The sequence below is a fragment of the Cavia porcellus genome, unplaced genomic scaffold (assembly GCF_034190915.1).
Source record: "Cavia porcellus strain 051 isolate PalLab524CR breed Dunkin Hartley unplaced genomic scaffold, mCavPor4.1 scaffold_23, whole genome shotgun sequence".
In the NCBI taxonomy this organism is placed as follows: Eukaryota; Metazoa; Chordata; class Mammalia; order Rodentia; family Caviidae; genus Cavia; species Cavia porcellus.
The window spans coordinates 60,638,484-60,709,944 of record NW_026947506.1 but is presented as its reverse complement, the minus strand read 5'-3'; the positions used below and the strand labels follow the sequence as shown (position 1 = coordinate 60,709,944).

Genomic DNA, 71,461 nt, shown 5'->3' with positions numbered 1-71,461 from the left:
TCATCTTAAAGGAAGCTGAGTGGATACAACTGACACACAGACAGAGGCAGTGACCCAGGACCGCTCTTGGGAGCCCTGGGCAGGGCTCTCCTGCACATTAGGAAATTTCCTGAGGGCCTTGCAGAGAGGAGGTGGGAGGGGTGGGACTGTGGGATCGGGGGATGTCAGACTTCACCTGCAGGGACAGAGGCTGGAGAGCAGGTCTTCCCAGGAGAGAGATTAGCACAACCCAGAAGGATGGGCAGAAATGACCTGAGCAAGGCTTTCAATCCTCAGCCCTAGGGAACAGTGTGGTGATGCCTGGGCACACACTGGAGAGGACAAGGGGACACTGGAGAGGATGGTGTGAGTTTAGCTAGGGCAGCAGTGCAGAAATGGCCCACAGCCCTGTCTTTGCTTAGCCCGGTGTGGTGCCTGCATGCAGGTTTATCACAAGAGCTGATGACACAGGGACATCTCCAGGGGCCCAGAGGCCTCTCTGTGCTCCTGCGGGGATGTGCACCCTCCAAGTGGGCTTGCGAAGTTGAGCAGGATGAGGACCCACACACCTAGAGTTTCACCCAGGGGATAAATTTCCTACAGGCCCTTCCTGGAATCATCCCTGACCAAAACCTGCTCAGTCACACTTGGTCATTTAATCCCAGAAGAAGATTCTAAATCACAGTGCAGAGGCTTAGGAAATCTCCTCTTCAGCTGAGGTCCCTGCAAACTGCTCTTCCTTTCAAAGCAGTGGAAAGACTCACAGCTCGGTGTGAAACTGGCATCATTCATACCTTGGAGAAAAACCATTCCTGATGCATTTGCTTTGTGTTTTGGAGCATATTGCCCACCATTATTGACACAGACCTAACGTGTGGAAGGAATCTGTTTATTTCCTGGGTGCACATTTTGACTTTTCAGTCAAGTCACATCCAAAGCCATCTTAATTACAGTAGATGGCCGCATCTTAGTTCTGAGGGTAGGTGTCTTTCCCAGGGAAGGCTTGGGGCTCCCAGATTTCCCCAACACCCCTTCTCACCTTGGTTTAGGCAGCCCTTCTGCACCGAACCAGCTGTGTCCAAGTGCGATTTCTGCAGTGTTTCCTAGTGTCTGATGTCTTTTGCCAGGTGCAGGCTTGTGAATGAGTTGCATGAGGCTTTTTCCGTAACTCAGCTTTGCAAGTCATGTTTGGGGTTCTTGTTGGTGCAGGCTGCCCTCACTGGGATTTGGAGAATATTGGGGGAGCCGGAAGGAACACCCTGCAAGCTCCAGGCCTCTCTGCCCCAGCAACATCCCCTATCACCATCCTTCTCTCAGAAATCTTAACAAGTGCTCAGAGCCACACCCTGGATCTTGGCTCTGAAGCCGTCCGTTGACTTTTCGCCTAGGAATCCCCAACCCAGAATTACAGCACACATGTTCTAGTTCAAAGTTGACATTTTAGGTAGCTATTTTATTATTTATTTAGTTAATCAAACTCAGGACCTTGCCCTTTCCAGGGAAGCACTTGGTAACAGCTATTTTAATGCTGCCTAGTACGGGGCACCAGGTTATAGTTGCCCACAGCAGTTTTCTTGGCATGTTTTTTTCAGCATTCCCACAGGTTTTATCAACTACCTCTAAATTCATCGAGTGTCTTTCGGTCTGCTACTTGTGGACCTTGAAAGCAGCGATGCCCATTCACAGCTTTTGTGACCCTAAGGCACCTGTTAGTGTTCTCATTGCATGTGTTGTCTCTCACCACAGCATTGCTGTGTGACAGGGATTGGGAACCTCAGAGGCCTCAGCACTACACACCATGTATTCAGCAGCCTGCAAGGTTCGGCAGCGGTGGGCAGCCGGGCCACCTTAGCTGCTAAGATCTGTGCACATACAAGGTGGAAGTGGATAGGTCCCAAGGGGACCCTTGCATGTCCAGAGGCTGCATGCACAGAGGTCAAAGTGGAGAGAGAGAAAAGGAGAGAAGGAGAGGGAAAGGGGGAGAGGGAGAAAATAGGACAGAGGGGGCAGGACAGAGGATCGCTCAATGAGATGGGTAGGTTTCCTACAGGGAGAGTTAATCGTTGGCTTTAAACCAAGAAACACAGGTTTCAGATGGTCACTCTGAAGGACAGTTCCCTTGCATGTCTGTCCTGTTCATGTAGGACATGAGGGGCTGAGTATGCTGTCCTCTCCTGTAGGCTGCATCTTCCTGACTTCTCCCATAGGGTGGAGGTCGCCAGGCTGGATCAAGCAGGTAGGGGAGCCGGGAGGAGGCGAGGACTGGAAGCTGGGCAAGGTCCAGCTTGGTGTGAGGTGGGGTTCGGCTTAGCCTGTGTCCTGACTTCTGGCAGGGAGACCCAGCCTGTGCTCTCTCTTGGTGAATCAGAGGCCCAGGCAGGACCGCAGGACAGACACGGGCTTGTTAAACCCGTGCCAGTGTCACAGGCCAGGGGCCAAAACCAGTCCGGTGGCAGAGCCTGGTTGGTCTGGAGGGGCATGAAATGCGCCTGACAGTGAGCATGGGAAGCCCAGGGACAAGAAGGCTTCTAGAGTGGGGCCCTCGGCCCAGGAGAGCAAGGAGGGGCAGGGTGAGGAGGGTGACCCTGTCCTCCCAGCTTCCTACCTCCCCAGCAGCCGCACCTCCCTTTCTGTGGGCCACTGTGCTGTGTCACTGTAAGTCAGAAAGAGGTCATCGGCTTTTAAAACAAAGATTAAAAAGACTGAAACAACACAAGTGGAGCAAACAAAACAAAATATGAATGTCTTAGTCCTCAGGCTAAGGCCAGCATTAGTTTTAGGATTTTTTTTCCCCTCCAGCTAAATATTTAAGAAGATCAAGCTGTGTGTGATGGCTCATGTTTGTAATCTGTTTTCCTGAAACAGGAGAATCCTGAGTTGAAGGCCTGCATGGGATACACAGTGAGACTGTGGGGAAGGGTAAGTAAAAAGAATTAGAATGCGTTAGGTAAACCTGGCATGGTGCACACCTGTAATCCCAGCATTGGGAGGCTAAGGCAGGAGGATCACCATAAGTTGTTTGAGGGCAGTCTGGGCTATATAGTTAGCTCAAGGTCTGAACTGCATAACAAGAACCTGACTCAAAAAAACAGAACAAAAGCAAAAAGATGTGTTAGGTACATGTACCAGCTCCCCACGAGGAACGTTATCCTTTTGTACTACAAGCATGTACTAATCAAAATAGAAATAAGGCAGAGCATCTCAAATGGGGTCCAGGGAGAACCCAGCTTCCAGAGGCCAGAGTTTTCTAAAGGAGCCTGTCCTTTGTCTGTGAGTTCCAGAAGTAGGGTTCCGGTGTAGGCCTTCCTGGGGGCGGGCATGATGTCCAGGGAGACCATGAGGAGATGAGCTTCAGCTGTGTGGAAGGGACCTTGAGCTCTGCCTCTAGTGGGCGGAGCAGCTGGACCTGCTTCTGAGCTGTGAGTTGTGCTCCCTGAGTTGGGAGCTGTCATCTCTGCTGGAGGAGCTCGGCCCTTCCCCTCCTTCGCAGAGCTGTGGTTTCAGCTGCTTTGGATCTACTGCTCTTGTTCTCTGTGGTGTGGGGTCCACCCGCCCCAGCCCCACTCTGTAGACTCTCACGGGGTGTCCTCAGTTCTGCACTGAGCACCTCTCCAGCTTCACTCCCTCCCCTTGGAGCTTAAAGGAGGCCTGGCCAGGACTTCTCTGTAGAGTTAAAATACTCAAGAAAGGGGGTCTCTTTTCTGAATTGCTGGAGAAGGTGAGCAGAGGAAGGGTGGGAGAATGCTGTCTCGCTCAGCAGCGTCCAGCTTGGTTTTTAAAGGACCCTAGCATCTCTGATCACGTAGCTGTCCCAGGGACACAGTAGCTGCCCCCAGAGGATCTTGGATTAAGCACAGTTGGTCTTAGCAGGACACAGTGCAAAAGGAGATTGCAGGTCTGGGTCACACCTCGTGTAAGCTTTGGTGACTCCTGAAGTGGGTGCACTTGCTGGGGCAGCATCAATGCCCACAAGTGGATCGTCCCTTGCAAAGATGGCACCGTGTAGGTGTAGGCTCATCTCCCGATGAGCGCTTTGGCAGGTGGATTAAGACCTGCTGTTCTGGTTGGTTCTCTGTATTTCTAGAGGACATTCAGGAGTCCCAGGCTGAGCATCGACTTTTCAGGAAAGCATGGAGATTTTGCCATGTAGGCAGTGATGGTTTGAGTAGTGTCTTTGTGACACTTAATATCCTGATTTGATAACATCCTCTCTCACTTCCTCCCGCACCTTGCTTCTCGCCAAGAGGTCCACAGCTTTGTTCTCCATGCTCAGCAAACGTTCGGTCCAATTTATTTTGAGGAATAATGTCCTCCATTGCGTTATTAATTTGAAAGTCATTTTTTCCCTTCTGCTCATCTTCCACAGTTTTAATTTGCAGGTGAAATTTCATTAGCTCACCAACCGAGGAAGAGGAGAGGAAGAAAGGTGACAGGCCTCAGTTCCCTGTTCCCTCCGAGACTATGATTAGCGAACAGCATTCGTATTTGTTCTGCAGAAAAATTAATCTATTTTTAGCTGTAAATTATATGCTTGAGATAAATATTAGCAGCTTGGAATTGACTGCTCAGTGTCAGCCGGGGGCGATGTCCCATTCTCAGGTGCTGTGGGCGCTGATTGACACCTGCAGTCCTGCACCCAGGAGAGACTGAGGAGCATGCATCTGGAGGACAGCACTAAAGCACCTCTGCTTTTCAGGTGTGGTTTAACCAGAAGAGCTTTCACTCCCTGCCCTCCTACCTCAGTCATCTGGACAGCCTCTTTCTGTGGAGACACTTGCCCCTGGGGCATGGACTGGAGACCTTATGGTAAGGTTCTGTTGTGTGCAGTAGAATTGACTGCTTTCAAAAGAGCGGTGTCTTTTAAATGAAGGAGGCAGGGATGGTGTTGAGAAGGAGAACAAAGCATAAAGCGCAGGCTCCTGGGAGCCAGTCTGCAAGGGAGGACATTCAGGGGTAGGTGCTTCCTGCTTCCTGCTTCCCTGTCCCAGCTGAGTTGTCTGACTTTCCCAGAGGGACAAAAGCCAGGATAGGGATAGAATTTCTGTGGTTGTCTGATGTCTTACAGAAGCAAGAAAAACTCCCATTTTAAGGGCACCATAGTGTGGGATTCTGCAAAGGAGAACACAGATCCCTGTGAGCGACTGCTGTGATGTGATTTATGCAGGGGTCTCAGCCCACGGTTTATCTGCAGGGATCAGTGTGGATTACCAGAGCTTTCTTATCTTGGTAAATGACACAATGCAGAGTTAATTTATTAGTTGGAGGGAATCTTTTATTTGCTTTACTTGAATGGGCAAGTTACAATTTATCTAATAAATTCGGTTTTCTTTTAAAGCCTGAAACAGGAAATGTTAGCATCAACAGGCCATATCCATCATAATTTATGTGCAAAACACATCTGTTAAAATATTAATTCCCATAGAAATAGAGCTAAGGACAGTGATACCTCAGTTCACAAACTTAATTCTTCCCACGATTCTGGTCCCAAAATAAGGAGAGGAGGAGAGCCAAATCAAATTTTCTCCTAAGGTCCACCTTGAACCTAACCACTGAATTTGATTCGGTTCTCATCCGATTCAGTTTGTGACCAGAGTCCTGGAGAGAATTAAGTTTCGAAACCAAGGCACCACGGTAATTACCCTAATACCCTTTAGCTTTAGCCTAATGTTCCTTACTGTTGCGTATTTGTTTTCTCTTCCCTGCCAAACTATCTTTTCAGTGCTGGGGAACTGGGCTCAGAGCCTTGTGCACATCAGACAAGAGTTCTACCGCTGACTCAGCCCTGGTGATGTCCCATTCTTAACATAAATTCACTTGTGACACCTTAATGATTTCATAGCGATAACGGGTGATATAAAACATTTAAGATGCTGTGACTGACAGCAGTGCGAAGATGCACAGAGTCAGCTGGAGGAGGAAGGCGGGGGGACATGCCTGAAGGGCTGAGATGAACCAGAAACCCCGTGAGTGATTTAACACCCCCGGTTTAATTTTCATACCAGTTTTGCAGGATGAGTCATATGTGCCCACCTTGCTGGTTAGAAAGCTGATGTCCCGTGAAATCAGCAGCGGTGGTCCCTGCAAGTTAGTAAGGGGCGGTGACTGGATGCTAAGTCCTGCTAATGAGGATCCCTGGCCCCGCACTAGGTCACAGCACCAGCCCAGAGGCCTCCAGCAGGGCAGACACCTGTGGTGAGGAAGCTGAGCATGGGCTTTGGCATCATAAGGTAGGTCTTGTCTTCGCTACTGCTGGGTGTGGACCCCAGGACCTTACTCTTGCTCAGCACTCTGCCACTGAGCTCAGGCCCCAGCTCTGGCAGCACTTCGGGTTCAGACAGGGCAGAGGCCAGGCCGACTTCATCAGAGAGTATGCTGATCTCTCTGGAGAGATGGGTTAAGTCAAATTCTCCTGGACTGTGACTGACTGGGTAAGAAGGGTGGACTTTGACCATCGGGAGATGTCTTTCCAAGCATCTGAGGGTCTAAGGTGTGTGAGGATGGGTGGATCTGGAAGCTGTGACTGCGTGGGAAAGGCTGGTCCCAAAGCAGTGAGCCATTGGCCCGACAGCTGTTACAGTTCAGAGGTGACCCTGGCCAGACCCAGGTGAGTGTGGAAAGCAATGACAAGGGTCAGGCGGACAGAGAATAGGTTGTGGTGCTGGGGACGAGGGCAAGAGAGGATCTAAGAACCTGAAAGGGAGTCCCAGTCTTGTCTACTGAACAACTTCCTGCTCAGCCCGGTGGCCTTTTGGAAGCACCTTGGGGAAGAGCTTCTTGCAGGGAAGGGGACAGGTGGCCGGCACAGTGTCAGAGGTGGCAGCTGTGACTGCCCATGGAGGCGACTACACGCAGCAGGGGTTAGGGTGCTACAGAGAAAATCAGCAGTGAAGGCAATGGGGCCTGAACCCTCACCCTGACTCAGTCCTGATGGACTAAGGTGGTCAGTGAGATGCTTCCGAGGCAGAGATACAGAAGGTTGCAGAGGGCAGGGAGAGAGGAGCTGGACACCATAGCCCCAGAAGGCCTGCAGATGGGCAGGGTGGAAGGAACAGGGGAGGCTTCAGGGTCACCTTGGAGGGGAGAGTCCAGGCATTGGCTGGATCCACAGGGCAGTTGGACGGAGTGATGGAATGGAAATCAAAGAAGACATGAGAAAACTGTGTGTGTGTGTGCACACATGGCATGTGTAGTAAAGGAATAACGGAGAGCAGGCTGATGGGATGAAGAGGTGAGCATAATGGAACATTCAAAAGTATCAAGTAAATCCCGTTTGGCTGCCATGCCTGCAATCCTAGCACTGTTGGGAGGCTGAGGCAGGAGAATCGCATGTTGACTTAGAAACTTAGTGACTTAGAAAAACTCTCTCAAAACTAAAAGAAGGATTGGGAAAGCAGCTCAGTGCAAAGGCTGGGATCAATATGAGCTACCAAAAGAAAAGAGTAAAGTCAATTGATGAATTAAAACCTGGAAAAAAAGAGACTGAACCAAAAGGGAGGGGTTTATCTTGAGCCCCCTGGTGAGACTTGGGGCATGGGAAAGGAGGTGGAGATTCATGCCAGCCTGCTCTGCCCTCCACAGAAGGAAATGAGAGGAAGGAGATCAAGGTGGACCTGGACAGTTAGAGAAACCTGAAGCCAGTTGGGTGTTTCTGATGTTGGAGAGAGAGCAGAAAAACATGAAATTATATCCAGAGGTCAAAACTGCTCCTTGCCCAAAGTACCCCACGTTCTTAGGGGTCGCCAACAGCTTGGGCATGGGCAGTGGGCTTGGATGGGCATGGAACCCTGATCCTCACTTTAGTGGCTCGGGTGAAAGAGGGTGAGGTGGGATGGAGGAGTGGAGATGGAGGCCGGTGGGTGGGGCTCTGCGGGGTGGAGGGAGGGGGACACAGGCACTGATGTTCCCCTGGGGCTGAGCAGCAGGACTTGCATCAGCCAGGGTGCAGGAGCAGGGCCACGATGGCAGTTAGGGTGTGGCAGGAGAGAAAGGTCAGGATGATGGTGTTGATTTTGGTATCAGGAGTAGAACCCAGGTCCCAAAATGCGAAAAGCACGCGCTCTAGCACTGAGCTGCGTTCACAGCCCCAAAGGTCAGAATTTATGGGTCAAGAAGTTTCGGGACTTGTGGTTTAATGACTGGAGAGAGGTGTGCAGAGTCAGGGGGAAGCACCGGAGTGGACGGGAAGTCACGGGGTCTCCCAGGACGTGCAGGTGCACAGGAGGGTGGGGCGAAGGACAGGAATGCTCCCACCACTAGGCAGCCCGTCTTAACTGTATTTTGTATATCAACATACACATATATCTTTCAGCTTCTCACACTAGTAAGACAATATGATGTTTATACATGTCTGATTTATTTCACTTATGAGTGTGGTCTCAAGTTGCAACCGTTTATAAAAGACTCAAGTTTATCCTTTTGTATGCTGAGTAGTGCTCCATTTTATAAAGGTACTACTTTTTAAAAATCCATTCCTCAGTTGATGGCCATTTAGATTGTTTCTAAGATCTAGCTGTTACAAATGGTGATGCTGTACACTTGGGTGCACATATATCACTGAGGTATGGTATTTTTAATTTTTGTAGCAAGACACACAGAAGTGGAATAGCTGGGTCAAATGGGACCTCCAATCCGTTTTTGAGGAATCTCCACACTGACTTCCATAGTGGTTGCACCAGTCTACGTTCTGCCAACAGTGGAGAAGGTTTCTTTTTCCCCCGCGTCCCCTCCAGCATTTGTTCTTTAATTTCTTGATGATGGCCATTCTTTCTGGGGTGAGGTAGAATCTCAGTGTTGTTTTAATTTGCATCTTTTGAATGACTGGTGATGTTGAACACTGTTTTCATTTATGTATTTGATTTATTTATTTTTTGGTAGCAGGGATCGAACTTGTGCTTGCCAGACAGGCACTTACACCACTGAGCTTAGTCCCCAGCCCTGCTGTTTGTATTTCTTCATCTGAGAAGCATGTATTCATCTCCGATGCTCATTTTTGGATTGGGTTTTTAAATCTGGAAGGACTGATGTTTTTTAACTTTTTGTGTGATTTTGATAGTAATCCTCTGTCTGAATAACAGCTGAATAATGGCCAACTTTTTCTCCTAATTGTGGGTTATCTCTTCACTATGTTGTTGGTTTCTCTTACTGTGCAAAAGCTTTTTTGCAAGATGAGATCCCATTTGTTGATTCTTTGTGATAGTTCCTGTGCAGTTGAGGATTTGTTCATGAAGTCTTTGCCTACACCAAGGACTTCAAGAGTTTTTCTTACTCTATCTCCAGCAGATTTAATGTTTCTGTTTTCATATTCAGATCTTTGATCCATTTTGACTTTAGTGCATAGTGATAGATATGGGTCTGTGCTGACTTTGTATCCAGTTACATTACTGAGTTAGGTTATTAAATCTACCAGTTTTTTAGTCAAGGTCTTGGGATCTCCTAAGTAGAGTACTATGTCATCTGCAAACAATGACAGTTTGACTTCTTTTTTTCCTATCCTTATTCCTTTTAATTTTTTCTCTTGTCTAATTGCTCCAGTGAAGTTTCTAGGACTCTTTTGAACAAAGTGGAGACAGTGGACATCCTTGTTGTGTTCCTTATTTTAGAGAAGTAGTTTTCAGTTTTTGTCCATTTAGCATGAATTTAGCTAGTGATTTGTGATAGATGGCTTTTATGGACTGAGACAAAGGCATCTACTGCAGTTTTCTGTAGGGTTCTTAACATGAATGGGTGCTGGACTTTGTTAAAAGCTTTTTCCACAACTATTGAGATGATCATGATTTTTGTCTTTGGCTCTGTTATTATGACACATGATGTTTGTTGATTTACATATGTTGAACTATCCCTGCATCCCTACAATGAATCTCACTTGATCATGTTTTATAATCTCAATGACTTGCTGCATTCTCTTTGCCAGTGTCTTATTGAGAAATTTTTATCTATGTTTATTAGGAATACCATATTTTATTATTTTATATCTGCATTTATTTCTGAATGTATAAAATTTATGTGTAGAAATACATACACACATACATGTAAATGTATATAAGCATTCCTCATTTAATGCCCTGTTAAAAAACTGTCAGAATTACTCAGTCCTATGTCACCTGGATCATTACTGCTCATTTTCAGATCAATGAACCCTCGGGGCCCAAGCCAGATTGCTCAAGCATTGTGTCCCTAACTGATCTGTCCTATTTCCCTCTTTGGAATACACACTAACTGAGAAAAAAGCCTTCCAGTTTAATGTGTGAATGAATGGTTTCCTGCTCAGATAAGCATTGATGACATTTTCAACAAGTCTGGGCTCACTCTTTTTAATAAGTGGAAATTCTTCCTATAAAGATTTAAGGACATATTTACAAAAAAGGAACTTTGGATTATCCAGCACATTTCTATAACCAGTATCTCCATCAGGAGGAAACTCACCACATCTTCTGTTCAGAAACCCTAGGATAAAATCATTAAAATATTGTACTAATTTTTAGAGACATACAGGTTTCTTATAGTGTTGCTAAGCATAAGTAAATATATGTAATTAATACAGATTACATTAAAGAGAAACAAAATATACAGTAGCAAGATAAAAGGTATTTGTACCTTCTTTTTAAAAAAATATTTCAAAGGGAAAACTGAAGAATGAACAACGAATATCAGCTTCAAAGTAGGGTAGTGGGACAGTTACAATACTTGATATGCTGAGCACTGGTTTATTGTAGTAGGTGTGCAGGACATAGTCATGGTACCTTGTCTACAAAGTATTGGTGCAAAACATTCTTTTCAAGGAACAGACAGAAACTAGCTCTATGAGCACTGTAACTATCTTTTGTATACATATATTTTGGCCTTTTACCTATTCTTACTTTCCCCATCACAGTTTGTCTTTTCTTTGAACAATTTCTTTCCAATTCATAGTATCTGTTACACGTTTGTTATTTTCAAGAGAAAAAAGAAATTATCCATAAAAGTCAAGATGCGAACAAACCTAAAGAAAACAAAATCAAAATGACAGCAACAACAACAAAAAAGCAGCAATAGTTACATAGGTCTTCAAAACAAGGTGGCAGGAATTTAACAATGGTTCTTATACTGCATATTGCTATCTTCAAAATAGTTGCTCAGGTTACCAGACACAGCAATCAAAGAAACAGTAAAATGGAACAAAACAGTGAATTTAAAAAACAAGACAGAGGAAATCTCTCATAGTTGCCACAGTGTACACTGCCATCCTCCAAACAGATGCCCAGAACACTAGCCACAGGCCTGCAAAGACAACCAAACAGCTCAAGCATCAAGGTATTCCTTTCAGCTAAGTTGCTGTCATCTCATGCTGCGTCCTCTGAATCAGGCAGTTGCTTATAGCGTGATGAGGGACGCTCTTCTGGTTTCCCACCAACTACATCAGTGGTTCATGGGAGCCCTCCCACACTTTGTCTTCTTGCTGAGACTCCTCGAGATCCCCGTGGTGGAGCCTGGTTCACTTTATGCGAAGGTGTGTTTTTTCTGTAAGTTATTTGATTAAAATGATGTACTTATTACTTACTGCACTATAAGCAACTTCTTCTAGGACAGTTCACTTGAGCACGGGCACCAATTGCAAACCTAAGATCAAAGAAACCATCCTGGTGTTCTCCCCTGCCCTGGTCCACTCAGGTGTGTTAGAAATGGAGGTTTTGGCAGGAAGCCCTCGTTTTGTTAAGTAGTGCAAGTTAATTTAGCCACAGAGGTTTCCTCTCTTTTTGTTTTTGTTTCTGTTTTTGTTCATGCTCTTGCAATTTCCTAGAAAGTGCCTGGATGGACAGCTCACTGACAAGAATCGGTTTTAACACCAATCGTGAGATTATGAGCCATGTACTTCACATGTGACCTGTAAAATGGAAACTGTATTGGCATCTACTCCACTACCTGCTGTAAATAGTAAGTGGTGCATTCAAAACATTCAGCAGAGATGCCTGGGACACAGTCATCTCTCAGGCATAATATTCATTTTATCGTGGTTACCTCAGGAAGTGCTCAAAAGCTCCACAAGCAACTTACAATGTGCAAGGGAGCACTATTAACTGTTCTTTACTTATCAGAAGCCACGAAGGCCAGCCAGGTGACATAAAGTGCTTAAAAAAGAAAAATAAAGTGCTAAGAGGGGCTGGTGATGTCACTCCATTAGAGCATGTAAAAGGCCCAGTGTGCCGTCCCTAGGAAGAAGAAGGGGAGGAAGAAGCAGCAGAGGTAGCAGAGGAGGTGGAGGGGGAGCAGAGAGAAGAACGGCGGGGGAGTGTTAAGGGAGGGGGAGAGAAAGGCAGGCCAAAAAGTCTGAAGAACTAGGTCAGAAATACACCTTCCCTACAGAAAGGCTAAAGGGGCCAGCTTGGTAGCCTATGCCTATAATCCCAGCCTTCAGGGAGGCTGAGGCGGATGATCCCAAGTGTGAGCCCAGTCTAGGCAACTTAGAGACTGGGTGAGACCTTGTTCTAAAAGACAATTTGGCATTTTGCTCAGTGGGAAAGCCCTGCATTCATCCCTATTTAGTCTATGGTTTGTAATGCTGAAGGGGACACTGGGACTCCCTGACTCCTCTCCACCTGCACCATCCAGTTGTTTCTCCTCCTCTTCCCCCAGGGGTGTTACTAATTGCTTGCCTGCTGCATGCTGAGAAGCCCACTGAGAGCCTGGGTGCTTTGGCACAAACACCTCTGCCACCTCCCTGGCATGAATCAATGCTAGGTGAGTGGAAGGAGGAGGATTTCCATGAATGGGGTTGGACGTATTAGTGAACAGGGTTATTGCCCAGGTAAGCATTCACCACAGTGTCATAAGACACTGTTTTAAGAATATCTGCATTGTGTTTATAAACTCATTTAAGTCTATACAATGAGCGTTTTATTAAGTTTCAAAAATAATGTCTTGGGGAACAATTGCAATGTATTTTAAATCTTTACAAATACAGACTCCCTTCCACACTCCAAAATCCAAGGTACTGGCACCTGAATTATGGAGCACTGGCTAAAAACACAGACCTCTCTCTCCCTTCCTTTCTTTCTATTTATTATTAATCACTTTTTGTTGCTGGTGGTATGAGGCAAGGGCCTGGCTATCCTACGTAGCCTGGGCTCCAACTCTCCAACTTCTTCCCCCAGCCATCATGTCTGACACAGAAGTCTGCTTCATTCTTTCAGTTCTTTTTACTTGGTATTTGTGGTTTTGCAATTGTGGCTACAAAAAATAGACACCCTGTGTGCTCAGGACGTGTGCTACCACTGAACTATGAACCTGCCACGGAACATTTTTCTTTAGCACATTTGCACAAGAGAGTTGGGTCGTGTAGTTTTTTCAAGTATTATTCACTTACTAGTATTTAAGTAAGACTACTTTCACAGTGAGCTACTTCTAGTATATAGATTTCAGATACACTTATTTATTTCCCCAGTGGGAGTACTGTGGATTAGAATCTGGGGAATTTTTGACCTTACTATTTGATTTTATATTTTGAGACAGAGGTCCTCTAGGTTTCACAGGATGATCATCAGCCTGAAAACAGTTACGAGGAGGGACATGGATGACTGTGCCCCGAAACGCCATTCATATCAAAGTTGATTCACTGAAACACATCCTTCTGGAAACATTCAAAACACAGTTTAATCAAGTATCTGATCCAGAAATTTGATAGGGAAAATTAACAGTCATTTAATTCAGTCTCTCAGTGTAACCACAACAAAAAAATGAGTGAGAAAACAAAAATTAAGTTCAGAAAAAATACAAATATAAAGAAAGTAACAGAAAGAAGGCTGAAAGAAAGCTCTTCTGGCTGCGTGGCTGCAGGAAATTTCCCTGAAGAGGCTTCTGCTGAGCTGAATTTTGACGTGGCAGGTGGGTCATCTGCATTTGTACCCTGGCTACGCCAAAGGCTGAGGCAAGAGGGTGCTAAATTCCCAGGAATGCTGGGCAATGAAGAAAATAGCCTCCGTGAAAATGTCAGAGACTTAGATGAAAAAGGCTATGGGTGTAACTTGGTGGCAATGTCACTTGCCTAGCATGTAGCAAGTTCTGTATCCATTCTCCAGTACTGCAGACAGTTCAAAAAATTCTTTTAAAAAGTGAAATGAAAAGACTGAGACTTTCTTCATCAGTACAGCATTTATTTTGGTTATATGAGGACCAATTTCAACAACATTAAAACAATCATCTTGTCTTAGCGAAAGAGTACTGACCTGATCTATAATTATGCTGCACAAGGTGCCTCAGGTGTGATTTCATTTGGAGCACTTTTTTTTTCTTCCCTGAGTGCTCATTCAGTTGATATAAATGGAATTATCTCTGTGTGTCCTCGAGACATATCAGTGTTTGTAGTGCCCCAAATCCCTTCATCTCTGCTGGAACTCTGCACATAGAGGTGTACTTAGCAATTATACAAGAAGTGGTTTGAGAATTGGTGGTAGCTAGGCTTCAAGGAAGATGCCAGGACCCAGGGTGGTGATGCTTGGGTGTTATCCCAGTACTAATGAGACAGCATCACGAGCACCCACATGCAGTAGAGCTTGACCAGTGTCAGGGGTTCACTGTCTCAGAGCAGATGAAGTAAAAAGATCTGGGGAGGCAGCCAGGGCAAAGGCCATGCACTCTATCCCCAGCAGCTCATAAGGCAAATAGCAGTCACGGACCCCTTCCAGCTTAACTTCCCCAAGGTCTCACATTGTGCTAAGGTCGGACTTTGTCGGCATTAGCACAGAGAATGTGGCTTCCAGGATGAACTGAAGACACTGTGGCTTCCATTAGTTCCTTCTCTCTGTCTAGCCTCTGTGGGCTTTCATAGGGAGCAGCTGGGGCTGCCTATAACAAGGCAGGGAGCCCACAGCTCTCCACCTGCAGTGAAACCAGGTATGACTTGCAGCCCTGAGCAACCACAGAAAAGACTAGTCAGAAGCACCTAGTCACAGAGCTAAGTCTGTACCTCAGATAAATGAGTGATACCAACAGGAATGAAAAGTGAGATAAGGGAACTGGAGGACATGGGGTGATTAAACAAAAAGAGGAAGCAATCTGTGCTATGTACAGATCATCTCCCCTCAGGGGATTTTAAACTCCAAGAACTGCAAACATGGACCAGTAAAATTAAATACCAGAAATGTACAAAACAACCTACAGGAAAATACCTGCTGAAGGAGCAGCAGTAATGCACATGAGAAAGTAGATCTCAATCATTTGGTGATGCTGGGAGTGGCCTAGCCAATGGGGAGTGAGAAATCATCTCATTTGCATGACTGCCAAGCAAAATGGTGATGTCACTGGCATGTGCTCCTTCAGCTGATTGGGTCTCAGTAACAGTGACAGTTGGTCTCAGATGGTAAGCGACTGTTGAGGTGAGCACATCTCTTTCTGCTTTCTCCTTCATATCCACAAAGCTAAATAAGTAAAACTACACCTGGCTCTTGATATATCTTAGCCAAGTAACATACTTTTGATGGTGATTTCAGTGGGTACTGACCACAAGAGTAGATGGCTATTTGAACTTGGAGAGTTATCCTCTGGGTTTTGAGGCCTGAATGTACAGCAAGGGGGAATATATATATCCATATATATGTGTGTATATATAGTATGGTGTTTTGTGCTACTTTAAAACTTTACAAATTTATTTGGTTATGGAGAGTACTGACGATGAATCCTAGAAGCATTCTTTCACTGAGGTATAGAGTCAGCTCTTTCTGTGTGTTACATGGAGACAGGGTCTCACTGTGTGCTTTCTGGCTGCCCAAGAACTTGCCATCCTCCCACGTCTTCCTGTAGATTGGCATATGTGGCTCTACACTCACAGCCTGAACTATTTTTGTGTAGGGAGACAAAACAATCAGATACCAAACTTTGACACAACTTTGACAGTTAAGACCCAGTCTGGCTACACATGCGTCTGGAGCATCTGGACTGTGTAATGAGACCCTGGCTCAAAAATTATCTTTGTAACTTTAAAAAGAAAACAGCAACTTAAACTTTAGACTAGTAACCAATGTTTGACATAGAGGGTTACAAGATACTTCAACTGAAAATATTCAGATTTGTATCTGAAAAAGTCTGGACTATGGATCACTGCTTCTCAGCTTCCAGTCAACATGAGCTTCTAATGTAGCCCAGAAAACAATCAGGTACCATTCGTTTTCTTTTTTACCTAAGGTGTGAAACATTGTCCTGTATAAAATCAGATTTAAAATTCTCCTGCAGTATTCCCCAAGAATGTTTTATTATCATATCTTCCCAATTTTAAAATCTTAATGATGGATTTTATTTCTAGAATTGTTCATATGCAATATGGAAGAATGGGTGATCAATACATGATGTCATTTTTAGCTAAGCTTTAAAATTCTATTTTCTTGTACAAACAATTCATATATACATTTTTCTTCTGAGTACATCCTCCCAACTGCTCTGTGGATAAAACAAGGTTCTACCTTACCACAACCCACATCAATCCCTAAGGTTCTTCTACTTCCCTACTCACGGAAGTTAGCGTCATGTTCATTAGTGTAGCACTTCTTTTATTAATTCCCATGCATCTTTTCTTCCATTCAGTGAAGAAGGCACACACTATCATAAGACGGTAATTTGGGAGGTTTGTTACTGTTTAAAAAAGTACCAAAGATATACTTCTGATGTCTTTATTTTGTTGTGTATTTGAAATATGATTTGAAGAACTTTTTGTGTTACTACAACAGAACTCTACAAGTGTGAAATTCTGTGGTAAATTCAGCTATTATCTTTTGAATTTGATCATGTTTCTCTGCTATTGAAGCAATTCATAAGGTATCAAAAATCCATACTAAGTGGATGCTCAGAGAGAGTATGTGTAAATATTACAGATGGGATAGCCATTTAAAGATAGACTCATATCTCTGCACTTGGTTTGTCAAACAGGTTTGATGTCAGGTAACTCACAGGATTGGGGGGCTTCGATGGAACTGTTGTACTTAAGGGTACACTTGCAGGAAATGGTGTGGAATACTGTGACTCTTTGGTGAGTCTTCCTGTTGAGACCAGGAAGACTTAATTCTAGCACTGTCATCTTTGCAGATAGGAGTGTCCTGTCTTGACCGATGGCACATTTCTTGCCTTAAGGCCGTGGAAGCATCCATCTCTTAGCCTACTTTGTATTCCTCAGACAGTGAGGTGAGCCACCCCCTCATTCTCCAACATCCTTTCCAGAGCACCCGTGGGTCCTACCACCCTTCACTGCACCCTGGTCCTTCACCATCACTCAGGGGTGAGCCCAATGCCTAGACAATTCTGCCACCCACCCACAACCCCATGAAGAACTTAAAATTTGACATTAATTGTTGGATCACAAACGGTGTAGTTCACATCTCTCCCATAAAAAAGAAATACTAGTGCTGCCAATTTCGTAGTCTGTGGAGAATAGTGAATGACATGTCCAAAACACCAAGGAGAGGTGCTTAGACATAGTCACCCCTCAAGTGTTAGCTGGCAGAGATGTCATTTCCCTTACTTTTTGATCTGGGAGGTGATTTCTGCCAGTGCTACTGACTAACACCCAAACTTAGGTCACATCATCTCTGATCCTGGTGGGCAGCCCCTGAATGGAACTTAACCCCTCAAATCTCCCCCTTGAGGAAGGTTTTTGTGTAGTTGTAATTATTGTCATCAGGTCAATAAGGTGAGTGAGACACTTGACTTTCCTTCTGTCCTGTTTTCTCATCTTAGTCCATGAGACCTGCTGCATTCTAGGAGAGTAGATTTTAAAGGTAGGGTGGAAATGTTTGCCCACCCAGAATGGGGCTAGAATGAATCTTGAAAGGAAGATATTTATGCACTTCCAAGTCTCAGAGCAGGGGTTACTCATGCCAGGTAGAGCTGAGTTAGGCCCCTCATGAAAGACTCATGTCTGAAGAGGAGAGGGCAGGACTAGGCCAGAGCTGCTGTTGGGCTGAAGGAAAACAATCTAGACCCCAGTCATCATCAGGTCAGAAATGGAAACCTGCAGTAACTCCATCAGGTAGTGACTGTGGGGGTCGTTGGCAGTTTGGTTTTGGGTGATTTCGAGCATAGGTCATGTGTGCTGGGAGGGAGTTAGCAGGCGAAGGTGTTGGGAGTCAGACTCAAGGAAGGTTGCTCTGCACAGGAAACATCTGCCTCCTGTGGGATCTGTGGAGTGAGGAATGACTGCCTGCCCCTGGGAAGAGCATATGTCCCAGGCTAGAGAGAGACATCTGCATATCATGAAATACACCATGTGAAAAGCTCCCTCCCATGCTGTGGCACACACCCATCCTGTTTCCCCCACCTCCTCCCATTTCTGGGTGTCTCTAGCTGCAGAGCTGCTTTCTATAAGCAGCTTCAGGCAAAAGAGGCCTTCTGTGTCATGAACTCCTTTTTTGACTCCCTGATTTGCAGAGCCAACATCAGGCAAACGCAAATCAGTCTGTTTCAGGAGAAAGAGTTCAGTGCCTTAGAGACAAGACTTTTTACCATGTGAACATCCAACAGAGAAATTCTCACAAGGTGTCCTTGTGGGATAATTGCATTTTACTGGTAAACTAGTGTTCACTACACTACACTTCACACTACAAGAAAATTGTTTAATTCCAAAGACATTCTCTGTGATCCATGACACCGTACTTAACACCCTTATGAATGGAGTGGGCTCCTCCACCAGCACCACACTCACATGGTGGTTTGAGGTTAATACAAAGTGCTGGGTTACATCCACAGCACTTTTGATTGTAATGAGACACAAGGCCCTGCTAAGTTGCCCCGATGAACTTAAAGACTGCGTGCTTTTACCTCTGGCTCCTGAGGAATTATTATTGTAGGCCTGTGCTACCCTGTCTGGTCATGCGCACCACTTCAGTCAGAAAAGGACTCAATTTTTTTCAGTTTTGCATTGGTTGGTGCTGTCAATCTGGGACTGTTGGATGCCAGGCAGCTGCTCTTGCACTGAGCCGTGCCACCACTCCAGAATGTGGTTCCTTAATCCTTAGCATTTGAGTTTGGACACCTTCGTATAAACATCTAGAATACAGTTTAATATGGACCTGGGTAGTCATTTTGAAAGAGAAAATGAACAGTGATATGGTTGAGACTCTAGCTGAGATTCCCAGCACCAAACGACAGGAAAACCACAGTTAGAAAGAATGATAGAAAGAAGGAAGGAGACAAAAAAGGGGAAGCATCATAAAGAAACACTGACATATAAAGTAAGTATGGGAGGGAAGACATAGGGAACAACCCAGGGTAAAAGTGTCTGCAGAGGATTCTTCTAAACTGTCACTTGTGTTATGATGTGTCCAGGTAAAGTCATCCGTGTCATTACCCTAGCTATGCCAGAAGCTGAGGCAGGAGGAAGGCAATGAAACATGGGCAATTTGGAAAGATCCTACCTCACAATTTAAAACTGTTTTGTCTAGAAAGTCTGGGGATAACTTAGTGGCAGACCACTTGACTAGCTCATGGAAAGTGCTGGATTCCTTCTGCAGCATGTGAGAAATGGGTTCATTTGCCTCGATTCAAAGAACTGACTCGAAGGAGGGAAAAGCAGTGAGAGTGTGGCTGTGGTCAGTCTACTGTGAGGGGAAGATGGTACCGGCAGGGTGGCACCCGGGCGCCCACCATAAGGAATGATTTCCTAGCCCACAGGGGCCTTCTAGAGCTCACCACTGTGCGAGTCCGGGGAGGGGACAATCTTTCCAGAAGCCACCTGTGTGCTTACTTGCTGTATAAAGCAGATCCTCGGTATTGCTGGTTCTTTACTCTAGGGCTTTCTGAGAAGCAAGATGTTCCTGCTTAAAGATTTCATGCTTGTGAAGATTACTTTTCTGCTTATTCTTAACAAGCTTACCCATGTTTCTAACTGAAGGCTTTTTCATTAGTTGATTTCTCCTCCAAAAACTCTTTTTCTTGGAAAAGTGCTGGACATATGAACTTTTTCAAGTTTTTAGAAAAATTTTAACTGCTAGCAAGCAATTTTTTACTCAGAGTTCACTGTTTTGTCTTAAAAATCACCAGTTTCAGTTTATTTTCTTACAAATTCCCTCTTTTTCTTTGTTACTGTCTTGATCGTATTTTTATTCCAATTTTAACCAAATGATATCATTTGGTTTTTAAATAATTTTGGTATCATCTGATTCTCTTCATCATAAGAGACGCAGTCCCTGCTCTTTCCAGATGTTTCCAAATGTATGCGCCATAACATGAGTGCATTTGTTTTCAGTATGTATAGTGCCTTCTTGGCCTTCGAGGAGCTCTAATCATGCTTGAGAACACACAGCTCAAAAGTTTGAGCTGAGTAGCCCTGGGCAACTCGCCACACTCACATAATGATTGTATTTCATCATCAATTATGGCATAATCATATACATCTTTCCCTCTCTTACTTGGCCAAGGCCCACCCATGAATAATCTGATCTCTTTATGGAGTGAGTTTCTTTAACCAGGCCTGATTTTTGGCTTAAGAAGTAATGTTCTAGGGTCTAGAGGTGCCTCTTTCACTTCCACAAAGCTGGCTGGGATCAGACAGCTGTCAGTTTTGAGAATCAAGTCATCCCTTTCTAACAGAGTAGTTTTACACTGCCAGGCATGGTGGTGCACACCTGTGACCCTGGCACTCAGGAGCCACAGGCATGGTGATTGCCCGGAATTTGAGACCAGGCTGGGCTGCATAGTGAGTTTCACACCAGCCTGAACTACAAAATGACACCCTTTCTCAAAAAGCAAGCCTAACAAATAAATGAGTAAAAATGATCCTTTAGCCTGTTGTGTTCTTAGTTAGAGTGATATTTTCTCAAAAAGTAAAGCAGGTATGCCTTCTCTTTTATCTGTCGGACTAGTAATATTTTCCTAGACCCTCTTTAGGTCCCAGACTTAAATCTGCAAAGTGTTTTTGGAGGAGCTGCTAAGAAGGAACCCACTGACTACCCAACCTTCATCAAAAGCCATGAGAGGAATCAGCTTTGCTTTGCTTTTCTGTTCTGTATACTCTCTTTCAAATGCCCTGGCTCTCCACATTGATAATATGCACTTGCTATGTTAGGATTACACCCCTTGAAGTCTCCTTGTGGTTTCTTTGCTGAGTCTTTCCTTGTCCCTCTTGTGTGGAGTCTTCCCCCAATTTCCTGCCTTTTGTACAGAAGAGACCTTGATTTTCACTTTCTGCTTTTCCTCTTTCCTCTCTACAAAGCTTTTGAGCCATTCTTAGTAATTCAGTTGACTTCTCACTCCATCCCTCAATCCTTATAACTTTTTAGTAATATCAGCGCTGCTCTCAGTCACAAAATTTCCCTGAAGGAGTCTTTGATCTGTATATTTGGGAGAATCATTAGTACATCAAAAAACAAAAAAGTAAGCTTCATCCTCTTTAGACTTTTTCCCAACATTTTCGAACCTCGTAGTTTTGTCATTCTCTTCCTTTTTTATCCTGGTAAGGCAAGAATTACCATACAAAATTCTCTGACACCAAGAATGTGTCTGTCCACTGTTCGTATTTTATTTTTTATCCTACCTATGAGTTCCTCTCTATAACAAAGCTCGTGCCCTGGCAGGCTTTTTCCCTTGGTCCCTGAGTGAGTTCAGAAATAGTTACAGTCTAAATAGTGCTGACTGGCAACACCTACAAGGGAACTTGGGTAGTGTCTTTATCTGAGTTCAAGCAGAGACCAACAGAAGAGCAAGTTAACCCTGGAGCTGAATTCTAGAACTATCCCAATGTGCAGGCTCTTTTAGACATACCAATTAAACAAAAAATATCAAGTTAAATCAGAATATAAAAGTAAATGTATCAATCACTGAAATTTTGCCAAAAAGGCTGAAAGCTTGAAGTTAGGACTTTGGGTCAAGCAAAACACCAATGTTTAATCATCCTTTGTTTTTATTTATCCTTGCTACAAGTGAAGTTCCCAGCCCCTAAAACTTTAGCAATTCCTGAGTGGGCTATCTGGAGGATGTGGGAGGCAGAGTCCTTATTTCCCATTTCTTCAGTCATGGAGGCCTACAATTCTCCGTTTTCTGCTGGTCTTTGTGATTGAATTTCCCTCTGTATTCAATTCCGTGCTTCAGGTTTCTTGCACTCTCTGTGTACTCAACCATGCTGGAGGTTTCTCATGAAACCTCATCTCAGTCATGTATAATTGAAAATGCCCAAACTGTCTGTTATGGATTCAGAACTGGTGGTCAAATTAACACCAGCTGGATTACCTCAGCATGGCATTGTGTGAAGATCCCCTACCCGAGGAAAGTTGCCAGAATAAACAGGTGGAGAAGAAGGGAGGTGTTTAGGGTTGAGGCATTAAGGAGGCATTGTGGGTTCTCCTATGATTTGCTGTCTGAGCTGTTGGTTCTCCTGGAGAAGCTTTGGTCCTCACATTGTGCATTGCTTCCTGACTCTGGAGGGGAATACATGTGCTGCTTGGCTCCAAGATGAACTCTTCATGCTGCTTCCTGGCAAGAACCCGACTGTGCTTGTCTTTGGAGGAGCTTGGGGCCTCCATGTTGCTGAGGATGGCTGTGGTGCCTTTCAGGATAACCCTGGTCTTTCTTGTAGTGTGACTTCTCGGCTCCAGTGTAAAGCCCTCATCCCACTAGCACAGCTCCTTCATTCTGCTGGCATAGACTTTCTGGCTTCCAAAGCTGACCCTTGGGTCTTCCCGGCACTGATACGAAAAAGAGACTGGTGTGAGTCCTCCTTGTGGAATAGGGGCCTCCAGTTGTAACTCCTGGGAGGCATTGTCCTGAGCTCTGGGTTTTTATCTGGACTGATGTGGGACATGTGCTGTGGGGTTTAGGCTCTTACCTAAATAATTTATGTCTTTGGTGTTGTGGATACATTTCCTTCATTTTCCTGTGTTAACTCCTAGTGACCAATATAAAACTGAGTAGTAAACTCCATGTCTTGATCCAGTTGTTCTCTGTGCACAATCCCTGAGTACGACATTGCCAAAGCAGTACTTCCAGTTCATGGTTCATACCATGGCTCATGTGTGAGGTTCCTGGTTGCCACAGTGCATATTTTATCTCCCTGTGTCAGTTTTGCTGTCTTCAGAACAATGGTATTAGGGATCTAATGTCTAATGCCAGCAAACAGAATGTACTGCCCTGTAGGCCACATGGAAAGGAGCCGGGTCATGTCCCTCCTAGAACTCATGGGCACAGATACCCTACACAAGCCACCAGCGGTGAGGTCTGTGTCCCTTTTCCCAGGCCCAAAGAATGGACTCAGAAGCAGGAAGAGCAGTGCAGTTGTGGATGTGAGCAGTGCAGGCAAAGCACACCCAGAGCAGGAATTTGTCTCCTAGTGCTCAGTCCCTTGCTGAGGTTCCTCATGGGCTGAGAACTATGGAGCCTGCAACCGAATGGCACTGCCAAAGGTTTGTTTCTCCCTGTATATGCGGTTCCTTGGTGCCCCTGAAAACCCAAGTTTGGACTTCTTCATAATGTTGTTTGTTTTTACTCCAGGACCTTTTGAGAAGCAGATGTTCATGCTTATATATTTCACGTGACCTTATGATTAGTGTATTTCTGTTCAGCCCCAGCTGTTTTGATTACATCTTCCAACAAAGGCTTTTTGAATAGTAGATTTCTTCTGTGAGGCCCATTAGTTCAGACACTTTCTAAACTCATGAACTTAGCAGTCCTGCAGGAAGTTTTTTCTGCCAGGAATTCACCACTCAGAGTTCACCCATATTTTGCCTTCAAAATTGACAACTTAAACTTCTTTTTCTTCCATGTAGCACAGAAAATTTAAAAATGAAATGAAAGAGAAATGAAATTAAATGTCCAAATTACTACAGAATTAATATAATGTGAAGACCAGACAATGATTATAAAAATTACTGTCTGCATTGAATGGATGAATGCCCTGATTGATGAGGATACTGTAGTGTTTTTTAGTATATAATATCTCCAGTGAAATGCTTTTTTGCCCTTCACTACTGCTTGTTCCTATGAACAAAATGATCCCTGTGTGGCACTGAGACTCCATTTTGCATGCAGTGCCTCAGATTACTTCCTCCCTAATAAGGGTTCTGAGTACACTGCAGGTACATTGTGATTAGTAATGAAATGGTTTTGGAAATGGTAGTAAGTAGACTTCAAGGTATTTGACTTTCAAGATGAGTTCAGAAGACTTGGGCTTCCATCTTGTTCCTGCTCCTCCTTACGTCTTATGGTCCCCAGTAGGGAGAGCTGTATCTGCCAACAGGAAGACTCTCATCCCCACTGGGACCCAGAAATGACTTGAAGCCTTGAATCACCTCAGGACTAAACAGAACCACCAAGTTACAGAGCTAATGCTACACCTCAGCAACTGGAGGAAAATGTTGGCACATGTTACAGTAGATATCGACCATGTAGTTAGAGTGAGGAGTGGCCTAGCCAATGGGGAGTGAGAAACTGGCTCATTTGCATGGCTGCCAAGCAACACTTGTGTTGTCACTGGCATGAGGTTCCTCAACTGCCAGAGTCTTCTTAACAGCGACTGTCGGTCTCAGAGGCTGAGGGTCTGTTGAGGTGAGCACAACTCTTTCTAGTTTCTCTTTTATATCCACAAAAGTGAATAAGTCAAACCAATCCTGGCTCTTGATTTATCTTAGTGAACTAACATACTTTTAATGGTGATTTCTGGTGGTTACTGATGACGAGAGTTGAGGGCTCCCATTTGAGCATCGAGACTTACACCTTGTTTTTGAGGCCTCAATATCTGTATAGTGAGAGTATGCATTTTATGACATTTTGTCCTCTTTTAAACATTTAAAACTTTTCCTTGGTTGTGGGAGCTACTGAGGATTAATCCTAGAGGCATTCTTTCCCTGAGCTATGCAGCCAGCGCTGCTTCTGTTTGACAAAGAGGTGGGGTCTCCCAATGTCCTTCCCAGGCTGGTCAAGAACTTGCCACTCTCCTGCCTGTGCCTCTGGAATAGCTCAGAGAACACATGTGGGACACCATCCCCAGCTTGAGATAATTTTACATAAGGTGGAAAAACCATAAGGTAAAATACTTTGATAAATCTTTCACAAGGGTTAGTAAGGTGAAAAGCCTCCAAAGGAGATAGAGGTAGTAGTTCAGGGGTTCAAGAACTAGGGGTTCAGGTTAATCCTTTGCTTCACAGTGAGTTCTGGGCATTCTGGACTGTGTACTGAACCCCTGTCTCCTAAAACATATTTTATCCTTATAAATAAACTAGAAATTTAGTCCTTCTACCTAGTAACCAGCATTTTACATGGAATGTTACAGAGTACTTCGGGTGAAAATATGCAGATGCATATTTGAAAATGTCTGGGCTGTAACTTAGTGCTTCTCAGTGTCCAGCAGGTGTGAATGTGTGATGTGTAATGTAGCCCTAGACCATGGTCAGGTCCCATTTGGTTTCTTCTGTAAAGTTCCCTTGTTTTATACTACAGTACAGAGTCCTACTAAATTTTCTTTTTATTTTCTTTTCCTTTGTATTCTGGGACTGGGTCTCACTGTGTACTGACTGGCCTTGGACTCACTATGTAGTGTAGCCTGGCCTTAAGCTCATGACCATCCTCCTGCCTCTTCTTCCTGACTACTGGGATTGCAGGATGTCATGTTTAAAATTCCTTTCAAAATTCTCTTTAGCCTTCCCTGAGGAGGTTTTGTGTTCATATCTCATAATCTTTACACCTTAATAATGAATTTAATTTCTGGAAGTGTTTAAATACCATGTATAAGAGTGGATGATCAATAAATGAAGACATTTTAAGGGGCTGGGATTTAGCTCAGTGGCATATGCGCCTGCCTTGTAAGTGGGCAGTCGTGATTTCAATCCCCGGTACTGATAAAGAGGAAAAAAAACAAAACAAAAAAAAAATGATGTCATTTTAAGGCAACCCTTAAAATTCAATTTTACTATAAAAACACATAGATAGTTCTTTTGTGACTACATTCCTCCAGCCCCTCTGTGACTTGTCAATCCCTAAGACCCCTTTTCTTCCCTCTGCACTGAAGGCAGCTTCATGTATATTAGTCTAGCATGTATTGTATTAATGTCCATCCATGTGTTCATCTTGTATCCATTTAAATACGCACATACCACAGTAAAGCAGGAGATTTAATGGTTTTGTTGCCATATAAAAAATTTCTTACATTTTCATTGTATCTTTAGTTTGTGGTCCACATGAAAATGTATTTTGAGTAAAGTCTGATAATATAACATGATGTAACATAATTCTCCAAATCTGATATTCTGTGGTCAGTTTAGCATCTTCACCACTGAATCATAGCAGGTCTCTTTATTAATGTAAAAAACTCAAAAGGTAACATAGGTACTCAGTGTAATTTCACAAGGAATAGTAGTAAATGCACTAGTAGCTAACCTGCACTGCTCTCTTTCCATACAGGAGTAACCTATCTTGACCCAAGGCATAGTTCTTGCCTGACGGCCTCTCTTACTGGTAACTTCTGTTTTCTCAGCTACTGAGGTGAGTTAGTTCCACATTGACCAACATCTCCCCACAGCACCTGGGGGCTCATTCTAGCAGGATCTGTACTCTGCTCCTTCGACATTTTTCAGGGCTGAGCCTATTTACCTAGGAAATCCTTCCACCCACTCCAAGTACTGAAAAGAACTTACACTTTGACACTAATTGCTACACTGTGTGAAATCTACTTCACATTTATCTTGTACAAGTGAAATACTGTATTAGAGGTGCCTACTGCATTGTTCTGTGCAGAACAGAAAAGGGCGTGTCCAAAACACCGAGGAGAGGGGCCGGGGAAACCCTCATCTGTCCAGTGTTAGCTGGCACGCATATCTTTTGCTAATGACCATCCTTCACTTTTGCTCCTAGGAGGTGACTGCTGCCATACCACTGACCAACAGCCAATCCTAGGTCAGAGGGTCTGTGAGCCTGGTGGTCAGGGCCCTGCGGGGCCACCCCCTTGAGTCTCCCTGTAGAGGGAGGTTCTCGTGGAGGTGCAGATTTTGTCGTCAACTCCTGAAGGTGAGTCGGACGCTTGGCTTAGCTTTTCCCCTGTGTTCTTATCACTGCAGTCTGTGGCACCTGCAGCGTTCTACCAGTGTAGAGGTTGGAGACAGGATGAGAAGGAGTCTGCAGGTCTAGGAGGGGACAAGAAAGAGTCTTGGAAGGGAGACTTTTGATACTTACAGGTCTCAGAGAGGAGATTACCCGTGCCAAGGATGACCAAGGGGAAGTATCAATCAGTGGGGAAAAGCCTTGGTGAATGGGATCGAATGCATTCAAAAGAAGGAAATGATAGCTAACTTAACAGTGGGACTGGGTCTTCTTTATAGAGTATACTCCTCTAACCAAACCGTGGTTTTCCCCTGAAGGGGACAGAGCCAGTTATCTCTCTGTGACAGCTTTCCATTGCTCAGCTCCTGACATGAACTGGACCCATTGCCCCCTACCCCCTGCCACAGCACCTGGAGTTGCACCACCCAGAACTGCACACACCCAGCCCCTTAACCATATCCAGGGCTGAGTCCATTTTCTTAGAAAATCCTTCCCTGTGAAGAATGTGTGTTGTAAGTATACCGAGCGTTGGATTTTGAGCCATGCAATTCACCTGTAGCTTGTGAAATAGTAGGCAGTCATGGCATGACTCCATAGTCCTGTGGAGAGTAGTCAATGGCCTGTCTGAACATTGAGGAGGGTGGTAGTCGTCTCTCAAGTGTTAGCTGGCATAAATGACTCTTCCCAGTGACAGTTCCCCATCTTTGCTACTAGGAATTTCTGTTGCCATCACCACTGATGGATACCTACTCTTAGGTCAGAGATCTTCTGATCTAACTGAGCAGGGTCCCCTCAGTGCCTTCATCCCTGGAATTCTTTGGAATCTGCAGGTTTTTTCACTAACTTCTTGGGTCAGTGACTTGGCTTCTCTCCCTCTTCTCTCAAGCCTAGCTCCATGAAATCTACAGTGTTCTAAGAGTCTAACCATACAGATAGGATCAGGAGAGATTGTGTTTCATTAAGATGAGACAAGAATGAGCATTGAGAGGAAGACATTTCTGTAACACATGGTGTCAGACAGGAGGTTCCACATACCAGGCTGAAACAAGCAGAAGCACCTGGTGTGTGTTACATGACAGAAGATGTGAATGTGGGGAACCTGAATCACTTTTATGGGATTCTGGAGGAGTTAGAAGTCAGGGAAGATCAGGGAGCTACATATGGAAGGCTGCAATAATTTCACTGGGCTTTGGGTGTTGGACAGTCTCTAGATGTTTGCACCTGGGCCCGGGTGTTTTAGAGCAGAGTAAATATTAGAGAAATAGGTAGATAAATAAGTCATTGAGATCAGACACAGGGTTGGTTTTTATAGGAAACTCGTGTTTTGAGTGGGCCTTTACTAGCCAGAAATCAGCTTCGCAGAGGAGAGAGAATTTCTCCCAGGCGAACACATTGCTGGAGATGTCTAAACAACATAAAGATGGAAACTAATGATCACCATTGACACACTCAAGCCCAGAGATGGCTCACTTTGACTTCTTTCTTGATCTTCACATGGATTTGCCCCCTGTGGTCCTGTGTCCAATTTCCCTTCCCCTTGGAAAAAACCATCACTGGATTAGAGCCTGCCTTAAAGATATTTTGACTTGGTTGTCATCAGGTAAAAGAGCTACAGAGTAAATGCTGAGGAGCCGCCATAGGAATCAGCCAGCTGCGGGGAGGGGAGGACAAGCTTTGAGGAGAGCTTTCTATCTCAACCTTAGGGGAAAGGAGTAGTGCAGGAAAGTGTCCCAGGGAGGGGAATACCTTTTTTAAACTGGGGATCAATCTGAGGACAGAATTTTTGCAAGGCAGGCGCTTATGCTGCTTAGTTAAATCCCTGGTTAGAAAAGATAAATTGGAAACCGAGTAGAAATGTTTATGAGCTGGTGGCTGAAGGACAGGAAGGAAAGCAGGTAAGAAAGAGTAGCATGTGCATGGTCCATGGAGAGCTGGGACTAAATAGGGACTCAGTATGGTGGGAACGTACCCTGGGAAGCATCGGAGGTTACCACCAGCTCAGAGTGTTAGGAGAAGGCGTGGTTACTAGCTCTGAGTGTTAGGAGTAGGCGCTGTGCGTGGCTGCAAGGGCACTCCTGAAGGGTTTTCTGTGGGTAACAGCACACCTGGATTTGGCTGCTGGGCAATTATTGAGGCATCACTAAAAGTGCTCTGTTGCATAGGTGGTCGAGCTAGGAGGAGGCCTGGTTGCTCCTGTTCTCAGTTGCTGACTGATTTGTGCTATAATCACCTCACTATAGATCCTGTGGATTATTGTCTGCTCTTTGTGGTTTCCTATGAAAGTTAATGTTTGTCCATCAATTATTGCAATGCTAGCTGAGTAATACTCAGTAACTTTTACACCGTATCAGAGAGAAAACTGCAATGAAGTACTTTGGAACATGTATTTGTGTTGAAATTTGATTCAGAGACAAACATGTGTGTTTGAAAGATAAGACTTTCGAGAATCATCATTTCTTTAGACTGCTATGCTTTTCATGTAATGCTGCTTTGTCCTTTATTTTGACACAGGGTCTTGCTACCTAGTCCAGGCTGGCCTTGAACTCCTTATGAAGCTCAGGGTGGCTTCAGACTTGAGATTTTCCTGACCCAACTTCCTTGTGGCTTCTATTATTGATGTGCACCATCACGCCCTGTTCTGTTTTTTTTTGTTTTTTTTTTTTTTTTTTGTCTTTTTTCATTTTTATCGGTACTGGGGATCGAACTCACAACCGCCTGCTTGCAAGGCAGGTGCTTATGCCGCTGAGCTAAATCCTCAGCCCACGCCCTGTTCTTAAGCTGGAATTTAATTTCAGAAGCAATGTTCATTTTCCTCTTCATGTAGTCAAGACATTTTTCTTCAAAATTATAAGTAAACTTATAATGTTGAGGCTGAGGATATTGTTCAGTGGTTGAGTGAGACCCTAGGTTTAATCTCTAGGGCTTGGGAAAAAGAAAAGAAGAGAGAAAGTACTAGTCTTTTTATACTTGGATAATTTGTTTGAAACTAATATAAAATGGCTAGAAAATATTCAAAAATCTAATGTCAAGGGTGAGTACAATACATTTACTTTAGGAGAGAAATGTACGCTTTTAGACTTTTGCAGAGTTGAGCGATGACCTTTGTGGACAGAGCTGACTCTTCAGACTCGTCGGACCATTGGAATCAGCGCGGCCATTCTGCAGCAGCCAGCACTGCAGACCTGGGTGCAGGCTCTGCTGACCAGAGCGCTGAGTCTTCATCACTGAGTGATGTTTCCATTCACACACTTTCTTTAGGACCGGTACTGGGTGCTGTTTATTCAGAGTCCACTGTTGCTGGTAAGTCAGAGCTATCACCACCAAAGGACCAAGGAAGTTACTGTTTGCTAAAAATATTGAAAAATCACTTCCAGAAACTTTTGTATAAATGCCGCAGGCAGTTGGTAGTTTCAGAGAGTCTCTTGTTGTGTGAGAGAGATTCCCACATGGATGACTAGCATTCGAAGGTAGAAATTATTTTCCTCTAACATGTAAGCATTCCTTATTAGCATAGGTATCACAGCAAGGTACTAATTTTAGTTATTCAGATATGTATCATTGGTTTTATTCCTAATTTTTAAAGGGTAAACTATGTTCAGGAGAGCGGAGGTGAGTAAGTTTTCTTATGTTTTCAGTTAACCAGTAGTTATTACGCTCCCTAGGTAGGTACAGTGTCTTTCTTTGGAAAAGAGCAGATAAGTTAAACACAGTTATGTTTGTTAAAATTTATCCAGATAATGAAACATTGGCTCTTTCAATGGGTACTTTTCAGCCTGAAAGCCCTGACAGTTTGAAATGCAAAGAAAAGCAACAGTAGAATTAGTTCATAATTGGAATGTTGTCCAGCTTAGGATAATTTGATCCTTGTCTTGTTTAGAGTCCTCTAGTAACCTTGATATTGTGGTGTGGGGATGTGTGCTGTGGTTTGTTCAAGGTGTTCTGACTGTGTACGAGGGGAGGCTTACAACTCAGAAGACAACTTAATCTGAAGTTAAACGTAGAACTTCAAGGCCTTGAGCTTTGCCATCAAGACTTTCCCACAGGACATTTTTCTGCAAGGCTTTCACACTTGTCATATTGCTGGGGCTTCCCTTTCTCTCTTCACACTCCCCCTTTTTAGGACCCTTATGTTGTTCTCAACAGACTCGTTTTTCCTTTCCGAATTTTGTTCTCTATTCCCTCTCAAGCCATGGCCTACTTAAATAATCATTAACATCACTTCAGGTAGAGAGCAACCTCTAGGCCATCTTTGCCTTCATTAGCACTGAGAAACCAGTTATCCTGGTGATTTTGAATTTTCCTAGTGTGGTAAGTTGTTTCTTTGTCATAGCAACCTTCAGAATTAAAACATGAGATTCCAGGGAAGGCTCAGTGACATGATGGTAGGAATGGTGGTGGCACGGAATGCAAGCATCCAAGACCAGTGTCCCAGGGTGTTGGTGTATCTTGTGTATTGTACTGATTGTGTTAAGCAGCGATAAAAAGTCATTCTAATGAACTGTCATGAAGTTTTCTCCCAGTTTTGACATTTATTAACGTATGGCCAACTCACCCGCTGACCCTGTATGCAGTATTGTAAAGAAGTCCAATATGGGGCCAGGGATTTAGCTTAGGGGCATAGTCGCCTGCCTGGGAAGCACAAAGTCAAGTGTTCAGTCCCCAATACTGAAACCAAAAGTCCAATATTTCATATTTAATTTATAACAGTTTTAGTTTGTATACACATAGGATTATTTTTAAGAAATAATAATAATTTTAAAAATCTAGTTAATTTGTTTTCAGTACTAGATTACCACGGATTATACCTGGGAAGTCCTGAGGTATTTTTATTTTTATTTTTACTTTATTTTCAGACAGGATCTTGCTAACTCAATAAAATGTCCACACTGGCCTAAAACTTGCAATCCTCCTGCTTCACTCTCTTGAGTAGCTGGAGTTACAGGGGTGCACTATCATGCAGAGCTGCAGAGTTTGTTTTCAGTACTCAGTCACTGAAAGCAACATCCTCGTGGAGTCTGCACTTTGCATGTGTGGGTATGTCTATGAAATGTCTTCTAATTGGGAAGTGTACCCATTTCTTGTGTTTTTAATTTATTTATTGAAGCAATTAAATCGTTTAGCTTCTCATTTTCTAGGTTGCGTCTTTTTAAAGTATCCCTGTTTGCCTTGAAATGAGATTTAGAAGTTTGATAAGGAATCACTATTTCTTTGAGTTTAGAAGCATGCCAATTTTGTTTTATAATGTTTGCTGTTTGTTGCTGTATCCCTAGGTGATGGCATTCCTCCACCACAGAAAATTCTTTTTCCGCCAGAGAAGATTTGTCTTAAGTGGCAGCAAAGTCACAGAGTTGGCGCTGGGCTTCAGAATCTGGGTAACACCTGTTTTGTCAATGCGGCCCTGCAGTGTTTGACGTACACGCCACCTCTCGCCAATTACATGTTATCACGTGAACACACCAAGACATGTAAGTGCTGTATGCTGTGGTGTTATGTGAATGTGGCATGCTAAGCTAGTCATTTTTTCCTCAGAAATGAGATGGATTAAGTTGTTATGTAATCAATAAGAAGTTGGTAGGGCTCGGGATTTAGCTCAGTGGTACTGAGTTCAATCCCTAGAGTGCCAAAAAACAAAACAAAACAAACAAAAAAAAGAGTTGGTTTATCCTTTAGAGTCTAGGATTTTTAGTTAGGCCACATAAGAAGCATTTTGTATGTGATTTGAGCTGGGTTGGGTGTTTATTTATTTTAGTACTGGGAATCAAACTTAGGACCTTGTGCTTGTCAGCCAGGTGCTTATGCCTCTGAACTATAACTATCGTCCATGGGGATGGTGTTCAGAAAAACCTTATTTTATCATTACTTGGCTTTTCTAATCTCCTCTGAAGTTTTCTACACTTGTAAAAATGTTTTTGTTTCTCTTGTGCTGGGGATCAGCATGTCAGGCAGATGCTCTACCCCTGAGCTCCACCTCTAGCTCTTCCCTTAGTTGGCAATGTCACCCACTGTCTGACATTAACAGTTGGGGCAAAGGATCAGATCCTGCCACTCTGCCATTCACTGGAAAGCTTCATGCATCTTCAGGCAAAGAGAAGACCTTTCACCACTGCCCCAGTCTAGTGGAGTTTACACAGAGCTTTCCTCTTAGCATTTGAGGGCTCCATCATTACACTACAGGGCAGAAAAATCAGTTACAATGGGCGAATTGTGGTAGTTACTTTTTTGAGAAATCGATCCATTTCTTCTAAATTTATGTGTGAAAATTTCTATAGTATTTATTATCCTTTCAATGTTTTAAGGCTTGTGTTATAATAGTATCCCCAGTTTCATTCCTGATTTTAGTAATTGTTGTAAATTCCCCTCAGCCTGGTTTTGTGCCCCCCAGTTTATTTTTATTCCACGTAGTGTATGTTTCCACTTCCCTTTATTTATTCTTTGATTTGTGGATGAAATGTCTTCAGTTTCCAGTTACGTGGAGATGATCTTTCTTTTCGTGATGTTTAGTATTGATTCCATTGTGATTGGAGAAGACTTAAGTTTTCTGATTTCTCTAAAACAAAGTCTGTTCTTCGTGGATGCAGTGTTCTGTAAATGGTTATTGATTTGGTGTCGTGACTGAGAATATTGTTGAATTTTTCAGTATGCTTTGTGATTTTCTGTTGAATTATTCAGGGAGTCACTGACAGGAAGATGTTGAGGTTTCCATCTCTAAATGTAGGTGTTCCTCTGTCACCTCTCACGTTTGAGTTTGATTCATGCAGTTTTCAGCAGTGTTGTTTGTATAAACACATATAAAATTGGTCTTTGTCTCTATCTCTGTCTCAGAATGGGCTTGAATTTGTAATTCTCCTGCCTCAGCTTCCCAGTTCACTGGAATCACAGGCATGTGCAACCACATCTTGCAGGATTGCTGTTGTCTCAATGCATTGCTACATAAATAGAGAAAGCATTATTTGTGTAAAATATGAATTGCCCTCTGTTTCTCCATTGTGTCTATTTGTGTCAGTATTTATTTATTTATTCAGTGTTGGATATTGAATCCAGTGCTTTTGGTCTGTAGTCCATCTTTATCTGATAGTAACATAGACATTTTTGAGTAATAGAGACATACTGTTTCTTTTCCACCCTTTGATCCTTAGCTTACCTGTAGCATGACATTTGAGTTTGGTGAGTTATAGACAGCATGTGGTAGATCATATGTTTTTAAATCTTTGACTGTTTTGTCAATCTGTGCCATTTCTTTATTTGTTAATTTAATTTTTAAGTTGAACCCACAGCCTTTGCACTAAGCTATATACCCAGCCTGCTTTTCACTTTTTATTTTGAAACAGGGTCTTGCTAAATTTTCTAGGCTTGTCGCAGATTTGTGGTCCTTCTGGTGCAGCCACCCAGAGTCCTGAAATTACATGTGTGCATACCGCGCATGTCTAATTAACCAGTTTATGTAGACATTAGAGTTAATATGATCACTGGTACACCAAGGCTCAGTGTGCCACTTTATGTTCTGTTTTATTATTTGTTCTCCTTTTCTTTTCCTTCCTTTCTTCTTCTCTTTTGTTCTGTTTCGGTTACTTGACAATTTTTAGAATTCCATTTTTATTTACATGGTTTTTTAGAGTATATCTGCTTCTGCTACTCTATGTATGACCATATATATATATATATATATATAAAATACATAATTTATTGGTCTTCTGGTATTATCATGTTATGAGCTTGAGTGTTATTTAGAAACATTGTCTCTTTTTGTCCCTTTTACTTTCTCTTATGTTATAGTTGTTTTAAATATATTTCCTACTTACACTTAGAGTCAGGTCAGGAAGTTTTATAATTTTTGTTTGCGGAATTTTTTGTTCTTTATGAAGGATTTTTTATTTGAAACCTGGGGTTCTTCACATTACAATAGGGGGCTCCAGGTCCTCTGTAAGCTATGCTTTATCCAGCTTTCCTGACACTGCTCAGGCCCAGGAAGGGAGGGTAGGCTGAGGCCAAATCCAGGTTCTCCTTTCAGCTTCCATTGGCTGAGTGGGGCTTGGGGTCCCTGATGCTGTGAGGTGAGGGTGGGGAATTGTACCTCTGCAGGGTCCCCACTGATCCTGCCGTGGGAGTAGCTTTGAACTATTTAACCCTGAGGGGTAGGGTAAGAGGGGGCACCTATGTGTTACTGGCTGGGGATGGATGTGCAGGCTCATGGGGCTTCACCTGCATGTGAGGGGGGGGGACTAAACCCACTTTGAGGAAAGCTCCAGCTCCTAGTCCACTTCCCATAGATCTGTCCTGGGGAGTGGGCTGAGTGCCTCAGAGCCTGGCAAGTGAGTCCAGGCTCTGCACTTGGCATCTGCAGGTGATGGTAGAGGTGGAGTCATAGTTGCTCTGGATAATGTGCCTGGTCTTTTACATAATGTTCAGGTAGGAACAGCTTTAGGAGAGGCTTAAGAAAAATGCATTTTAGTTTATTTATGGGTCCTGAATACTGGAGGCTTGGCTTGCTGCATAGGGGTACCTGGGAAAGACACCGGAGTGGTCACGAGGTAGAAGACAGGAATGAGAGGGGAAAGCATTAGAGCAGAACATACACTGAGGTTTCCACAGGCAAGACAAAGCAGGGCAGGGTGAATCTTTGCACTGGCCCATTCGAATAGTTTCAGTGGGCTCCAAGCTGCAGGCAAGGTCCTTACTTGCCTTGGACCTCATCATGGGATGATTACTGCAGCATAATGCTGCCGCCTGTGTAGACAGGCCAGACAGAAAGGGGCATTTTTTGGACTGTTGAGTTTGCTGAGCAAGGGTACACTCCTGTCTGAGCCATTCCTTGTCTCTAGAAATTGGGAGAGGGAGGGTCTTCCTAGCCAGAAAGGATTTTAAAGGTGTGCCCAAAGACTATTATTTTTATCATAATATTTGGGGAGAAGGTGTACACACACACAGGAGATGGTTCAGAATGTTTTCTAAAGTTGTCTTCCCATTTATACAAGGCTAGGCTGTCTCTGCTCATTTGCTTGGATGGAACAGGCTTTGTTCTGTGCATTTGTTGGTGTTTTTCTGTTGGTGTCTACTTCAGCTCCAAGTCTGCAGTATTGGAGACACAAAGAAACCTAGAGAAACCACTATCATGGCTTGCCAGTGTCCCAAGGTCCCCAGTGTGTGTCTCTTTCTCTGTGCTTCTCAGAGTCTTTATGTATTCGTTAAAAACACATTTCCAATTCCAAGGATGTTTTTGTCGTCATATTTGGCAGGAAGAACAGGAGAAACTACTCCTGTTTCATATCCCCAGATGTGCAAATCTCACCTTTGTGAAAGATGTTGAAGTCTTATTATTATTTTTTAATACTTGAAAGATGTTATTGCATGAACTGAAGGACTGTGCTGTTTCTGACAAGAAGTCTGTCATCAGTTTCCCATTCTTCCTGTCTATATATGGAATGCTTTTTTTTCTAGTTGTTTTCAAGTCTTTATCACTTGTCTTGAGCAGTTCTACTTGGAGTTTCTTGAGGTTTTAAAAAATGTATACGTACTGTTTCCATGAAATTGGAACAACTTTTGGACTTTTAGAAAATAGCCAATACTTCCTAGAATAAAATAAACTTTTTGTGTGCAACGTTCTTTAAATTTAAACACATGTATCATATTTAGGTAAACCACCACCTCTTGTCTCTCAGAATATACAATCATTTCATGACTTGTACTTAAAAATGTTCCTTGTACTGTGCTTTTGTCGATAATTATTTCTTGATGTATTTGTTCCATTCCGTTACTTTCATACTTCAGTTAAGTGCATATCATGGGCAACTTGATACTGTCCCTCAGCTCACTGATACACTTCCCTTTTATTATAGTTATTTTAAGGTTTCTTTTCCCTCTTTGTGTGTTATTATGGATAGGAGTTAACCATTCTTCTGATTTGTTTACATGCCACCCCCCCCCAAACTTCATGCAGGAATGGAGGTGACTGAATCTAGCGTTTGTGATTGGTTCACTGTGCAGGGTGGGAATTGGTGGTGTGAGTGTTGAACCGACCAGTGGTGGGTAGCCAGCATACAATATAAGGGAGGGAAAGAGTCATGCCTCCCACTTTTGCTCTTTCATTCTTGTCGCTTGTGGCCACCACGAACAGCTGCTCCTCAGCCACACCACCCTGCTTTGGAGCCAGGTGAGTATGGACTGAAACCTCCAAAAAATGTATGCTAAATATACCTTTGTTTGCTTCACTTTGGGTGTCAGGTATTTTGTCTTAACAATGAGAGAAAAGTAACCAAGACAGCCAGTGTAATAGGCTACTTTCTATTCATAATGAGTGTCTTCAAATTCACTAATGTTTTGTTCTATAACGTCTAATTTGGTATTAATCCCCTTGAGTATATTTTCACCTAAGAAAGTCTATTTAAATGCTTTTGAGCTATACTATGGGGTGTAGAAAGCTAGAAATAATTTTGATCCTTTCAATGTTTTTAAAGCTTTATTTGATAAGTTCTGAACAGCTTTTGTGTAAATAGAATCTATTGTCTTTTGGGGCCAGATAATTTTTTCCTGTAAGGAGATATAGTGTTTTTTGTAGGATATTTAGTGTACCTGGCCTCTGACAGCTAGCTGCACATAAGAGCACATAGCATGAACTAGAAATCAGTTTTTTGTTTTTTTGTTTTTTTGGTTTTTTTTTTTTGTTTTACAATTGTTTTTTTCCTTTGAACTCATGACCGCCTGCTTGCAAGGCAGGTGCTTATGCTGCTGAGCTATATCTCCAGCCCCCTAGAAATCAGTTTTTAGCAATTTTATTTCAATTATTGATTTTTTGAAAGTAATGAAAGAAAACCATAAAATGGAACAAAACACAACAGTGAAAACAATATTGAATTTTCAATAAAAGACAGAAGGAGATCCCCCATAGTTCCTACAGTGTATATTGTCATCCTCTAAACAGATGCTCATCTTACTGGCTTTAGGCCTCCAAAGTATCAATCAACACAAACATTAGTTTGTTTTTGTACTTTGATTGCTATCATCTTGGCCTGTGTTCTTCTAAATCAATTGACTGCGCCCAAGGGGATGGTGAGTCTCTACTTGTCTCCTAGCCCACAGGGCAGCTGGCTCACAGCAAGGCATAGGGTGACTTCTTGGTTCTCCTCTCTGCCCATAGCTGCTTTTGGCTCATGGTAAGGGCAGGCAGACTTTATGGTTCTCTTCTTGGCCCATAATTTTGTTGTCTTTTTACATTTTAAAAGACTGAAAAGAAGAACATTTTGGGGCCACAATTTATGCTCAGGAAAGCAAGAACATTTATGTAGAAATTTCTAACTCCTGTTATGGCAGACATTCTTTCACCTTTTGAAACTCCTGGTAACACAGGAAAAAAATTCTTCTTTTACTTGTATAGAATCAGTCAGACCACAGCCTTTGAAACTAGGAAAAGTATGAGTTGTTTTGATTGTGTGACCTTGGAAAGACTTTTAACTCTCGGAACTTTTCCCATAGAGCCTATCTATACTTAGTATTTGGGTTCTTTAGAGAATTAAATGGACTAAATGTAGACAGGTCGATGCAAACACATAGCAGCTTCTACTTTTATTTTACCTCAGGAATGTGCTCTTCAAGTATGATTTACTGTCCAGTCACATTTTGCTAATATGAGGCATTGCTATCTATCTTTCAGGCCATGCAGGAGGATTTTGTGTGATGTGTATAATGCAGGCACATATTATCCAGGCACTCAGTCATCCTGGGGATGCTATTAAGCCCATCGCTGTGATCAGTGAACTGCAGGGTAAGTATCAATCGCGGAAGTATTTCTTGGCAATTAGTGTTTTCCTGAGATGAGGGCTGATATCACTAGTCCAGTGAATGGCACACATCAGCCTCCCAGGTAGCTAGCACTACAGATATGCACAGTCATGCCTGACTTTTAGTTAGTAATAGTGGCCTAGATGACTTTTAAAAAGTCAAAAGTTTATAACAAAACAAACAACATGTCTTTCATTGTATATGGTTATCTCTTTAATTAGTAGTGCATGTTTTGTAATAATTTTACTATATAAACTATTTAAAAAATATAAATATAATAAAAATACAATGCTGACCTTAGTTTAATATCATCAAATTTTACATGATATAAAACTCAGCTTGTTAATAAAATCATTTATAGAAGCCATTTCTCAGTTGGATTTCTGTGCTGAGTAGTCTCTGCTACTTGCCCACAAATTTCTTTAAATGGTTTGTAATTGATTTTAATTTGGTAAATTAATCCTGTTTTATACGAGGTGACAAGAACTGTCAAAATAAAGATAGTCCCAGTTGGCCAGGGAGTTAGCTCATTAGCCTAGGATTACAGGCTCATACCAACACACCAGGCTCTGTGTACTTTTTAAATTAACCTTTCTGTCTTTGTAATTAGTTAAGTTGTAATAAAATGCATAGAAATAAAAAAAAACTCTTGGCTCTTAATCTGTCATCTAGCTTGGTAATTATAGGGATGCATAACCATGGAATGGTTAACTGTAATCATTTGCCTTAAAAGGTGCTAAACATTAGATATTAAAAAGGGATTTGGCATTATTGGTGATGCAGATTGAACAGTACAGAAATCTTTAGATCATACTGGAGTCTGGTACAATTTAGGTAGGACCGATTTTTATCAATTGATAAGCTATCAATGAACACTCAAATTTAAAAAGACAATCTTTAAGGTAAAAACATAAAAAGAATACGGATTGCTGTGTTGAATATCTTCTCCTCCTGCTGCTCCTCCTTGTTTTTGTCCTTGTCCTTCTCTTCCTTCTCTTCCTCCTCCTCCTTTTCCTTCTCTTCTCCTTTTTGTACACGCAGGCAAATTTTTTACAACTGAGCTAAATCCCAAGCCCACTTCTCTTATTTTTCTATGTCATTCACTTCCAAGACAATTCTGTACCTTCACCATATTTACAATTCTGTCCAATCACTCGCAAACTTTTCTCTGAAGAATTGCTTCTTACTTAACTTGCCCCACTACACTCTTCCACATGTAGCATCGAAATGGTAGAGAATATATTGGGGCTTTGGAGACAGCTCAGTGATAGAGCACTGGTCTAGCATGTGCCATGCCAGAACAGCTTTTGTTTGATTATTTATATATTTACTTTTAGCAGGTATAAGTAACAACTGTTAGTCTTTAGAAAAGTGTCATTGTCCTGAATGTGTTCATTTGTATACAAATACAGTAGAATCGTGGAATTGCTATTTTTGTCAGTCAAACTGGTGAAATAGTAGCAATTTTACATGATTTCAGTTGGAGGATATTTCTATATTTTCATACATATGCAAAACTCAGGGTATAATAGATTTTCTGTTATTCGTATATTTGTGCTGATGTCTTCTTTATAATTTGAAAATCATAAATCATTTTTGCAACTGTTTAGTCATCGAGAACGACTGAAATGAGAATATAACTTGTTCTTGGTCATTGGTACAGGATATACGTTGAATATGTGTGTCCTGCATCGGGTCTCTTATGGATTCGAGTGTCATATTCACAATGGGTGCACTCACCTCACATTTTGGATGAACTTGAGTCAATAGAACTGAGGTTGACTTTATTCAAATGAATTGTGTCAACTTGGTAAAGACACGAGACTCACCGTGTGGCTGCTCCTGGACTCTCAGGAACTGCTGATACTGTGGGCTTTGGTGAGAGTGCGTAGTGTTTGTGTGAGTGCTGCTTTCTTATTCAGTACGATGTCTGGCAGTTTCTAAGGAACATAAAGTGTAACTTTGAAGCCTAGGCATTTAATATGTAATGATAAAGGCTTGTCTTAATATTTCTAGGTATAGCTAGTCACTTCCGGTTTGGAAACCAAGAAGATGCTCACGAATTTCTTCAGTACACTCTTGATGCTATGCAGGAAGCGTGCTTACAGGGCAGCTATGAGTGAGTGCAAGTCATTTCTTCGGGTTACATCTCTGGCTTATCACACGTATTTTGCCTTTTATGTTGGAAACTTTACTTTTTGGCTTTACATTGCCCGTTCCCCACCTGATTTGCATAATTTACCATGTCTAAAATTTAAAAAGATGTGCTTACCATCACAATTTAAAGGTGATAAATTCTAGGTGTTAGTAAATGAATACTGTTTTTGCTATTACTTAACTTCCGAGTGCCAGCATGCTTTGGCCATCTAAAAGTATTTGCTTCTTTCTAATTGAGCCAGACATTTTCTCTGTTGACCTACAGCCTTATAAATATGTTTCCTGCCTCTTTTCTCTGTTTCTCCCTCTCTGTTAGTTACCAGTTCCTCTAGCTTCTTCCTGAAATCTAAATGCAGACTCAAGAGAGAGATGGGCCAGACAGTTATGTAACGTTCCTAACCCCCCTGCCCCTGTCCACACCCCTGGTACCGGTACCTCCCTGTGCATTCCACTCACTGTCCAGGCCTGCGTGGTCTGGATGATGGCAGACTCTGCTTCCCTCCCTGCTTCACATCCCACACCGGGTGACGAGGCCGCTGGGACTGCCTGCCTCTTGCTGGTTTGCTTCTGAATCTAATTTCTGGCTTGATTTCAAAGTCCCTTCACGATTTAGTTCCTTCCATCCTCTTCTCCAGATACTTACTGTGTTCCACCAGGCGGGTCTGATCTCTGGGTACCATGTAGACTAATTTTTAAATTGTTCCCTTTTGTACATGCTTGTTGTTTTATAAATATGCACCCTTTAATGTCTAGTCATAGCACCTATAATTTAGCACAATTCTTAAATCACTGTTTTGTCTTTTTCAGATTAGATAGACACACTCAGGCCACCACCCTCATTTATCAGATATTTGGAGGCTATCTAAGATCAAGAGGTAAGATTGTATTCACAAGTCCATGAAGTGACACAGGCATGTGGTATTAGAATGCCAATAATTGAAATAAGGGAAAATAGACTCCTTCCTCTTCAGTGGCTGCCCCTATGTCAGTTTCTACTATGTTCTTCTGGTAGTTCCTTATTCATGAGGAACTGAGAGGCAATTACAGAATATTTTGTGTTTGTCTTAACTTTAGTAGTAACGGATTCCTTCATACCTGCCATAGTGGTCATTTATTTTATTCTCCTTTGGATGGTTACTTAGGTTTCTATTCTGTATCACCAGTGCATTACTTGACAGCACTCATGCTTTATGTGTGTCTTACTATCTTCTCATTTTTGAGCAAAATACCTGAGATCTAAAGTTAAAGGGGAAGAGATTTATGTAGCTCATAATTTGTAGATGTTTCAGTCCATTATCAGCTGGCAACAAAGCTGAGTGGCACAGCAGGGAGGCAACAGTTCATGGTGGCAGAAGAGGGCAAAAGAAGCAAGAGCAGAAAGACTGGGGGGAGCAAGCTTCTCTGTATTGTATGCAAACTACCTGCCCTAGGGCAAGTGTAGGTAGCTTCAGACCATGTCTTGCACAGGCTGAGGATGTTTGCAAAGTGAGGATGATGGACCCTGCTAGATTATTAGTTAATATTTTAAACTTCTCAAGTTGATCCAAAGGATTGACAATTATAGCATCCTAGTGTGTAAGCAACTGCACTAGGGCATGTCCTCTACACTGTGGGATGCATATCTGCTGAGTTGCTTAGTGAAGCTCGGAAACTTGTCAAGGTGACCCAATGTATCAACCATTACAATGTATAAGTAAAAGTGCATGTGATAAATTCTTAGTAGTATTATTTGAGTCATAAGTTATATTTTAAATTTTAATATTGGCATTTTGTCATTCTAAGAGGTCATACAAGTTTATATTTCAGCCAGTAGTATACTAAGGTCCAAATTCATGAGTCTTTTTCATACACTGTGGATAAGATTAACTAGTCTGCCAATCTAGCAGAAGAAAAATTATACTGTTTTAATTATCTTTCATTTTAAATTGTTTGTATGGAAACAGCTGAGACTGCCATATTGATTATACTTTGATTATCTTTTTCACTTTATTTTTATTTCAGTGAAATGTTTAAATTGCAGAGGCGTTTCAGACACTTTTGATCTGTATCTTGATGTTACATTGGAGATACAGGTAAATCTCATACTTTTTGTGGTGGTCAAGTTGTAAATCTTTATTACTCTTTGACTTTTCACTTAGTAAGTGTTAATCAATCTGGTTTTGATCTTGCAATGGCAAACTTTAATTGGGGTGGGGGTAATCATCCTAATGGGAAAAGTTTTTTTTTTTTTTTTGTGGCCTTGGAAGTTAATCCCAAGGCCCTCTAGCCCTTAGTCAGTTTCCCAGTCTATTTTAAAAATCATTTTGAGGTTGAATCTGAATTGATCAAGCAGGACCAAATCTTACAATCCTCCGCCTTCAATCTCCAAAGTAGCTGACAACACAGCCACACCATGCCCATAGAAACAATAATTCCCCCATTAAATGCTGCATTAATTTTCTGTGTCTTCTGCTTCCTTGCTTGCTCTCTCTGTCTCTCACACAAGCCACCGGCAGTGTGGGAAGATGTGGCATTGATGCTTTTTCCTCCCAGGATGTTCGCAGTGTTAACGAGGCATTGGCTCAGTTTGTGAAGCCAGAACAGCTAGAAGGAGAGAACTGCTACAAGTGTAGCAAGTATGATGGGGTGGTGTGTGGCTGGCAGTCCCTCATTTGGCCACTCCAGTTGAATCTTTAGAGTATTTCAGAGAAATAATGAGTAGAATTCTAGAACACCAAAAAAAAAAAACCATCCATACATTAGACATCTTAATCCCTTTTTTCTCTTGACTTCAAGGTGTAACAGTATGGTTCCAGCTTCAAAGAGCCTTTCTATACACAGACCATCTAATGTTCTCACACTGTCTCTGAAACGCTTCTCTAATTGTACCGGTAGTAAAATTGCCAAGGTATGTAGATAATGTTATTAACATTTTATGTGGAGCCAAGATTTAAGTGCCAGCAGCTTTTCAGGGTTACAAATGACCTCACTGCACACTTTTGATGATTTACTTTCTACAGTTTTCTTGCACTGGATAGCAGGGGAATAAATCAAAGAATTGAGTAAAGGGTTTGGTTTGTGTGCTTAAGATTATGTGTGTCTTTACTATACTCTTGAGGTCAAGCCTGCTGAGAAAATTGGTGACTCTTATCTGTATTAGGCATCCATAGTCAATTCTTTGATATCCATGGTAATGAAAGTACACAGGTAGAGTTTGTATAATCTGAAAGTCCAAAGAAGTCTTTCTCACTAGATCGTCCCTCTCTTTCATCCAAGTTTATGTTCTTGTTTTCTGATTTTTCACTTATATTCAATTTTCCTATTTTCTTTCCACTTGCTAAAGTTTGAAAGTGGTCAAAAATTCATGTCCAAGGCTGACCATGGTGCACTCAGGAAGTTAAAGCAGGAAGATTAGGAGTTTGGGACCAGATTGAATGATATAGCAAGTTTAAAGCCATCCTGGCTTACAGAGTGAAGTCTTATTTCAACAAACAAACAAAATTGCAATGAAATACACGAGAAATAACTAACGTATTCTTTAATTATTTGAAGGAGTCTGGAATAGAGTCACATGTCAGCACTAGGGAATCTGAGGCAGGAGAGGTTTTGCAAGTTCAAGATCAGCCTAGGGTTGAGGCCAGTGTGATCTACAGATTAAGATCTTGTGTCAACAAAGCTACTTACTTACTTAATTAATTAATTAAAACTAAAATAATTGGTATTGAATGCCCAGAGTTGTCATTTTGTGACTATCACCTATCATGTTTTTGGGGAATTCACTTAATATGCACCTTAAATTGTTTAATGAAAATAAAGACTGAGAATACCTTAGTTATCCTTAGACCTGGTGTCCTTTAGGTTTATCTTGTCTTTTGAAAAGTGACTCAGCACACTGGGTTTCTGCTGGAAAATCACTGTGCCATGTAGTGCGGGTCTCCTGGGGCACCGTACAGGCACTGTGCCTGAACATCTATGGCATTCTGTGCCTTTAGAAATGACATTCTTCTCCTTTGTCCATTTCTGTTTAGATTGTGAAATACCCAGAACATCTCAATATTAGAGCATACATGTCTCAGCCTAGTGGAGAAGCCATGCAATATTCTTTGTATGCAGTGCTGGTCCACACCGGATCTAAGTGCTGTGTGGGCCACTACTTCTCCTACGTAAAAGTAAGTCGTGTGGATTTTGCTCTTGCTTTTACATAGACTCTGTAAGACAGCAAGCACTAGCATTCTCTGGGGGGAAAGCTGGCAGGTTTACAAGTGAATGCTTCTTTTCCTCCTCCTTCTCACTGTGTCTTTGTCAACTTGACCAAATCTAACATTTCTCTCTTGCTGGCTGTCTTTTGCAGGCAAGCAATGGTCTGTGGTACCAGATGAATGATTTCATGGTATCACCCAGTGATATTTCATCTGTGCTGAGTCAGCAAGCCTATATACTCTTTTATATCAGGTAATGTCAATGAAAAATCGGCCACTTTTTCTGTACTGTAATCGCTTTTCAACTCACCCACATTCAATTCATTTTTGAGTTATTTTTTTAAAAGCCAGTTTTTAGGTTTTACCCTTTTGCATGCTCTCCAGAGTCCGGAGGACATTTATGAGCTCGGGTTAAGAGCGGGAAGTAGCTCAGTGCCCCTTGGCACTCAAAATTGAGAGAGGCAGAGGAAGACAAAGGTGGTGACTAAGATGGTGGGGTGGCTTATGCTGCTACCTGAACATGTGAAGTGGCCAGAGGGCTCAGGAAGGGAGCTCTGAGTACCCTGCCTGGTCACACCCAGCACCTCTCTAACACTGAGCACAGTGCTGGTTAGGTATTAGTGTGGGCTGGGACAAGCAGTTGGTTGATTCTGATGTGGCTCTAACTTACAAATTCCACTTTTAGAAAATATCTGCTGTGCCCTCCACAGTGTCCCCTGCCTCTTTCATCCCACCACAGTCAAAGGAGAACGCAGGCACTATGACTGAGCCACACCACAGCCCCCAAGGTACCCCTGTGAAAATATGGTGGCTTACGGTTAAAAATATCCTAAAGTGTTCAACAATGGCAGAATGATGGGTGGAAATACTATGCAGTTTTCAAGAGAGACTTTTTTCATTTCTTCCTTTTTTAAAGACCGTTTCTTGCTGTGTCACCCATCGCATGCTGAGTGCTTTTTATAAACCCCTCCCTTTTTTAATGCTTTGAGAACGTGCTGACTGTACAAGGAGGGAAAGCAGTTTGTTATGAGACCTGGTGTTGCACAACAGATGGGGAGATGATCTGTCCAATGAAAGGGGAACCTTCTGTATGGACAGGACGATACATTTGTTTCCTGCTTTCCCATACACTCTCAAGGTTTTCTGCAGTACTCCATATTTTTAATTAAAAATACAGACAGAAAAATAGGCATCTGATAGCAGCATCCTCAGAATAGCATTTGAAAATACTGTTTCCTTTACCTCGCTGGCCTTGTGACCTGGACTACGCACCCCAACAGTGACCCACACCCCTACTGCAGCCAGTGCATCCTGTGGCTCTGTGCAGTGTGATGTACAAGCAGTGCCGTTGCCATCCGTGTGTTCCAGAGCGACTGAGTTTGTAAAGCAGTCCCTACTCAAGAGGCCCTTTGTCCTCCTAAGCCCTCTCTTTCTTTGTCCCTAGGACCTATGATGTGAAGCACGGAGGTGAGGTTACTGCTCATTTCCCCTGCCACCCCTGTCAGTTCTCTTCACACCCGGACACCCATCAGTGTACCTCGACCAAAGAGCAGGCTGCACCAGGGTTTAATGGACCACAGCTGCCATCTCACATGACACGGGTAATACTTCACATGTGGCCTCTGATTTTTACCTCACTCTAAGAGTCTGTCCTTAAACACTCAGGCTAACACTGCAGTAGTTGCCATGTCCTGTCTACAACTGGAATTCTTAACAAAATCCTATATTCAGGTCTTTTATTTCAAAACATGAAATGTACAGTTATTTCAGCATCAAAGATGATGGAGAGGTACACGTGGTATGAGCATATTTAAATGTTGGTACCCACTGTGGACCTGGGCTTTAACCTGGTGTCATATTGAGTTTTTAACTCACATTAGCCCTCAGAAAATTGATCCTATTAGAAGGACACTTTGTATCCACATAGCTATTTTAGGAATGAGCCATTTTTCCTCTGTGCTGTCCTCAAGCGTGTGATCATGCCCACGTGTCTGTGTGCCCAAGGGACCTGACAGTCCGCAGCGCGCAGCCATTGGGGACCCCTGCCCAGGCCTTCTGCAGCTTGAACTGCACTAGGTCATTGCTGCTGTCAGGTTTTGCAGCTCAGTTTGAGTTTGGTTTGAACCATGAGATTATCTGGTTAAACGCTTTTTTAAGTAGACTTTTGGGCTCTATTTCAGTTGCCTTTATGAGCTGGGGTGATGATGAGGTTTGTGATGGCCCGCTGCTGAATTGGGCAGCGCTTCAGAGACACATCCGGGGACTGACAAAGCAGAAAGCATGCACAGTGGGAAAGGGACAGGTGCAATAGACATTTTAAAGAGGTTTTTAAAACATATTAAGTATTTTTTTGTTTTACCATGCTGATTCAGCAGCTACTTTAGAAAATTAAGAAAACACCAAATAGGTCAACTAGTATTTTCCAGTGAACCAGCCGTCACCTATGTTGTCACAGGGTCCAGGGCTAGTACTGGAACCTAGAGCAGTAGAAGTGCATGAGTACAATGCTGACACCTCAACAGGTGACACCCAGCTGTCACAAACCCACATGCAGAGCCCAAAGCAGCCTTTGCTCCATGCCCATGTGACTTTCTCCTTTGTTTGGAAACCAATTGCAATTCTTGCTTCTGTGACTTCTGTCTGTACAGTGGTGACCTCCTAGGAATGCCAGCCAAGGAGAGCATACATGAACCCATGCCTAGAAGGACCCAGAAAGAATATGGTCCCGGGATGGTGTTCTGGGAGACATATATGTCCTGTGTGTGAATTAGTTTAAAATTAGGGCCTGTGATTGGTGCCTGTGGGTAGAGCAGATGCAAGAAAAGGGTGGTGGTTGTGATTTTGTGTAATTTGTCAGTCACAAGACCAACGTGGGAAGGCCGTAGGCTGGGTGCTGACCTGGCTCTGGCTTTCTCCCTTGCAGAATCTGCCTTACTGGAACAGGATCAGGGCACCAATAGACACATCAAGTAGTTCCACGTGGAGTCCTGGTGGAAATCCCAAGGTGAACAGGCCTAGGCCTGTTCAAGCTTCTACTTCTGTTCCAAACCGGTGAGTTTACAGACCCTCTGAGAGTCCACAATACCCTATGAGGGCCTGCGTAGAAATCTGAAATTAAGTTTATAGAGAATACAATTGTTCCCACATTCAATGTTTTTATTTTTAAGAAAACAAAACTGAAAGAAATAAAATAGAATAGACAATCAAGACGAAACAATGAAGATGATATAAGACTTCAAAACAAGGTAAAAGGAAACCAACTGTCTACCACGATGCTGCTTACTATCTCCAAAATAACTTCCTGTAACATTAGGCACAATAAAATCCAATAAAACAGAACCAAATAAAACCAATCAAAACAAAGCAATGAAAGCAATACAGGCCTACAAAACAAGACTGCAGGAGTACAACAGTGGCTACCATAATGCTGCTTCTTTTCTAAAATGTAGCTGTTTTTACCATCAGACGTAATGAAATCAAACAAACAAAATAGAAGTATCAATCAAAACAAAACAATGAACACGATACGAGGCTTCTTGTCAAGATAAAAGGAAATGGCTACCATAATGCCTCTTGTTATCTTCAAAATAACTGCCATACCATCAGGCATAATCAAATCAAATAAAACAGCAAAATAAAACTAATCAAAACAAAACAAAGTCATAGGGGACTTCAGGGCAACACAATTGGAATAAAACAGTGGCTACGATAAAGTATCTTGATATCTTCAGAGTAGCTGCTTACACCATCAGACATAATAAAATCAAACACAACAAAATCAAAACAAAAAATCACTTCAAAAAAAAATCAAATCAAGCAATACATTGCTCCAAATAAGATAATAGGAAATCCATAATGGCTACCATCATACTACCTTTTGTTACTTCAGAAATAGACATTCATGCCATCAAGTAAGATAAAATCAAGCAAAACAAATCCATAAAACCAAGCTAAACAGAAAAAGAACAATACAGGGTATGAAACAGGGTTTAGATTAACAATGGCCACAGCCTTCCCCCTGTAGACACCTCTTCCCCTTTCACCTTCACAACATCTATTGTGCATTTTGGATCCCATCAACTGCTTTAGTTTTTATACTAGGGAGAGAGCATGATGTTCCCTCTTGTGACTCTGAATCATTTCACCATGAGCATGATCTCATGTTGTATTCCTTTACCCACAAGAGCCTCAAGGTTATCTTTCTTTCTAGCTGAGTAGCTTTCCATTGTGTAGAAATGCCACCTCTCTCCTATCCTTTCTACAGCTGATGGGCAAGAGACCCCTACTTTTTTTCTGATTCCCTGTCATATAGAGCACTTTTCTCTCCTTAGACTATCAGTCTATGAATTTCCTTTTGAGTTCAATGTGTTTCTTGAATAAAGCGCAGTAATGGGTCTTATCCCCTCATCCACTCGGCCTGTGTTTCTTTTTATTGGTGAATGGAGCCATCTACATTAATGTTATGGCCTCCATCCACTGGCTGGTCTCTGCTGTGCTATTTTCCTGCCACTGGCTGCCTACTTTTCCCTCCTTTCAACTGAGTTCCCCAATCCATGGTCCCCTTCTGATGCTCTTTCTGGAATTCTGGTCTTATTATCTCTCACTAACATGTGCTTTAGTATTCTTCGCAGGGTTGGTTGGGTGGCTATGAATTCCTTCAGTTCTTTGTCATGGAAGTATCTTGCTTCTCCATTAGTTTAGAAAAAACTGTTTTCCAGGCTACATTGATTTGTGCTGGAAGCTGTTTTCTTTCAGGACTGGAAATGCTTCACTCCAAGTTCTTCTTGACTTGTTGGTTTGTGTTGCGAAGTCTGTCATGAATGTGATGGGTTTTTTATAGGTGATCTGTTTCTTTTTCATGCAGCTTTTCATATTGTGCTCTTGTGCTGAAATTTTGGAATCCTGATTATTATATGTATTATATGTGGAGATTTATTTTGGTTATGGCTAGCTGGTGTTCCATATGCCTTATCTGTATGTCACATTCTTTCCCCATGTTGGGGAAGTTTTCTGCTCCTACTTCCATAAATGGCATTTTGTGTTGACCCCTGCTTTCTCAGTGACACCTAGTATTCTTAAATCATTTTGCTTTGCATCATCATGAAATCATTGAATTGTTATTTCCTGCTATTATTTTTAAGAGATTTTTCCCTTACTATGGCAACCTCCACACCTGTCTTCAAGGTCTGAAAGTCTATCTTCTGTTTCTTTCAAGCAGTTTTACCAGATTTCAATGGAAGTTTTAATTTCCTGGATAACTCTTTGAATCTGTTTCGTGCATTCTAAATCTGTCCTAGTTTGTTCATTAAAGGTTTCTCTCTGTTTCCTATGCACTTCCCTTTTTAAATCTATGCGTTTTTTAGAGACGTTTAGCAACTCTTTTATCATGCGTTTCATTTCATCTTTTACCTGAGATAGTATTTCTGTTCACTAATTTGTTTTAGAGCCTCCTGAAGTTGTCTCTTTAATTCACTTGCCATCTCTTTAGAAACTTCAGACGCGCAACTCCCGATCTCTCCCATGCTTTTCTCTTCTAGACTTGCTCTGCTTGGTTTGAGTCCACGGGATGCCTTTTGCTTCTTCATCTTGACACTTTCTTGGGTTCTTCCAAACAAGCGGGTAGTGGTGTCCCAGGCCCTTCCTGCATTGGCTACAATTTCCCCAAAGTGTGCAAGTTTGATTCTCCTGGATTCTCCCGACTGCTGTGGCCACAGGGTGTGCTGGTACAGGTCCTGCTGCTGCTTTTCCCCAGTCATGCTTTCTCCCTGGGTTGGGAGCATCCCAAGGGCTGCTGGAGTGTGCAGGGGCAAGGGCTGGTGCTGACTCCCTATTGAGCTGGTTCTCGGCAGGCTGACCTACATTCAATTTTTAAAAACAAGTCAGTGTACTGACATAGCTGTAACACAACTCAGGAATAAGAGGAAAGGAATAGGGAGTTAAGCTGTGGTTGCTTCATGTGGAATCTGCAGATGAACCAAAGCTGCAGGACACAGTGTATCAGTGGGCAGATACCTGAGCACCTGCAGGTGCACCCTGTGATCATTCAGCATGAACACTGCATCCAGAGTTGCCATCGGCACCACTGGGCTGTGAGCCACTTTGGGGAAGCTTCAGCCACTTCACACTGTGACCATTTCTCATTTTACACAATCCTTTACTTCCTGGGAAGGGTAATGTCTACGGAAATGTTTGAGTGTGTAGGATGGAAAACGATATTACGGAGCTTTTGTTGGATCATGGAACGGAACTGTCTCCAATTTCACTCTGTGAATGTCCACTTTATATGCTTTAATTTTGTAATTTGGACAACTGTTTCTAAGAAGACAGTATGTACCCATTTACCAGTGATTTCTTACTGTACATTTGTTTTTGAAATTCTGTATTACTTGTACCCTTTTACTGCTTTGTTTTTTATGTCATGTCTTTTTTTGTCTTTAAATAAAAAAAAGAAATGGTAACAATAGTATAACCTGGGGTTTCACCCCAATAGATGTGAGGACATGTCAGGGAATAGCCACCTCCATGGCACTGTGAGCACCCCAGATGGCCCCCAAGACCCTATGTTAGGGATGTGGCATTATTAAAGAAGAATGGAGAGGCAGAGCACACTCCATCCCCCTTTGCCTTCAGATAGAATAGCTGGGTGCCCTGCATTTGCACAATGACTTTGCCCTTGTTTCTTTCCTAATTCACCTTGCTGCTCAAAATGAATGTGCAAGAGAATTTGTGTGTATACACTTAAGTGAGGCCATGCATGCATTGTGGCCAAGCACATGTGCTTTGATTTGCAGCCTCAAAAGTCCCCTGCTACACTCAGGGCTACTACCTTGCCCTCAGGGCTGTAGGAGTGATCTCCTAAGTGGAGAGTGGAGATCACGGTAGGGGTTGCACTGTTTCCAGAGCTGTGGAGAGCCTCAATGAGTCCCTTAGTTTTCCTTAATTTAAGGAGTTGTTGGCTCTGTTTGGAAATAGCTACCTCACCTCTGAGCTTCCAAGAGAAAGAAGGGAGGCAGGAAAGTCATCAACTAATGACTTAGTTCTTGAGAATTAGAAGTACATCTGGAAACAAGCAATGTGCAGAGCTGCAGAATTATTGTCGTTGAAAACCGGGTAGGCTTGATGTAAATTTTGGTTGGTGTCCAGAAGTGGTAGCCTGATACTGTCCATAAGGTAGCTAAATATACCTAAAGTAGCTATATTTAAAGTGAAAAAATATTTACTGAATGAAAGCCATGACAATGCATGTAGAGCATCCTGCTAACTATTGGCTTGTCTCTTTCTTTTGGCGGGATGCAGTGTTCCTGGAATGGAGCAAAGTCTGTTTGGGGACCTGACTGCAGAACTTGAGGCTGTCAGTGTTTCTGCTGGTTCCCATGATGAAGTGGACCCGATTGCAAGTCTGTGTGAAATGTTTAAGAAACTTTTGCTGACCCCGGAAATCAGCCTCAAATCCATGAGAGATGTGATGTCAGAAACCAGCTCAGCCATAACTGATGTGTCTTTGCCCTTTGTAAAGAAACTTTGCAACAAGAACCAGACAAGCACGGGTGCAGACCCACTTTATGAGCCCTGTGATGCTGGGAAGGTAACACAGGACTGCAGCAAGGTGAACGGGTTACCTGAGAGCCTGCAGCACTCTGGACTAGCCGGGACAGTGGAGCAGCTGAGCCCGGCTCCCTTCACACAGTCAGAAGGCAGATGTGAGCCCGGGCCCTTGGTTTCCCTCAGGGGAGATCAGTGTGGTGACACAGGGGCTGAGACCCAGAATATAGGAGAATGTGCCAATGCACTGCCTTCTACTCAGCCACAGAGTACCCCAGGCACCCATCCTGAAGGGGACCCTGCGCACAGCCATGCCAAGGGGTGCAGTGAAGTTCAGGTTGTGCAGAAGGTTCCTGACCACCGTACACAAAAAATAAGCAGCCGTACGCGATGTGACCATGAAGGTTACCATTACCGTCACGACTGTTCCTCCACTGGGGAAGATGTAAAGAAAAGCAGGGGTAGAAGCCAGAGCCGGAGGCGGAGCGGGAGCCGGAGCCGGAGCAGGAGCCGGAGCCAGAGCCGGAGCAGGAGCAGGAGCAGGAGCAGAACTGAGGGTAACTGTGACAGAAAGTGGCTCTGCTACGCGAGAAAGCACAACAAGCTGGAGTGCCATGCTGTGCAGCACTGCAGTGCCAACCAGGACCCTCTGTGTTGTGGAGACAGAGTCAGTCCCGGGAAGCCCTGTGTTCTGAGCAGATACAGCTCCCACCACTCCCAAACCTGGAGTGGGGCTCAGCAGGACTGGAGCCCAGACTGCTCCTCTGGCAGGGAGCATCGCAGGCTTCCAGAGAAGTCTTACCCCAAGAAAATGTGGTGGGACCAGTGCAGATACCTCAACAGGTACACTCCATACGAAGCCAGGGAGCGCAGTGTGAAACGGTCACACAAGGATTCTTCCCAGGCCAGGAAGGGCCAGGAGCTGCCTGCCCTGCTGTGTGAGTGGACCGGCTTCCACAGCCCACACACTGGTGCTTCACCGCCTTGCCCTCTGCACCCTGAGTGCTACCCTCAGGAGAAAGCTGCCTTCGGGGCTGACCACAGTGGTTGCAGCCTGTCGCACCGGATTCGTGGACGTGAAACCATGAGGTCACGCAAGCGCAGGTACCAGAGTGCAGAAAGTATCTGTAACGGGGGTAGCACACCAAAGAAAGCCCGCAGGAGCCTACCGAGAGACCTGGAGGAGCCTAACAAATCTAAAGCCAAACACCATGAGTGGGAGCACAGGTGAGTGCGGGCTCTGCCAGCAGGGTCCAGTCCCTCAGCTCTGTGGGTTTTGAAACTTCACTGTTTCTCTGCATTTCTAAAACGGTGCAGCTTTTACCTCCTGTATCATAAAATGCCTCATTTCGCCATTCTCAGTGAATGCTTTGTAAATCCTAGGAATAATTGTGAGTTCTGTAGAGGTAACTTGGTGACTTCAAAATTGATGATCAGGTAAGTTACATTTCATAATTTTGTTTTTGTTTGTAAATTGAGAGACTAAATGGAAGCAGGCAAAGGTAGGGTACAGTTCTATTGGTATTTGCCCTGTATGCCAAGGGTGGATTCTGAGGGGCATCATTTATTTTCTTGGTCGTCTTCTAAGAATCTCAATACAAAACCTAAAAACAGTCACATTTTTAAAATGCTAAATAGGTTGTTGATTGTGTGAGTGTGTGTGTGTGTGTGTGTGTGTGTGTGTGTGTGTGTGTGTGTTGGGGATGAGACCCACAGCTGTGCTCATGAGGCCAGCGCCTGCCAGGGAGCCACAGGCCCAGCCTTGGCTGCCGCCTTGAAACCGACTGCTTCATGAGAAGATGAGTGAGGATGGGTGGAATTCCTGTGTATTCTACTTAACTTCCTTTAAAAACCTAAAATCCTAGCGAAGGAAGGCCAAAAGCTGTATATAAACAGGCATCGGTTACTTAGGGGGCAGATGAAAGCAAATTACCAACCCCTTCCTCCTCTAAGTCTCAGACACTGGAAAAAGGTTTTTCTTCTACTTTCTTCCTTCTCTCTTCCTCTTTCTTTCTTTCTTTCTTTCTTTCTTCCTTCCTTCCTTCCTTCCTTCCTGTCTGTCTGTCTGTCTGTCTTTTTCCTTTTCCTTCTATCACTGATTTCAGTAGATGTCCCATACTTCCATGTTTCCAGCTGACACCCCCAGCTCCTGAGCACAGAGCCTGTGGTGGGGGAGTCAGGGGTGGGTTGAAGTTGGTGAGTTTATGGCCCTGGGCTTTAAAATGATTTACAGCTGAAAGTGGAGAACCCTTCTGAACTAGATAAGCACTGACTCGTGGCTTTACATTGAGTGCCTTCAGTAAGTGGTCAGGACAGTGCCATGTGCTGTCTGAGGTGGTGCTGGTGCTTTTGTTGCTAATATCTGGCTGCTGCTTCTGCAGGTGTCTGCTGGACACAGACCTCCCAGTAGTGCAGTCAGACACTCAGCCCTGCAGATACCAAAAGAAGAGGCACTCGGAGAACTTTGGAACAGAACCAGGACTTCACTCACCCAAGACCACAAGCTGTGAGACTGTGGATGATGTCTGGAGACCTCAGGGTAGCTCCCTGCTTGCTGATGGCCTGCCTGTGGAGGGCTTTGGACTTTTTCAAATGGAAAAGAAACCCTTAAAGCTGGACAGCAGGACTGACCGGTACCAGTATGGCCAGGGTAAGAAGCGATTTGTGGAATTAAGAAGATAAAAACTCTTTCACAAAACTTGTTATGAAATGAGGACTGACACAGGGAGGTGTAAGCCCAAGTCCCTGGAAGGTGGTGTGAGTAATGCAGGGCTCCTGTCTCTCCAGCCGCAACTCACAGGCCCTGTTGATTCACTATCCTTGTGTAGTTTGGATGCTTGACAAGGATCCATTAGCACTGAAGGATGGTTTCTTGGAAGTTGAATTTATGACTCCTGAAATTCATGGCTCTCTGGATTTCTGCATATTTACTTACAAGGGAGAACTTACTGTTTTTGATGCATTTTTAGTAATGATGCTTTTGCACAGGCAGAGTGTATTGTAACTCACAACTTGATGACATAGGCCATTCAAAAGTTAGCTGCCACCTCTAAAGTCGACGCCTTTGCGCTCCTGGTTTCGCCCTCTTATTCTGGGATACTGGGCATCTTGGATCCTTGTGTGTCAACTGTGTCTTCTTGTGAGTTAGCAGCTCTTTGTGCTCTGATTGCAGTCGGGCAGCCCCTCCCCCTTTGTAAAAGGTTCCCCAAGGAGGAGCCCTGAGAAGCTTGTTAAGATTGAAAGTGACAGGAATGGGTCCTGGGACACAGTTTCCAAGCTGCAAGTAGAAGACTAAAGCAGGTCCATCATGACCTGCTTGACAATCCATCATCATGGGACCTCAGTTTACTTTCAGGGGACTCTTGTTGCAGGGGCTGTGTGCAGCTTGACCTTGCTCAGACTGATTGGTGCTGAAGGCAGGCAGCCAGTGTTAAGCTTCAACAAAACTATGAGAACCACTTCATTCATGCTGAGAGCACAGACACTAGAAATTGTACTGTCATTACAATGTTTATTAACCTTTGCCTTTCAGGTGATTGACAACTTGGTCTCGGAACAAATAATAATCACTAGCTCAGGTAAGTGCTTCCCCTGGGCATTTTCTTCTTCATAGAAGCACTGGGAAGGGACAGAGAAGGCGTCACATTTCTGAGGAAAGTCAAGGGTCATGGAGTGGTGAGCTATGGAACCAGCAGCAATGATGGGGACCTCTGAATTCTAAGCAAGCACTGGAGGGTGGGACCTCTTCTCCCTGGCTAGGCAAGGGGAGGCACTGCTTCTTCCCACCTTCCTCCGCGGAAGAAACCCACAGGGAACCCCCATCAGAATCAGCCACCATGAGATAAGCATCTGGGATGAGAAGCCCTTGTCCCCTCCCCAGAAAGCAGAGTCCATCACAAGAGCTCAGCACCTATGCCCGGTGGGTGGTCAGGCCGAGGCTAGGTCATACCCCTCACTTGACACTGCCATCTTGTTGGGATGAGGTCCAGGGGACTAGTGCAGAGCCTTCATTTTATGGAGGCTGAGTCTGAGTCTCTGGTGTTCTGTAGTCCTGGGAGGTGGGGACTCCTGTTCCATGTTATCCACTGGTGGAAGCAAAGAGAGAGGTGAACCATTTAACTCCTGAAAGGAAACTGTCTTTATGGTACTCATAAACCAATCAGCAAGGATGATTTTAAATGAACTTGGAGGTGAACTATCGAAAGACGATCAGTGTGCAGTTAATTAACACTCTTTACTTGTGTGTCCTCAAGGGAAAGCCTTTAAGTCTGAGGACTGAAAGTCTTCTGGAGTGAAAGAGGATCTAAGGATTGGGAAGGACTGGCCACAGCTGGGTTCCAGGCTATGCAGGTGCAGTGTGGCCCAGCAGGTGGTGCTTCCCTGGCCAGGGAAGCTCCTCTGCAGCTGCCTGGCTTCCATGGGTTCCTCTTCTGCCTTCAGAAAGGCAGCCATGGCTTCAGTTGAAAAGAGCTTCCTGAAGAGCAAGGGGACCTGAGGACTGGGGGGGACAGAAAGGGGAACCTGGCTCCGGGGGGACCCTCCTTTTGACTAATGCCTGTGCCTCCTGTCTTTCAGATTCAACATGTTCCACAGCAGTCATCCCAACTCGGTTACAGTATTAACATAAATTTGTTCAAATCTGGGTGATGCCTCCTTAGTAAATGCTGTACATATTTTGCCATGATTCTTTGGGTTTTTATCTTTTCTTAATTGCCCCTATTCCAAAAGGATGAACACTTTCTGCACCTGTGGACATTGTAAAATGCTGTGTATATAAATCACAATGAAAATAACACTCAGCCACAGCACATCTCACGTGCTGCTGAACTGCACAATTACACACTCAGGCTGAGGACTCATATTTATGTAGTGTTCCTCCAAGTTAGGCACGTGATTGTGCAAGACCAACTGGGAAACCATGGAATTATTAAAAGGACAAACTGACAGCACAGGGATTTCATTTAAAGACTTACTTAAAAATTTACAAGCTTTCAACTCGACCTTTGATGGCAGGCTGTTATCTGTGGTGTCTGACACTAAAAAATTAATTTGCTTCCTAGTTTAATTGTATTCAGGTGTGAAAAGGTGTTTCACAGGCAAGATTTGCTTTGGAACTTTGCGGAACTATTCCAAACAACTTAGCAGCTATGCTGAGTATTCATACTATTAATTTAAAGTCCAAATACTTGTGAAGATTACAGTATGTTCTTTATGATATAACCCTTTCTTATACTGGGTCTTGTCACCTGTAGGATCCTGGAGTCAGTTGTCAGCCTGGTCCTAAGAGTTCTAGTTATGGACAAAATCATGCCGTGATGTTATTTTTCATATGGCTATGCTATAATATTGGAGCAGGGAGCATGGTATTTAGTAGTGTCTGTGTAAATAATTGCATGGTTTAGACAGTTTGTGCGGTTCAGCGATTCCTAGTTTGGTCTTTGTTCTCTTAAAGATGGAAAAGCACTTGCTCCACTGTCAATATGCAGCAGGTGGAATTGACATAGTCCATAAACGGCAGCAAAGCCGTCAGTTTGTGGCATTTGTCAGCTTTTGTCCCCACTCACTTGCACCTGCATCTTCTGTCTTCTCGTTCACTATACTGAAAAGCTGCACAGTTCTGCCAGAATCTCCAGGGGGGCCTCAGACCTCAGCGAAGGATCCAGGGCCACCAGGCCGTGCTGTGCTGGGCCCAGCACATCTCTATTTTAAGGAAGCAAGCCTTAGACAGCCTTACTTTAAAAACACATGTGGTTTTGATTTAGTGAAGGCAATATTGCAAGCTTTAACAGCCATACACATTTCACTTGCTTTGCTCACTTTACAGAAAATTATTGGTAGATATTTTATTATCGAGAAATTACTCATGTAAGTGGTAGGAGGTATGTACAGTGAATAGCGAAACACTCAAATCAATCTTATGTACATATTGCTTATATTTCGGTTAATAGAGACATTTTCTGGGGAAAAAGAAAATAAAAATAAGAAAACTGGACTCTGATCTATAATAGCAGCAGAGCATCTGTGTAGATGGGTGCATTTTTAATCTTAAAAACAAGCACTGCTTTATATGAGGCATTAGATGCTGCTTTATTTACAAAAGTTTTAATTTGAGTTCATTTAGTGTCCCATTAAACCACCTGAACTGTTTCAGGAACCTGGAGATATGGGGCCTCGTGTGCCCATAGGGTCGGGCCAAATAAACCTCAAATGGTACCCGGGACCCAGGAAGACAGCTCGTCTGGTGGTGCTCTTTGTGGAGCTGCCATCTCTGGGCCCAGGTTCCTGCTCAGAACTGCCTGCCACCCTTTGTCTCTGGAGGAAGCTTGGTTTCTGGCCAGACATGGGACCAATAATGCAAGACAAAGTTTAGACCCTCACGTGGGGAGGCGATGAGCACAACTGAGCCTCACTGTCTGCTCACTGAAGGGAGGCTCTTCCCACTTCTAGGTTGCCTGGTATAGGTCAGGTACACAGCAGGATGTCAGATGCCTTCAGTGTTAATACTGTCACAGAAATCCTGGAGCTAAGCGATGTCAAGCAAGGCTCTTGATAGGGCAAGTTACTGAAGATGCTGAGCCCCAGGGTCTTCTGCCTGATCCTGGGTGAGCAGCCATCTGGCATAGATGCACAGAGGTGACCGTGGTGATAAAAGATTCACCAACAAGACTCCATGCTCACTTCTCTCAACACCTTCAACAGAAAGGCCCACATGCCCCAGGAGGGTGCCCTGGGATAGATTTCTAGTACTGCAAGAGAAAACATAAAAACACCTCCAAATCAGCACTGCCCATCTGCAGAGAACTTGGGGAGGTTTAAAAGCAGTTGCCAGATAAGAGGAGCTACAGGGCCACCATGAGGAGGCTCAGAAGCTCAGTCCCACAGCCTCACTCTTCTGTCCTCATGGGATCAGGGGTGAGCCTTTGGCTAATGCAAGAAGACAGAGGACAGAGGGGTCCTCAGAACCAGCAGAGAGACTCAATTTCTTTACACTCAGTAATTCAGGGAAGAGATTTACCAACTGCTTGTCTTTTCTGTGACTGTAGCCAACAGCTCAGCAAGCCCCACTTCTGCAAGGATCCCAGTACTTTTGTCCCCACTGGCACAGTTTCCTGGATCCCACCAGTGATTTCTGGAGCTTGATGACATCCCACAGCGCTTACAGTGCATGTGAGGCCACATCAGCATCACAGAACTGAACTTGGAGGAAGGCCAGCAGCAGTAAGATACATCTGGGGCCTGCCTCACCTCAGGCCCAAGCCAGTGGCTGCTCCTGCCTCAGGGACCAGGTCCCAGTGAGCAGATGCTGCTGCCATTGGCCCCTCCCTGTGAGGTGTCCCACTGACTACCCTCCCTAAAGTTGCAACCCCCACCCTCTGTGCTTTCCTGGGCTGCATGGCATCCTCCACCTCCTGTTTTCTGTCTACCTGGAGGGTGGAGGGCATGGACCATGACTTTGCTCTCCTCTGCAGGTGCCATGGCCAGTCCTTCACTCAGTGATGTTCCAAGCTGTGGTGTCCTGAGACCTGGTGAGAGCTGAGGTCAGGCCTAGAGGCTCTGATGAAGCTTCCGACATGCTTGTATTTTGGGCGGGTATGGGGGTTTGGTACCAGGAATCAAACTCCTGAACTGGCTCATGCCAGGCAGGTGCTTTTGCCACTGAGCTAAATCCCTGGCTGTCCTCAGTTTTTCAGTGGGCAGGGAAGGCTGTTCTTGCTTTGCAGATCCCCATATTGGGCTGCTCCCTGCTGACCACTACTGTCCCCTACTCTACTCTGTCCTCTCTCCTTGGTTACTTACATTTGAATCTGTTTCTGCTGGCACCTTCTCCAAAGTGTTCATACTATGACATGGTCCCGGTCTCAGGCCAGCCACCTTGGGCTAGGTCAGGCCATGCCTGCTGCTCTTCCCTTGTCCTCACCCTGTTCAGCAAATCATCCCACAGTGTGCTGCCCGCCTACCACCAGCCTCCCTAGACAGCTGCTCAGACCACAGGACAGCAGCACTGCTCCTACCAGGCCCCCTGTCTGGTGTTCCCTGTACTTCACCAGTGACTCTCCTCTGCCCCGATCCCCCCAGACCTCCACCCCAGTGGCTCGAGGACCCTTACTCTTCAGCCTCACATTTGTCTCCATAGCAAGCAGCTCCTTCCAACAACTCATATCCTTGGCTTAGGGCATCTATTATCCCTTCCCTCTCTCTGTCCAGGGCAGCCAGCTGGGCCACCCCATGTACTGGCACTGTCACCTGAGTGATAGGCCAAGGACAGAGTGACAAGAGTTGCACAGGCTGAAAAGAGCCAAGGACCCACTGTATCAAGGCAATGCTGACTGCTCTCTGTCCCCTTGGTCTGCTCCTGCCCTCGGTGCAGTGCACAAAATATTGACAGCTGTAGGACTTTTCAGGAACCCCTAGCTCTATGCCAGTAATCAGCTGCCCACATCCATGGAAGCTCATTGGCAGTGGCCATGCCGTGGCCTCTTTCGCAACTCACCATGCCTGTGCCCTTCTCTGGACACACAGCTTTCAAGCACCAAATGTGAAAATATGAATCAGGTCCCCATGGTGCCTACACGTCCAGGCCCTCAGCCACATTCTTTGAGTCTCTATGGTGAGAACAGATCTGCTCCGCTCTTTTGCATTTGATACTTGGGGTGAGTATTATAAGACAATCCTATAAATTATGTGTCCTGCATTGTTTCCCCTGCAAACGGTGACTACCATAGACAGGAAGTATCAGAAAGGCAAGTCAGACTCAGTTTCCATGGACAGAAACGCAGTGTGATGATCTCACTGGTTTGGACTCAGCCAAAGTATCAGAGAGACAGAAAACTGCACGGTCTGATTGTCCAATACCATTCTCCCATCCAAGGACTAACCAGGTCCGACCCTGCTTAGCTTCCGAGATCAGAGGAGATCGGACGTGTTCATCTTGGTATGGCCATAGACTCCAATACCATTCTACGCTTTACCCATCCAAAGAAAAGTACATATGTGTCTTCTGGTGATGTACCAGTTTAAAGACAAATAAGTGGGTTACTGAACAAATTATTACAAGTGATTGTTTCATATAAGGCTTCACCAGCCTGACAGTGCAACAGGATGGTAAACCTTGCTGTCCTGAAAACTGCAGAGCAAGAGAGGGGTATGGTAATGAAGCAAAGACACCAGGGGGGCCCCCATGAGCAGAGGCAGCGCTGTTACTGCTCCCTGGCCTGGTCTATGACTGGCACCAAAGATCAGGAAGCTGGCCTTACTGAAAAACCAGCAGCTCAAGAGCAGGCAGTGCCTCCGGTTTTCTCTGGAGGGGCCACAGCTTTAAGAGGTTCTTGCAGTCCTGTCACCTTCTATTTCCATCCCTCCTATGTGTTCTATAATCTCTGTGGCTACAAAGTTGGTGGCTGTGCCCTGAGAAGCCAAACGTCTAATAGGCCCAAGGGAGGGTTTGCTCTGGACACTCAGGACCTATCTTTGCAAGTCAGTACACTTCAGACCTCAAGGAACATGGGTACATCCTGTGACATGACTCAGGAGGACTTAAGAAAGCCGGTCAGGCTTGGAACAAGGAAATTTCTGTGCTTGCAGGTGCGGAACAGAGAAGTGGCCGCTGGGGAGGCTGAGTTTCCTTTGAAGGAGACTGGGGCTGCAGCCATGAGAAACTGGGACCCACTGTTCAAGTTCACATCCGAGACGCGGAGGTGAAATGCAGTCAGAAGCTTGAGAGGACGAGGGCACCTATGACTGTGAGACTGCATCTCAGAAGGGAGAGAGGCCAGAACAGAAGGGGAGCACACAGGAGCAGCCTGCTCTGAACATGGTGACAAGTGTCCTCAGAACTGAGACGTTCATGTGAAGGGGGGCAAAGCTTGGAGTGATGTGCCCATGATCCAAGGACAGGCCTGCAAGGCATTGTCCCTTGGTGCAGAAAGGCTTCTGGCCTGCTGAACTGCAGGAGAATAAAGTTTTGTATTTTAAGGCACCCAGTTTATGGCTGGTTTTCTGCAGTACCCCTTGGACACTGATAAGTTGTGTAGGTAGTTACTCACCAAGGAAATCAAATGTTTCACTAGAAAATTTTAGTATTTTAAAGTATTGCTCAAAAAATCAAACAAGATGGTGGCCACCATTCAAACTACTAAACTTAGCATCTGCTTCTTTTTTTTTTTTTTTTTTTTTTTTTTTTTTTTTTTTGTCTTTTTCATTTTTATCAGTACCGGGGATCAAACTCACGACCACCTGCTTGCAAGGCAGGTGATTATGCCGCTGAGCTAAACCCCCAGCCCCTAGCATATGCTTCTTTATTTTTAACCTACATGTGTCTCTCAGAAGAAGCTGGAATTTTAAAAACCTAACAGCCAAGCTTTGTTTGCTTTTTGTTTGGGACAGGGTTTCCCCTGTGGGTAGCTTAGGCTGGTCTTGAATGCTTGGTCCTCCTGCCTCAACCTTTTCAGTACTAGTTTCTGTTTTTAACAAGTTAATTTGACCTGGTCAGATTTCTGATCATGGATTTGTGAGGACTTAATCCTGGGTTCTTATTTTGTGCTTTCTATTTCAGCTGCCTTTTCAGCCTCTTGTTAAATTCATCAAGTTTCCTTTATTCAAACTTTAACTTATTTAAGATATTTAGTTCCTGTGTCTATTTTAACAATTTAAAATTCTAACAATTACCTAAACTTACATTTATCTGTCACCAAATGGAAAATCTAGCTGACTGGTACTTTCCTGTGTATTTTTGCCTTTTAATTTTTGCATTTAGACTTACCTGTAAGCCCCACCCTCCCTCCTGCCAGTACTAGGGGATTAAACCCATGGATTCTCTATCAACTGAGTTATACACTGTTCTTATCTTTTAAAAAATTACATTTTTCAAGATGACCTCACCAAGTTCCCATGGCAGGAATTGTATTTGGGATCCTCCTGCTTCAGCCTTTGAGAGCCTTGATTTCAGGCTGGAGCTACCATATCTGGCTGAACTATAAACATCACATAGCTTTCTACCTTGTGGATTAGTTTTGTTTGTTTAGAGGTGCAAAACTCCAACTTCTCAGTTACTAGAGTCCAGGGGAAAGTCTTGGTGACAGAGTCTTGCCTGACTGGAAAGGTCTTTACGTGCCCTCCTGAGGGACATTTAGGGAAGTCTGAATTTGCTGTTTGAACTCACTGTGCCTCACATCTTGGAACTGTTTCCTTGCTCTTTCTGATACAGCATTTCCTGATAACGAGCTCATTTTTTCTTAGATGGCTTGGCTTTTCTTCCTGGAAAATTTAATGACTACCTCTTGACCCACAACTTTTAGGATAGTTTGTCGAATACATTTAAATATAGATCTTTCAACAATTTATACTGCTTACCATCTGGTAAGTTCAGTGAATCTGAGAGTATTTTCTTAGTCTTCTAAAATCCACCAAGGTTTTCTTACAACATTTCCTTCCATTTGACATTCTCTCCTTTGGGATTTCAGTTGGATGAAATCTGGGTTGTTGGTCTCACCTTCCATGTCTTGTACCTCTGTGAAAAACCATGAAGAGAAACATTATATTCTCCCCTAGTCCTGAAATCCACATAGAAACAATTCATAGTAACGAGACTTAAGGAATGTGGCTTCCAACATGAGTTCAAAACAGGGGCTTCCATCTTGTTTCTGTTCCTCCTCACCTCTGCTGGTCCCCAGGGGGAATAGCTGAGGCTGCTACCAGAAAGACCCTCATCCTAGAAGGAATTGGACCCAAAAGAAATTGGAGCCCTGAACCTCCTTAGGATTGAACAGAACCACCAAGTCACAGAGCTAATGCTACACCTCAGAAACAGGAGGAAAAAGTCTGCACATGTTACAGCAGATCTCAACCATGGAGGGGGAAGTCAGGGGCACAAGGATTGTTTGCAAGTGGGAGCAGTTGGGAAAAAGCAGGCCACAATACCCAAAATGCCATCTCCAAGGGCAGCTTTGAGATAAGGAAGTGAGGTCACTTGGATCAGAAGGGATTCTAAGAAGCAATAGTAAAGGAGTTCCTGAGAGCTGGAGGAAGGGGTTTCAGGCAGTAACAGCTCCAGAGGCTGTGTCCAGGAATTCTGTGGCCTGCGCTCAGCCCTCAGAGGCCCCAGGCTGACAGGTTTGCACAGCCTGCTACAAAATTCCAGGGCCTGAAGAGAAATGGTGCTGGTTTCCAAGAGACTCTGGAGGGTGGGAGGACAGATGAGAGCTCCCTGCAATAGACACGGGCTGAATGAGGACTGTGGAGTTGGAACCGTGTTCTCCCCAGGCTGTGCTGCAGTGAGGGCCCAGCTCAGGGGAGAAGGACCTCACCTTGTCACATATCCTCAGGTTTTGTCCCAGGCCAAAAGTGCCCCCCACAGGATTCTCTGAAGAGAGCAGAGTGTTAACGTGGGAGCTGGCACATGGTTTCTCACAAGGCAAGAGAAGAGCAAGCAGGAGGACTGGGCCTGGCTGGGAGAAGGGTCTGGCTGGGGCTCTGGGCAGGCAGATGGGAAGAGTGGGGAGAAGGATGTTCACCTGGCATAATAAACGGGGCTCGGCCACAGAGTCCTGGGGAGCAGCAGAGTGAGGGCTGGGTAGCAGCATTCTCGGTGTGCTCCTGCTTCACAGGCCCTCCCTTCTGTGTGGGAAGAGGAAATGATGTAAAGTTGTGTGTTCCCAGAGAACCACATGGGGTCCCCTTACCTAAGCAGCCAGGCCAAGGCCTCGTGGCACTGAGGTGGTGCTGACAACAGGCGTCACCTCCCAAGGTCCTTTGGAGCCTGCATGGCTGCTCCATGTCGCAGGTGTGCTGAGGAACAGGGCCTGGTCCCCTTGGCTTCATGTGACTCTGTCGTAGACCCAGGCAATGCTTCCATCTTCCCTTCCAGCCAGGGCACTGGGTTTACCCTGGAAGCCAGGTTAAAACACCCAGGCATGGCCTCTTCCACGTCCCCCTCCAGTGCTGATGTCCTTCCCTTCCCTTGATTCTTGCCAGAAGGCTGAGGCAGGAAGTAAGGTGCCAACTGAGGAACTGGATCAAAAGCCCTCAGCTTGTCCTCCAGCACCTCTAACAGCCAGTCCCTTCTCCTCTTCTGGTTTCCAAGGAAAGAACGTGGGATCTGCGCAGCAGTCTTGAATTATGGGAGTTTATTTTTTTTGCATTATTGAATTATTTTTCAGTTAAAGTATTGCTAAAGTCCATTTTATTTCAAAGAGAAAAAAATTTCAAAACACATAAATTGGGGCAACAATGGCACACACATTGCACATTGTCATCCAATTAGGGGCTTAAAAAAAGGCTCTTTATGAGAGACAACTCCAGTGACTCCCTTTAAATGCAGAACATTTACTGTGACTTTGAGTCACATTTCCTTATACTTTTATACATTGGAGACTCATTTCCTTATACTGATATGTAAAAAGCTGGCTAGGATATTTCCTTTTCTCTTTAATTGGCTCTAAGCATTGCAAATAAGGCTAGCCAAGATGCTAATATGTAATCTCTAGAGCCAACAGACAGTCCTGTTTCCTCACATAGTGTTCTCTGTACAATATAGATATGTACAGCATAGGAGCGTGCCACATGTTAGCGCAAATAGCTCTCAGAATATCAACTGGGTATAGGCTTCAAGATAAGAGACTGTGACTCCTCAGGGCACAAGAGTTTGCATATCAGAAACCAAAGCAATAGCCCCTCCAAGCAATTTCAATGCTACCTTAATTGGATTATGTAAATTGAGCCTTCTACATATCTATCTATTCAATTTACAGAGATGCCATTCTTGCAGGTGGCCAACCAGCTCAAGTTAGTCACATATGTCCTGCTATTCTTACTGTCACTCATCCCTGAGCCACCCCTCTTCTTCACAAGACAATAAATTCTGGGAGAGGCCTAGGTTTGAGGCCTTTGTCAGCACGTCCTCACGAGGATTGGACTTAGGATCCTTTGGCTGACCTTAACATGGAACATGTCTTGGAGTCTTTACTCTTGCTGTGGGTTGCATTGGAGGTGGTAGATTGGAATTAACTTGCTGGGATTCCAATAAGTCTCAATGGGATTATAAATATAACTTCTTGGATTATGAGAAAAACTAGAAAGAACATTACAATATTTGGATGACTGAACTCGATATTTGGGTTTACAATAGCTATAACTACTGCATTGATATCGGAGTATAAGAATGGACTTAGGCTGATTACGAAAGGAAAAAAATCTACAATAAAGAGTTTTTAAAAAGTGTTACCATCTTTTTAAAAGGTTTCTTTTTTTCCCACAGCCCCTCCAACATTTGTTGTTGTTTAATTTCTTGATGATGGCCACTCTTTCTGGAGTGAGGTAGAATCTCAGTGTTTTAATTTGCATCTCTTGAATGACCGGTGATGTTGTATATTTTAAAATTTATTTATTTGCTGTTTGCATTTCTTCATGTGAGAAGGGTGTGAACCCATTTGGGGGGGGGGGTTTAAATATCGGAAGACTGATGTTTTTGAATTCTTTGTATGCTTTTGATAGTAATCCTTTGCCTGAGGAACTGCTGGCCAATATTTTCTCCCACATTGTGGGTTGTCTCTTCACTCTGTTGGTGGTTTCTCTTGCTGTGCAAAAGCTTTTTAGTAAGATGAGATCCCATTTGTTGATTCTTCGTGACAGTTGTTGGGCAGTTGGGGTTTTGTTCATGAAGTCTTTGCATACACCAATGTCTTTAAGAGTTTTTCCTACTCTATCTTAACAGCAGATTTAATGTTTCTGTTTTCATATTTAGTTTGATCCATTTGGACTTTAGTGCATGGTGATAGACTTAGGTCTGTGTTGACTTTGTCTACATTACTGAGTTAGCTTTTTAAATCTACCAGTTTTTTAGTCAAGGTTTCGGGGTCTTCTAAGTAGAGTACCATGTCATTTGCAAATAATGACAGTTTAACTTCTTCCTTTCCTGTCTTTATTCCTTTTAATTTTTTCTCTTGTCTAATTGATCCAGCTAAAGTTTCTGGGGCTATATTGAATAAGGTGGAGACAGTGGACATTTTTGTTTTGTTCCTTATTTTGTAGTTTTTAGTTTTTGTCCATTTAGTATGAATTTGGCTAGTGATTTGTGGTAGATGGCTTTTATCAGTCTGAGACGAAGACCATCTATTACAATTTTCTGTAGAGTTCTTATGATGAATGAATGCTGGACTTAGTTAAAAGCTTTTTCTGCATCTATTGAGATGATCTTAGGATTCTTGTCTTTGGCTCTGTTATGGCACATTACATTTGTTGATTTACATATGTTGAACCATCCTTGCATCCCTGGGTATCCCACTTGATCATGGCATAGAATCTTGATGATTTTGTGCATTCTGCTTGCCTGGTTCTTATTGAGAATTTTTGCATCTATGTTTATTAGGGAAATGGGCCTGTAAGTGTCTTTTGTAGTTGGATTCTTCTCCAGTTTTCATCAGAGTAATGTTTGATTCCAGGAATGAATTGGAGAGTATTGCTTCCATCTCAATTTTATTAAAGAGTTTGAGAAGTAGTGGTGTTAGATCTTTTCTGAATTTCTTGTAGAATTCAGCGGGGAATCATCAGGGCCTGGGTTTTGCTTCTGTTAATAGATTTTTAATTCCATCTTAGATTTGATGTTTGATATTGGATTATTTAGAATTTTATATATTTTGAACATTAGCACAGAGAATGTGGCTTCCAGGATGAGTTCAAAAGACTTTGTGTCTTCCCTTTGTTCCTTCTCTCTGCCTAGCCTCTGTAGGCCTGCATATAGAGCAGCTGGGCCTGCCTATAACAAAGCAGGGAGCCTGCAGCTCTCCAGCCCCAGTGGAACCAGGTATGACTTACACACTCAACAACCTCAGGAAAGACTGAGTCAGAACCACCAAGTCACAGAGCCAGTTCTGCACCTCAGGTAAGATGAATGATATCACAAGGAGTGAAAAGTGACAAAAGGGGATTGGAGGAGAATAAGGAGCAATTCATGGTATGTACTGAAACCCTTCCCTAAGAGGATTGTAAACTCCAAGAACTGCAAACAATTACTAGTAAAATTGAGTATTAAAAATTTACAAAAAGAAGTTAGAGGAAAATCTATGCTGGGTGAGTGGCAATAATGCACATGTTAAAGCAGATCTCAACCATATAGTGAGGCTGGGAAGTGTCCTAGCCAATGGGGAGTGAGAAATCAGCTCATTTGCATGGCTGCCAAGCAACACTTGTGATGTCACTGGCATGAGGTCCCTCTCCTGATTAGGGTCTTGGCAACACTGACAGTTGGTCTCAGATGCCAAGGGACTGTTTAGGTGAGCATATCTCTGCTTCTGCTTCTGCTTTACATCCACAAAGGTGAATAAGTCAAACCAAATCTGGCTCTTGATATATCTTAGCCAGCTAACATACTTTTAATGGTGATTTCCAGTCTAGCGGTTACTGATGATGAGAGTTGCTGGCTCCCATTTAAACACTGAGTCTTACACTCTGGGTTTTGAGGCTTCAACATCCATCCTGTAAGGTTTTATACATATTATGGTGTTTCATGTTGTTTAAATATTTAAAAATTTTTTTGTTGTGGGAGCTACTGAGGATTAATCCCAGAGGCACTCTTTCCCTGAGCTATGCAGCCAGCGCTTCTTCTGTTTGACAAAGAGGTGGGGTCTCCCAATGTGCTTCCCAGGCTGGTCAAGAACTTGCCACTCTCCTGCCTGTGCCGCTGGAGTAGCTCAGAGAACACGTGTGGGACACCATCCACAGCTTGAGATATTTTTACATAAGGTGGAAAAACCATAAGGTAAAATATTTTGATAAATCTTTGGCAAGGTTTAGTAAGGTGAAAAGCCTCAAAGGAGGTAGAGGTAGGAGTTCAGGGGTTCAGGAGGTAGGGGTTCAGGTTAAGTCTGGGCTTCACAGTGAGTTCTGGGCATTCTGGACTGTGTATTGAGCCCGTGTCTCCTAAAATATATTTTATATTTATAAATAAACTAGAAATTTAGGCCTTCTACCTTGTAACCACCATTTTACATGGAATGTTACAGAGTACTTCGGCTGGACATATGCAGATCCATATTTGAAGCTGTCTGGCCTGTAAGTTAGTGCTTCTTACTGTCCAGTGGGTATGAATGTATGATGTGTAATGTAGGCCTGGACCACGGCCAGTTCCCATTTGGTATCTTTTGTAAAGTTCCCTTGTTTTACATTATGGAGCAGCATCCTACTGAATTTTCTTTCTTTTGTTTTTTCTTTGTTTTATGGGTCTGGGTCTCACTCTGTAAAAGCTGGCCTTGGATTCACTGTATAGTCTAGGCTGGCCTTAAACTCATGACTCTTCTCCTGCCTCTGCCTCCTGACTGCTGGAATTACACGATATCCTGTTTAAAATTCCTTTCAAAATTTTCCTTTAGCATTTCCATAGTATGTTTATGTTCATATCTCATAATCAACAAATCTTTACACCCTAATGATGAATTTCAATTCTGAAAGTGTTCAAATACCGTGTATAAGAGCAGATGATCAATGATGTCATTTTAATGCAACCCTTAAAATTCAATTTTATTATAAAAAACACATAGATATATCTTTTGTGAGGACATTCCTCCAATCCCTCTGTGACATGTCAATCCCTAAGACACCTTTCCTTTCCTCTGCACTGAAGGCAGCTTCATCTATATTAGTCTAGAACCTGTTGTATTAATTTCCATCCATGTATTCATCTTCCATCCATTGAAATGGGCACAGACCACAATAAAGCAGGAATTTTGATGATTTTGTTTTTGTATACAAAAATTACTACAGACATTTCATTTTACCTTTAGTTTGTGGTCCACTTGAAAATATTTTTTTTGGAACATTGTCTGATAATATAACAGAATTCTGCAAACCTGGTATTCCATAGTCAGTTTAGCATCTCATTTCCCACTGAATGAGATCAGGTCTCTTTTTTATTGTAAAAAACTCAAAAAGTACCATTGGTACTCAGTGTATGTGCACAGAGAATACTGGTAAGCATACTGTGAGTTTAAAGATATTATTGAACCTGCGTCTAAGTCCTTAGTTTGTAAAGGAGGTGTTGATTTCAGGTAACAAACTGGAGGGACACGAAGGACCTCACACTCTCATGAACTGGTGTAGAATGACGCAAATTTCTTTGCTGAGTCTTTTATGTTGGCACCTGGGAGATTTCACTGTAGCTGACCTGCACTGTTGTCTTTACACACAGGAGTATCCTGTCTAGACACTAAGGAATATTTCTCCCTTGAAGGCAATCTCCTACTGATAACTTCTGATTTCTTAATTACTGAGTTGAGTTAGTTCCACATTCACCAACATCTCCCCAAAGCATGCAGGGGCTCCTGCCAACAGGATCTGTACTCTGCTCCTTTGACATTTTTCAGGGCCGAGCCTATTTTCCTAGGAAATCCTTCCAACCACTCAGAGTACTGAAAAGAACTTACACGTTGACACTGATTGCTACACTGTGAAATCTACTTCACATTTATCTCATAAAAGTGAAATACTGTATTAGTGGTGCCTACTGCATAGTCCTTTGCAGAACAGAAAAGGGCGTGTCCAAAATACCAAGGAGAGAGGTCTGGGAAACCCTCATCTGTCCAGTGTTAGCTGGCACGCATAGCTTTTGCTAATGACCATCCTTCACTTTTGCTCCTAGGAGGTGACTGCTGCCATACCACTGACCAACAGTCAATCCCAGGTCAGAGGGTCTGTGAGCCTGGTGGTCAGGGCCCTGCGGGGCCACCCCCTTGAATCTCCCTGTGGAGGGAGGTTCTCGTGGAGGTGCAGATTTTGTCATCAACTCCTGAAGGTGAGTCGGACGCTTGGCTTAGTTTTTCCCGTGTGTTCTTACCACTGCAGTCTGTGGCACCTGCAGCATTCTACCAGTG

At 43.5% G+C, this 71,461-nt stretch overlaps 1 protein-coding gene and 1 long non-coding RNA gene across 2 annotated transcripts in view; both read left to right on the top strand.

The window, feature by feature from the left end:
- LOC134472402 (uncharacterized) overlaps window positions 1-2,900 on the top strand; it is a 12,152-nt gene extending 9,252 nt beyond the window's left edge. The window contains exon 3 of the long non-coding RNA XR_010042208.1: window positions 2,845-2,900. This is a non-coding gene — a long non-coding RNA (uncharacterized LOC134472402). The remainder of the gene's footprint in view (window positions 1-2,844) is intronic.
- Window positions 2,901-17,023: 14,123 nt separating this feature from the next.
- LOC134472560 (ubiquitin carboxyl-terminal hydrolase 42-like) lies at window positions 17,024-57,288 on the top strand. Its single transcript, XM_063234486.1, has 18 exons — window positions 17,024-17,121; window positions 26,320-26,400; window positions 26,770-26,922; window positions 30,032-30,255; window positions 32,226-32,420; window positions 38,600-38,710; window positions 40,744-40,846; window positions 41,692-41,759; window positions 42,886-42,956; window positions 43,417-43,499; window positions 43,660-43,771; window positions 44,892-45,032; window positions 45,215-45,315; window positions 46,507-46,663; window positions 47,986-48,113; window positions 52,359-53,831; window positions 54,986-55,254; window positions 56,137-57,288. The coding sequence occupies exons 4-18, from the start codon at window positions 30,051-30,053 to the stop codon at window positions 56,142-56,144; spliced, it is 3,225 nt and encodes a 1,074-aa protein (XP_063090556.1). The 5' UTR covers window positions 17,024-17,121; window positions 26,320-26,400; window positions 26,770-26,922; window positions 30,032-30,050; the 3' UTR covers window positions 56,145-57,288.
- Window positions 57,289-71,461: the final 14,173 nt, after the last annotated feature.

Bases quoted from the DNA above. Each gene is read 5' to 3' on its own strand.
- LOC134472560 (XM_063234486.1), top strand. From the start codon at position 30,051: ATGACCTTTGTGGACAGAGCTGACTCTTCAGACTCGTCGGACCATTGG. The intron at 38,711-40,743 runs GTAAGTATCAAT...TAATATTTCTAG, and splicing joins TGTGATCAGTGAACTGCAGG to GTATAGCTAGTCACTTCCGG. The intron at 53,832-54,985 runs GTGAGTGCGGGC...CTGCTTCTGCAG, and splicing joins CACCATGAGTGGGAGCACAG to GTGTCTGCTGGACACAGACC.